The 63,861-nt window shown below is 38.1% G+C and overlaps 2 protein-coding genes across 2 annotated transcripts; one reads left to right on the top strand and one right to left on the bottom strand.

Moving 5' to 3' along the window:
* Positions 1–1,703: 1,703 nt before the first annotated feature.
* On the bottom strand, positions 1,704–5,596 carry LOC123665954 (ras-related protein Rab-24-like). Its single transcript, XM_045600175.1, has 5 exons — positions 5,483–5,596; positions 4,616–4,704; positions 3,543–3,669; positions 2,783–2,930; positions 1,704–1,831 (listed from the first exon to the last, which is right to left on the bottom strand). Exons 1-5 carry the CDS (start codon positions 5,594–5,596, stop codon positions 1,704–1,706), a joined length of 606 nt encoding a protein of 201 aa, XP_045456131.1.
* Positions 5,597–21,583: 15,987 nt separating this feature from the next.
* LOC123666116 (myoneurin-like) lies at positions 21,584–53,017 on the top strand. Its single transcript, XM_045600323.1, has 18 exons — positions 21,584–21,722; positions 22,140–22,244; positions 23,102–23,221; positions 24,463–24,576; positions 25,425–25,472; positions 27,343–27,501; positions 31,116–31,201; positions 32,273–32,365; positions 33,719–33,794; positions 34,550–34,641; positions 36,269–36,383; positions 36,867–36,962; positions 37,857–37,986; positions 38,515–38,715; positions 40,001–40,129; positions 40,920–41,035; positions 47,614–47,813; positions 52,940–53,017. The coding sequence occupies exons 1-18, from the start codon at positions 21,596–21,598 to the stop codon at positions 53,015–53,017; spliced, it is 2,085 nt and encodes a 694-aa protein (XP_045456279.1). The 5' UTR covers positions 21,584–21,595.
* Positions 53,018–63,861: the final 10,844 nt, after the last annotated feature.

Here is a 63,861-nt window from a genome sequence, read left to right as displayed (position 1 = left end):
TCACATTTCATACGACTGTTTGTTACTAAATAAATTTTAAATAATATAAACGTTGTATTACTTGTCGAATTGAAGTCGTTGTATTTATGCGAGCAAACACAATTATTTTAGAAGTCCATTGAAATAATATTTCCCTTGGCCGCGACATAGCTTGAGAACGACTTCTCGTTTTCAGTCATATTTTTTCAAGTCTATAGACAGTCCTTACGAATTAATAAGTTAACAAAGTCACGCAGAAAATTGGAAATGCACAAATTTTTCTTTGGTTGTTACTTTATAAGACCCCCCCTCTACCCCCTCTCCTACCATATCTATCACCCTTTTATAACCAGCCACAATTTTACATATATAGCTAGTTTAAAAGCCAGTATCATTTGTTGCTAACATAGGCTGGTACATAAGAAAATCTAACAGATAAAACAGAGCAGCGTAAAAACCAGTATCATTTGTTGCTAACATAGGCTGATACATTATAATATATAACAGATAAAACGGAGCAGCGTAATTAACCACAGACCCTTTCTTCTACATTGAGAAAGAGCCCAATGTGAGATAATTTTTTTTAGTAACAAGTTAAATTGGATCAGAAATATTTCAGACTGCCACATTTAATATATATTAAAAAATAAACGAATGCGCTTTAGACCACACGACTGAAGTAAGACTTCTGCACAATAGACCTGCACTGTGTCTTAGATATACGAAACGTAACTGGCTATGAGAGAAAGAAATTATGTGCTCACCCCCCCCCCCCTCTCTAGCTCTATTCGCCTAGCCCGTTCACACTTTTCGTAACGCTCTCGTCACGCATTCACCAGCTTACTCCCCAAGTCAAGAGTGTGTCAGATTATTTCATATTTTTATGTTCATCGATAGATAATTCATAATGTAATAATGTAAAATTTGATAATATAAAATTTACTGAAATGAGGAAGCTTTAGTTCAAAGATCCCTTTTTTTCCGTTGAGTTCCCTTTGCGTTCCTATTAAGGCCCCAATCACGACTTATTTTAAAAATATATATTTAATAAAACTAAACATCGAGATATTCACACGAAAACGGTTGACAAATATGGCAAGTAGAATATATTTAAATTAGTAATTAGACCGTTATAACCCCCCCCCCCCATAATTGTGACATTTAAAAAATTATCATTAAGAGGTTTTTAGTCCCATGAGTAAAGGGATCAATTTTTAACATAACCAAATATCACCTCAACACTAATACATGTTTATTTTCTTAATAGCAGCCAAAAATTATTATCCAAGGGGGGTTAATTTCCCCATTGGGTACAAAGCTACCCCATATTTGGTTTGAATCACAATTATAAACAAGCACATCTAGCTGTGATAGCATTTTTTCATTACATAAAATCGCTTATTATAAAAATATACAATTATCTTAGCAATAGCAGTTACTTTTCAAGGGGAGTTATGGGTAAACCCATTGGGTCTAACAACCCCCGCCCTTAGGTAAAAATCACATTTTTTATAATAAATGTTGCATAATTTACTTATTATTTGATTATTAGTGAAGGGGTTGATTATCTCACTGGGTCTACCCCCCCCCCCCGCGTCCCTATTTGATATATATCACAAATCTGTTTATATGTACATTTCAGCATTATTATTAGTGATGGGGATTAATTTCCCCATCGGGTTACCCAATCCAACTTTGTATCACGAGTATAATTTACATAATTCTCAGCAAAAGCAGTAGTTCTTATTTTTTTCATAATCTTCTTTCTGTAAATTAACCCTTGCTTCTTCCACGTTCTTCATAACTCTTAAATCTCCTACGCAATCATCGACTATCTTCTGGAATAGTTCATCTGGAAATCATTAGTAAATGTATATTAAAAAAAAAACAACTTGGTTTTATATATATCACTACATAGTTATATTATATAAATATATAAATATTTATATATTTATATATGTATTACTAATAAGTATGTTTATCGAAAAAAAAAATGTAGCTATATACCTATAACACAAGCATTAAGTTGCTTACTTTAGGAGCAGACGACCGTGTGTGTATTGTGTAGATATTTATTTATTTATTATAGTATAAAACAAAGTCACTTTCTCTGTCCCTATGTATGCTTTAACCTTTAAAACTACGCAACGGATTTTGATGCGGTTCTTTTTAATAGATATAGTAATTGAAGAGGAAAGTTTATATGTATAATACATGTGTAATATAGTAGAGGAATACTGGTAGTTTTTGCAACCGTGCGAAGCCGGGGCGGGTCGCTAGTATATAATAAAATGAGAACATTATCAAAATAGTCACTCAATTAAACACGCATTATTAGAGATCAAAAAGTACTTATCAGATTGTGATCAAATTTAAATTGGTTCACATGACAAGCACCAGCTTTCGTATAATAAGAATCAACAAGATTTGCTGTGTAGAAAAGAATATAGCCACCCCCTCTCTTCCCGTGGGTGTCGTAAGAGGCGACTAAGGGATAACACAGTTCCACTACCACCTCGGAACTTAAAAAGCCGACCGATGGCGGGATAACCATCCAACTGCTGGCTTTGAAACACACAGGCCGAAGACGGGCAGCAGCGTCTTCGGTGCGACAAAGCCAGCCCTGCGGTCACCAACCCGCCTGCCCTGTGTGGTGACTATGGGCAACACATGAGTTACGTTATTTTTGGCGTAAACTTGTGGCGGCCTATGTCCAGCAGTGGACTGTATAGGCTGCAATGATAAGCACGTCCTTTTTCGAAAAAGGTCTATTAGGAAAGTAAAAGATTAGCATAATACACACCAACGTTCTCCCCAGTTTTGCTAGACGTTAGAAAGTGTCCGTGTAGGCCTTGAGAGTAAGTCGCTATGATGTCTTCGGGTACCTCACGCTGTACTGATCCAGAATCGAGCAGGTCTTTCTTGGTTCCACATAGATAAACTTTGCAATCCTGAAATTAATTGAAAATAAAAAATGTATGTAATGATTGATTTTTTTAATAATTCATATCTCTCTGGAAGTTAACTGAGGTAGGGCACAGGAGGAATTTCCTGCTGATAATATGAAGTAGCATGACTGGGGTAGTACTTTGACCTTACAGAAGATCACAGCTAAATAATACTGTTTGAAATAATATGATTTAAAAAAAAAGAACTGCTACCAATTAAAAAAAAAAAAAAATTGATGGAATTACTGCATGGAATTTTATTTTTAATTTTAAATTTGGTTTGTTCTGGCTCTGGTTGGAACCGCGTGTTCGATTCTAGCTCGGAGTGAATATTTGTGTTCATACAAATATTTATTTCCGGTATGAATGTCTGTCCTTGTGGGTCTCCCCACCGTGCCTCGGAGAGCACGTTAAGCCATCAATCCCAGTTATCATGTGCACCTAATAGCAATCGTTACTCATAGTAGGAAATATATCCGCCAACCCGCAGCGAAGCAGCGTGGTGGATTAAGCTCTGATCCTTCTCCTACAAGGGGAAAGAGGCTTATGCCCAGAAATGGGATGTCGTAGGCTGAATCGATTTTGATGTTGTACGTAAACTAAAGAGGCAAACACCTCTTCCACAGTCCTAAGTTCCTGTAGCCAGTGACGTAACCTCGTCCATGATGGCATCGATGAGGGTTCATAGCAGATGATAGCGGCGTGCGCGCCTCTGTAGTACATACGCGTCATCGCTTCATATCTGAAAGGTATATTTATGGCTCGTCATTAACAATTATTATTAATATGTACGATTTTATCTTTGTGTTACCCACACATTAGGAATTCTAAACCTTTTTGAATATCATATCAAAAATTGACCGCTCCAGCGGGGTTCGAACCCGCGTCTCCGACTGACCGTGTCGGCACTCTAGCCAATTAAGCTATGGAACGATGTACCCGCTAAATCGAAACTATTGATATGATGATTTTATTTTTATTTTCGGTTTAAGCAAACCGTGGCGCCGTCTATAGTGAGTTCTTTACAGAAACCCGTAACTATACCCGTATCCCGATATCTTGGTATTATAATAATTTATTGGGGATCGTCCATAAATCAACTTCCCCCCCCCCTTCGAGACACAAATAATCAATAATCACGTGTATTGTTTTTTTGGACAAAGTAAATTAAAATTTTCAGACTATTATCTTCAAATACAGGGATAATCTGATTTAATTAAGAAAAATTAAGCATTTTGATACAAATTTCCAGAGACATCAAGGTTGCGGGATTTTGATTTTTGGAGTGTACTCCTTAACAATCGATTTTCATATAAAGCCCCGGTATGAACAAAATATGAGGAGTAAAATCTACTGAACGAATGACCTCGTTACGTTTTTGTTAACGCCATCTATCGGAATTTGTCGATTCTCCGATAGATGGCGTTATTTGATTCGTTTTTTTACCATTTGATATGGTATTAATCTTTTTCTTAGACTAGTAAGCCTTTTTTGTGCCTATTTAGACAGTCGATCTGAAGGAATAAACTCCAGTCGTGCGTCGGAGCTGATACACACACACTTTTTTTTTGGTTTAGAAATCGCATTTTTAATGATAAATAAACACACGTGTTATCCCAATACAGCCTCCTTGTTATGTTACGTGACTATTTATCATATTTTTAGACCAACTTTCTCAAAATATTTACCTCTCACTGCCAGCTGTATCCCATATACCGACGTTGAATTCTCTATCGTGTGACTGCATTTGTTTTGCGCAGAAAGCCGCTCCAATTGTCTGAAAAGAAATAACAATATTTTTTTTAAAGTATTTAGTAATGATGCGAGGAGTCAGAGTGTGGCTGAGGGAGAAACTCAGAGCAGTTCCCAGGACTTGCGACCTAGGTGTAGGTTTGAGGAGGCCATTTACGATGTGCATCAACGCTCACCTTCACTGCTCGAGTTGCCCGCCCTGCCTAGCCACATTTGGTAGGAACCTGTTAGTGCAACCTTAGACACTCATTCTAAAACAGAACTTACTGCAGTTCTCGACAGGCCAAGGTCTTTCAGAAGATTGTAGAGATTTTGCTGATACACCTCTCGCTCCTACTTCTACCATGTATAAATTAACCACACAGTCATTTTTGTTAAGTTCATTTGGGTAACCCTAACCTAAGAAGTACAAAGTTTAACGAAAGTTTCGTTTGACAAAAAAAAAAAAAAAAAATAACCCTAACCTATCTAACTTAAAAAGTACAACAGTTAACGACAGTTTCGTTATACAAAAAAAAAAAAACCTTAACCTATCCATAAATTACACTCCTCGATTGTAGATATTATCCTTCATTTGTTCGATTGTAATATTTATTTAATTTTATTGTGTGGTCTTTAGGAATGTTGGTTTCCCACGGTACAATGAGCTCTACTAGTATTATATGTTGTTGTAGTTATAACTATAATTTAATTTTAAGATTTCCTAAAAGACGTACAAAAAAATGCCTTTGTCATTACCAAACAACGTGAAAACTAGAAGTACAATGAAATAATATATAAAGACGTATATAAAAAATACTCACATTTTGATATGGCGTCCCACTATTAAACCTACAATTAACAAATCTTAAAACTAAACTCGTCTTTCCAACATGTTCGCTTCCCAACAAAACAATTTTAAAATCGCATCGACTCATATTTTTCTAAACTTTTTAACTTTTTTATTAACATAAAATATTAAAAGTTAATATAAAACTGCATATCGAGTAAAAAAGCAGAAATATATATATTTTTTTTTCTTTCTCAATTAGTACGTTTACTTATACTGTATTAGTATTAAATGTATTATTTTTATTTTCTTATAATAACAATTAACATTTAACAATGATTACAATCATATTACAATGATGAATTAAAAAATAAATTAAAGTTAGTTGAAACTGACGTTTGTGTAATAGTTGCTAGTTTTAAGATTTTTTTTCCTTGTGTTTTAAAGTTATTGTTTTAATTTTAATTGAATAATAAACCAGGTATATTTTTTAAATAATTCAAATAGTAAAGGCAGCATTCGACGTCAGTGAGCTTATTTAGCAATGTACATACATACGCTGTTCTTCAAGTAAATAATAAATTTACTAGAGTGAAATTGATTTGGAATGTTTTATTAATTATTATTTTGCTTTTTCAAATGTTAATCTAATAAACATTGTAATTAAATAATTTTTTCGCATTTGTGAAATAGTTGTTTCATTATAATGAGTGAGATCCGCGTAAACATTGGAAAACTAATAAACTATACACACAAAAAATTGTGCTTTCATTAAACTTAATATAACGTACCTCTAACATAAGAACTGTTTTATAATATCGTACTCCATAATAAAAAGGAAATATTATAAACACTTAAACAGGTAGCATTATATCATGTAAACAAAGACTGCGTTTCGTTATACGCTAACTATACTAACTTTATTAATTTACATTCGTCATATTTTCATACAAAATGTGACTTCATTGAAGTTTTTTTTAACAGTACTTTATCAAAAACAAAAGTATTATAAAAAGTAAAGTCGATTAATCCCATGCGACACTCAAATTAATTTAATATTTTAAATAAATAAAAAAGTATTAGCATAGTGTCGTCGAAAATCTTAAAAATATCTTATTTACGTTATTTATTTATCTTGTTTTTATGAATAGAGAGGGGTAAAATAAAGTGGAAATAATATTACACAAAAATATTTTGAAAGTGTTTTAGAAGAAAACAAAAGTATTTCTTGCGCTGTTACTAATAGTAACTATTATCTTGGACTTGAGCGTACCTACGGTAGGACAAGGTGGGGTTTGCTCGAAGCTAATAAATAATTAATAATTTAGAGTTTTAATGAGGAAACTTTTGCTAAATTTAGTCGGAACCTCTCCCCAAACAAGTTGTAGTAGTAAATAAAAATAATTTTTAATTTTCTAATACTTATCGGGTTTTAAATTTATTTTTGCCCCTGCTTCCTCCTATATAATTCTGGGTACGTCCATCATCTTGGACATATGTCACTGCTAATATTTACTAGAGAGACGTAACGACGAATAAACTAAATTATTGATAATACTCTTATTGTTTTTTCATTTAATACCGGAACAGAACAAAGATGGAGATCCCATCTTCCGAATGGTTAATATTCATTTAAGATTAGTCAGTCGCTATCTTTGTTATCTGTTTTGGAGGGTAGTCACCCAATAAATACTGCTATTATTTAAATTTATGCTTCTAAATTCAAATAATTTTATAAGATTGTATTGTTCTTAGTGTGATTATTATTTGCCGAAGTACGAGAAGATCATAAAGATGTTTAATTATTTGAATATTTATTATTTTATTGTAACTTGTATAGCTATGCTGACACTGGGCCATTTCCTTAGCCCTAAGGTTGCCTGGAAGAGATTGTTCATTAGCGATAAGGCTGCGTTTTGTACAGACCTAATGATATATTGTTAAAATCTTTTTTTCTTTGCTATTTAATATTTCTCTTTTTAGTGTACAATGAAGTGTATTATTATTATTATTTTGGAGACACCATCTTTTCAATAGTTAATACTAATTTTCTGATTGGTCAGTCGCCATTTTTATCATCTATTTGCGGGATTGTTGTCCTATAAATATGATAATTTGTAAGTGAAGAGGCAGTTATTATTGTCTACTCTATAAGTGGCGTATAAGTGATTATAATAACTTTTTCAATGTAGTTAAAAGCGTGTATTGTGAATGAATAACTATAGATTTGAAGTGAGAGTGTTGCATTGAGTGTTTTAAGTTTTGTTCCACGAGCACATATGGGAGAAGAGACCAATACTTAGCAATGCAAAGCTAACACTCACTCACTCACTTCTGTCTATCGCAGTCCCCTGCTGTACATACGCGTTTACGCCAAAAATAGCGTGAACTCATGTGTGTTGCCTATAGTCACCACACTGGGCAGGCGGATCGGTGACCGCAGGGCTGGCTTTGTCGCACCGAAGACGCTGCTGCCCGTCTTCGGCTTATGTATTTCAAAGCCAGCAGTTGGATGGTTATCCCGCCATCGGTCGGTCTTATAAGTTCCAAGGTGGTAGTGGAACTGTGTTATCCCTAAGTCACCTCTTACGACACCCACGGGAAGAGAGGGGGTATATTTTTTACTACCGTAACCACGCAACTGATATACGAGTATATGATATTATTTTACGAATAAATTGTAATTTAACATTATCTGTAATTACTGTTTTACAGATTAAATCTTTATATATATATATTTCTTGTGTGCGTGTGTATGTCATTGAACTCCTCTTAGACGGCTGGACGGATTTTGATGAAATTTTTTATGTGAGTTCAAGGGGATTCGAGGATGGTTTAGATTCACAATTTGGTCCACTGGGAAATGTTTATTTAACCAATTTTTCATTTATAAGTAGTTGTGGTAAAGCTTTAGATTAGGTAAAACCGAATTTCGGGACCGTGGGGGGGGGGGGGGGGGGGAGAGGGGGGGGAACGCTACCCCTGGTACCACTGTCACACCTCAGAACCCCATGGTTATGGAGATATCCATGGTTAAAGTTTTGAGGTTAGAAGAAGAATTTCGAAAGTTAGAGGAACGCTTGGCTCCGGTGCTGCGGGAAGTGCAGCCCTTCCGCCCTTGCGTGCGAAAGCACGCTTACTCATGCTCCGCGCCTCCGCGGCACAAAAAAAAACACTCTAGGGGTAGGACAGACCAAAACCACGTGGACAGTGGGGTGCTCCGATTCGGTTTTGGGTATTTTTCGAATTTCTAAACCTATATTCTAGCACGCAATGTTACTAATTTTATTAGAATATTAAATACTTTTCTACGTACTACTCGAACAAGCGGTCCTATCTTTTTAACTAAACAAAATCATAACAATTTACTGGATGTACCGATTTGGATGATTCTTGTTAGATTCGAAAGGTATAACAAAATGACAAATAAATGCGCGCGAATGCAGGCGAATTGAGACCCCATCCCCACTTTTTTTTAAAGTTCTTTAAAAATGAACATGTAGTGGTTTATACAATGAATTAATATATACTTTTCTACATACTACTCGAACAAGCGGACCTATCTTTTAAACTAAACAACATCATAACAACTTACTGGATGTACCGATTTGGATGATTCTTGTTAGATTCGAAAGGTTTAATATGTCTGGTCCTACTTCAATTTGCTCGAAATCTGACGAGTATTTTTGAAATAATAATATTCTCAATTTATTACTTTTGTTGGTGTAAATTGTTTTTTTTTTTTTAATACAAACACGTTTAGTCACTGTCTTCAATAACGCATTTTGATGAGTATTTTTCGCTAAAATACCTTTTTTTCTTTTTTTTATTGTGGGGAAAATCCACCATGAATACCATCCCGCGCGGGGGCGCCAACGGGTTATGTCAGACTCCTACTGACTAAAAAACCAACATGTGTGAGCAGTCGTCCTCCTGGGTGGGGCGATATGGGGTCGCGCTAGCATTCGCCTTTCGCTAAAATACCTAACACAGCATTGTCAATGACACTCATGTATTGATTATCTTGTATGCAAAATGTATTGATTTCATGATTAATAAATAAACTATATTCATTCGACTATAACACGTAATACTATGAAATAAAATTTATTTTACAATGAATTTATGATATATTGATAAGTATGCTTGATAATTATGATGTAATGATATTATTATCTAATATAGGTATGTATACCTAAAATTCTCGTATCGCGATGTTTGTAGTTAAACTCCTCCGATACGGCTTGAGCGATTTTCATGAAATTTTGTGTGCATATTGGGTAGGTTTGAGAATCGAACAACATCTATTTTTCATACGGCTCAGTTATAAGGTGAGGGGGGGGGGGGGGGGGGGTTGAGGGGGTTAATAAAATATTATGAAATTTTGTGTGCATATCGGGTAGGTCTGAGAATCGGCCAACATCTATTTTTCATACCCCTTAGTTATAGGGGGGATCAAGGGGGTTAATAGCTTATATGGCAGAACAACATTTGCAGAGTCCGCTAGTATAGGTATAAAAAGTATTATATGGGGTTAGGGTACCGGTCACCAACCCGCCTGCCCAGCGTGGTGACTATGGGCAAAACACATGAGTTCACGTTATTTTTGGCGTAAACTTCTGGAGGCCTATGCCCAGCAGTGGACTGTATAGGCTGTAATGATGAGGGTACTCGTGTTGCAGGTGTTGATAGGCTGCGGTAATTTATCATCGCCCTTACTTCGAAAGCAGATTTAATATCGTCATTTAATTTATGATTGGTGCAGCTTGTAACATCATACAACTGGGCATAGGACTCTTTCCCCATATACGAGCTTAATACGCCATCAATATACTATAGTCATATGTATATAAATATATCTATATTCATACATTAAAAATGCAGCGGTAGTGGTTGAGAATTATAATCGACTCAAGTTGCGCTTCGATATTTCTCCCGCGTAATTTTCTATCTAGTCAGTAGGTAGAGATAAAAATTAGTATACGATTAAACTCGATCTTAATCTATGCAAATTAAAATGAAAACATCTGTCCATACTAACATACTTTATCATTTACAATATTAGTACGATCGGATTTAGTCCCAGTAATATTTGCTGTAACTTTCTCGAAAACGGCTGTAACAATTTTGATTAAATTTTCCAATTCAGTGCAGTTCCATGAGAGACAAAATTAGCTTTCACTGTTTTCTTACTCGAGTAGATCTTATTGTATCCAGATAGTGTTAGTATCAAAGGAATATAAAGCTTGTTTTACTAGTTTTTGATAAAGCTATTGACGAATAACGGTATCCAATAGATAAAAGTTTAGAATTTATTTTTCTTTTTACCATCAAACTTCATTTTATCAGTCAGACAGAACCTGTGAAATCCACAGCCAAGGGCTAATGGCTTCTGTAACTTGTTTTTATCAGTAACCTGTGAATCAGGTCCTATAACTCATAACCTATACTCCTAAAGCCCTGCTCCATTAATGGCTGACAGTTTTTTCTCGACTTACTACACTCCTATTCAGTTTAACCAATATTTCCATTCGAAGAAAAAAAATTCTTTACATTCAGTGTTGCCATTCCTTTATATACTATATTTAAATTGAAAAATACAAATTGAAATTATAAATTAAATATTTAATTATTATTAAAATATTTAATTGTAACATTAAAATAATTCTATTATTTAACGTAAGGGGATTTTGTCAATAAATTATGACATTTCGATAAAACAATCAATTCTTAAAAACATCAAACATCATAATAAATAATTTGTTTTTTGTAAAATTAAAGAAAATGAAACAATTTCAATTTATTAATAAGTATTATTATAACAGTTAGCAAACTATCTTAATACTTATACCTATATTAAGAAAGAAATACAATAATTATTTTAATTACATATATCTCCTTTAACTTAGTGTTTCTAGAAAAAGCCAAAAATGATCATTCACAACAAATGAAAGGAAAAGTCTTTAGATAATTTTTTGTTAGTAATGTTAGTTGTTATTTATTTACATAGATTAAACTTGTTATCTCTACAAAATATTTCTTAATTCATTCTAAATTTCACAGCATATCAATTAGACATTATAAAATTATAGTTACAAAGTAATAAAATAGACATTATTGACAACGCTAGAACAAAATTAAAAAATAAATAATATTAATTCACTAATGTAGTAAGAAAAAAAAACAATCGTTGCACTTTTTTAATTATACTAAAGATTATTTACGCAAAGAGGTTTCAATTGAAAAAAAGTCTTATAATACAAGTACATTATTGAATACAAATAATGTGAACAAGCAACCAAGGTGAAGTCGTACAAAAGAAATAACCTCGCAGTACCGATAACACGTACAGCCTTATCAGAGTAAGTAATAACACAACGACAATTGCCAACTCAGCGACCAACCTACCTATAACTATAATTTTTCAATACTGCTTCCTCCGTCTCACTTATCCCACACCCATGATAATGTTGCTTATTAAAATGCAAATTTAATACATTTTTTGATAATAATATTAAAATATTTACATAAAAAATAATTTTTAATTTTTTTTTCGTATATATAAAAAATAAAATTCACTTTTTTGGCGTGTAATTGTGAAATTTCGTCTATTTTGGCTTAATGCGGCCGAATTGAAGAGTCGTTGTACTAAAGTCAGCAGCCATTGCAATCTTTTTAATTGTCAAATAAAAATGATTTGTAATGCAAAGGATTAAAGTTCAAATTGTATTTTCTAAAAGTAAGAAATGTGGTAGTTGAGTTTACCGTAACAGTAAATACAAGTTGAGATGTAATTGAGGCGAGTTATAACAGATGTTGCTATAACAAAAATGATTTTGTCTTTTTCACTCTTCTCACGGGCAGTAGCATCACCTTCTTGCAAAAGCAATGGACGTTCTATCAGTTTATAGTTTTCTCGAATTTTGTTTATATCTTCGATAATCGCGCTCGTAAACTTTTCAAACCACTTTCAAAATCATTACCACGGCACAATAATGTAGTGCGTGCATTTATAAACGATCGGAATCTTGTGTTTTACGCATATACACATGCCTTTGGATTACTCCATTTTTTGGTTTAACAATTGATTGACTGAAATTGTGGTATATTTGCAAACGTTTCTATTGTTTTTAAATATCGTACACGTGGTTATAATTAAGTTTAAATGACATTATAAGTGTGTTTTAATAGTTTTTTGCAAGTTTTAACAGTTATTAAAGTGTTTTTTCTATATATTACTTGTAGTCAAAATGTACTCGTGCTGAAGTGTAAGGTAAGTAATGGCATTTTTACAGCTTTACCGAGTTTCGATAAGAGATATAATTACAAACGATGTTATTATTCACGATAACTCAATTTATATGTTACTTTCAAGGAAATTTTATTAATTTTTATTTGTGTGTAAATCAACTTTGTAACTAGACCATCGTACTTAGGAAATTTTCAAAAGTTTTCACAATCAATATACGAGTGGTAATTACTAAATATCTATATAAACAATCAAATGTAGAAGTGTAAAGATGATATATAACATTTGTGTGTAATACCAATCAAACCAGTTAATGGTAATTAACTAATTTCGGTTCGTTAATTCTCTATCGAAAACGTAAATGGCATTTAATTATACCAAAAAAAATTTACAAGAAATAATACCATGTGATAACAATATGATACTTACCATGTGGTATTATTTCAAACACAATAGCATGATATTTGGATATATATTTAATTAAACGTTCAAGTATTGAATTATTTATTGATTCTTCTTTATAAAGTATCTTTATAAACACACACACACACACACACACACTTCAGCCTATCGCAGTCCACTGATGGACATAGGCCTCCACAAGTTTGCGCCAAAAATGGTGCAAACTCAAGCGTTTTGCCCTCAGTGTGTCACACAGTGCATGACACTCATCTTTTAAAAGTATTTCTATAATTGACAGGTTTACATATTTGCTTGTTGCACCTAAACGCTGGCAGTATACGAGTTTGAGTTCCACTCGGTGTGGATATTTGTGTTTGTACAAATATTTCTTTTCTAAGTCTCCTGTCTTTCTAAGTCTCCTGTCTTTCTAAGTCTCCTGTCTTTCTAAGTCTCCTGTCTTTCTAAGTCTCCTGTCTTTCTAAGTCTCCTGTCTTTCTAAGTCTCCCCACCGTGCCTTGGAGTGCAAGTTAAGCTGTGTCTCGGTTGTAATTGTATACTCTTGATTGCGATTGTTACTTATAGGAGAGAATATATCTGCAAACCCACAGTGAAGCAGCGTGATTAAGCTCCGATCCTCCTACATGGAGAATGAGGCCTATACTCAGCAGTGAGGTGTTACAGGCTAAATCGTTACGTATTTGTAACGTGTTTCTTAAGTAATAGAAAAAGTCACTATTAACATTTGATTAAAAGTAAAACGTACTGTGTGGCTACGGTACTAAAAAATTTAGCCACCCAGTCTCTTCCCGGTGTCGTAAGAGGCGACTAAGAGATAACACAGTTCGGCTACCACCTTGGAACTTAAAAAGCCGACCGGTTTCGGGATAACCATCCGACTGCTGGCTTTGAAATACACAGGCCGAAGACGGGCAGCAGCGTCTTCAGTGCGACAAAGCCAGTCCTGCGGTCACCAACCCGCTTGCCCAGCGTGGTGACTATGGGCAAAACACATGAGTTCACGTTATTTTTGGCGTAAACTTGTGGAGTCCTATGTCCAGCAGTGGACTGTATAGGCTGTAATCAAAAGTAAAACAATCTTATTAACTTCTCCGTTAAGAGCTAGTTTTAACAGTTGTGCATAAAGTTAGTGAGGTAGGCTACAGCAGGACATATTCTTCTCAAAATCTGGAGCAGTCCGACTGGGGTAGTACCTCTACCTTACAGAAGATCACAGCTAAATAATACTGTAAATAAAGGTGATCAGAATTTCTGGAGGGATTAGGGGTAGGCTCAGTAACGTGATTGTGATGCTTGTACTGTAGTAGGCGTTTTTAAGCTACGGTGATCGTTTACCATCAGGAGAGCCGTACTCTTGTTTGCCGACAGTTATATTAAAAACAATTTTAAAACTTTAATGTAAGTTTTCTCTGATATCATCTGATATCAGTTTATTTTTTTTTTCTGCCTTTTGCATAGACACAGTAGTAAAGTTCAGTGTGACTATACAAGCTGACGTAGTTGAAAACGACGAATGGATATTATTTTAAGAGCTGCGGAATTTCTTGATGATTCTTCTCTGCAGAATCTATATTCTGAATCATTGGAAGCATTACTTTTAATTATAATTTATTGATTCAATAATTGTGTTTGCTCGTAAACGAAAAAAAAAACAGTTTTCAATTATAAATGATATATGAAGTAAATGTCAAGTAAACATGTTTACTATTATAGATTATTCAAAAATTAGTCACCACATCTTAATCAAATTTAAATGGGACCACAAGACAAGTAGTAGCTTTCGATTAAAATGAAAATTATCAACATCTGTACACCTAGTAAAAGGTTATGCGGTTTAATACAGCGTAGTTCGACGAAAAAAGCGTCAAGTAAATACGCATGATTAGATATAACTCAAAAAGTACTTGTCAGATCTTGATTAAATTTAAATGGGACCGCATGATACGCACGACACTCCACCCAGTCGAAACTTCTGAGCTAATATGCATAAAAAAATACTGTAAATGCATATTTACACATTATGCGTATACACTAGTATTGACTAGCCCGTTGGCGCAGTTGTAGTGACCCTGCTTTCTGCTCCGAGGGTTCTGGGTTCGATTCCCACCCCGAGTCAGGGTGTAATATAAATATTTATTATATGTATTATTTATAAGTATGTTTATCGAAAAAAAAAATGTAGCTATACCAGTCATCTGTTACCTATAACACAAGCATTAAGTTGCTTACTTTAGGAACAGGCGACCGTGTGTGTATTGTGTAGATATTTATTTATTTATTTATACTAAAAATGTGTATTTAATGCATGATTATATATAACCCATAAAGTACTTTTGTCAGATCTCGATTAAATTTAAATGGGAACACATGACAAGTGAAAGTGACATGGCAAAATCATAAAGAATAATGAATTGAGAACCTCTTCCCTATTTGGAAGTCGATTAAAAGGGGTATTTAATGGCAAGTTGAATAAAGTAATTGATTTTGATACTTGAGCAAAAACAATTATTTTTATTTTATACTCATTTTCTTTGGGGATCGGTGTAGTTTTAACGGTGTTAACTTGTTGTATTACTGCAGACTACTATCCTGGAATTCTCTAAACTCTATGACATTACTTTGCACAATAGAGATTTGATTAACAGAACTAGCCATAGTCTTTAGGCATTTAGATTATCAAAAATAATAATCCAATGTATAATAAAACATAAAGACGAGTCATTTGTATAAATAAAGTTGACCCCACAAACCTTGTTTTGCCATATATATTATAAGCCCCCCCCTTAATCCCCTTATAACTTAGAGGTATAAAAAAATACTACCCGATTTGCACACAAAATTTAATAAAAATCTATCCAGCAGTTTCGGAGGAGTATTGTAACTAACATTGTGACATGAGAATTTTATATATAAGATTAATTATTTTTATACAACTGTATCGGCAAAGAAGTGTACGGCTCACCTGATGGTATGCGATTGCTGTAGCTTATAGACACCTGCAACACCAGAAGCGTTGCAAACGAGTTGTTGAACCTACCCCTGACTCCACAAGAGCTTTTGGTTTTGGCCACCTTACTCATCATAGGAACACAACACTGCTTGAAAGCAGTAATATTTATCTGTTATATTCTTTATAAAAACTTTTAATACTATGTAAAATTAAGCTATGACCATTCAAAAAAAAAAAAAAAACAAAAACAACTATTCGAATCGGCTTCAAAAGCACCTTCCAATCAATTTATACATTAAAATTTTAAAGTTACTAGCTGTGCCCGCGGCTTCGCCCGCGTTGAAATCAGTTTGTCACAAAGTTTTCCCGGCAAACTTCCAGTGAAACTCTCATCAAAATCGGCTTTGCCGTTCCGTAAACCTTCCTCTTGAAGCCCTCTCTCCATTTGTGAAACCGCATGAAAATCCGTTAAGTAGATTTTGAGGGAATCGGTCACATACGCTTTTGGGAACTTTGTTTTATAATACACTAACTGTTGCCCGCGACTACGTCCGCGTGGTTATGAAGATATGTATTACTATTAAGATGCTTAACGCAAATTATTTTTTTATTTCAGTCACTTGAAATGCTTATCACTCTGAGTAACTTTTTCAAAGGCACAATTTAGTATAATTTAATAGTTATTTTTATAAAACCTCTCTATACACCACATTTTTAGTTTTATTTTCAGGCTGCAGTATGAATAACCTATCAGGCGAACTTGTTGCTACTGTATATATTTCATACAAACTATCAACCCCAATTAAACCCCCTTAGCGATGGAATATCGCAAAATCCGTTCTTAGTGGACGTCTACTAACTATAATCTACCTCCCTGCCAAATTTCATCTTTGTCCATCTTGGATGGATGGACCATCCAGCGGTTTTTGAGTTCTCGTGATGTCAATCAGTGACCTTTCTCTTTTATATATATAGATTACGATGTATTATTTGGACACTTCCTCGCCATCTATAGAGCATACATTTTAAATTTCAAGTCTCTTACCTTAATAACATATGACTTTCATATAAACTTCCAACCCCCGTTTTATCCCCTTATGGATCGAGTTTCGTAATATCCCTATAAGGAACCTATCTGCAAAATTTCAAGTTTGTAGCTGTTATAGTTTCAGAGATTTCGTGATGAGTGAGTCAACCTACCATACCCCATTTTAACCCCAAAAGGGAGTTGATTTCTAAATATACATTATTTGGACACCTTGTCACCATCTATAGAGCATACATTTTAAATTTCAATTCTCTTACTTCAAAAACATAGGACTTTCATACAAACTTCCAAACCCCGTTTTACCCCCTTAGGGGTCGAGTTTTGTAAAACCCGTTCTTAGCGAATGTCTTCGCCCTATAAGAAGCCTATCTGCCCAATTTCAAGTTTGTAGGTGTTATAGTTTCGGAGATTTCGTGATGAGTGAGTAAACCTACCATCCCCCGTTTTAACCCCAAAATGGAGTTGATTTCTAAAGATTCATTATTTGAACACCTTCTCATCATCTATAAGGTATACATTTTAAATTTCAAGTCTCTTACTTCAAAAACATGGGACTTTCATACAAACTTCCAACCCCCTTTTTACCCCCTTAAGGGTCGAATTTTGTAAAATTCGTTCTTAGCGGATGTCTACGCCCTATAAGGAGCCTTTCTGCCAAATTTCAAGTTTGTAACTGTTATAGTTTCGGAGATTTCGTGATCAGTGAGCCGACCTACTATCCCCCGTTTTAACCCAAAAAGGGGTTGATTTCTAAAGATACATTATTTGGACACCTTTTCACCATCTATCTATAGAGCTTACATTTTGAATTTCAAGTCTCTTACGTCAAAAACATGGGACTCTCATACAAAATTCCAACCCCCATTTTACCCCCTTAGGGGTTGAGTTTCGTAAAATCCGTTCTTAGCGGATGTCTACGTCCTATAAGGAGCGTACTTGCCAAATTTCAAGTTTGTAGGTGTTATAGTTTCGGAGATTTCGTGATGAATGACCTTTCGCGTTTATATATATTATAGATTATAGATTTCGTAAAATCCGTTCTTAGCGGATGTCTACGTCCTATAAGGAGCGTACTTGCCAAATTTCAAGTTTGTAGGTGTTATAGTTTCGGAGATTTCGTGATGAATGACCTTTCGCGTTTATATATATTATAGATTATAGATTATAGATTATTTTTAAAAGTGAAGCTACCACCGATTCGGAATGTAGATTCTGCAGAGAATTTGCAAGAAACTCTGCAGTTACTCTTTTGAATGTTGGCAGTTGCGGGTTCAATCCCTGCACATGACAAACATTTGTATTGACCATACAGGTGCTTGCCGTGGTCTAGGTGTTTGTGCAGTCCTTGTGGGTCCCCATCGGGCCTCGTAGAGCACGTTAAGCCGTCGCCCCCGGTTGTTATCATGTACACCTGATAGCGATTGTTACTCATAGTAGGGAATATATCCGCTAACTCGCATTGGAGCAGCGTGGTGGATTAAGCTCTGATCCTCCTCTTACATGGTTAAATAGGTCTATGCCCAGTAGTGGGATATTACGGGCTGGAGCGTACTCTTTTGAAAATTGTATATAAACTGTGTGTTAGTACAAAATTAGTAATATCTTGTGTGAAATACAGCATCACAAAGTCCACACATCTTTATCAATTATCAAGGAAAATCTATCAAAAGAAAACCAGACGGTAAGCATTACATAAAATGTTTCTTATTGTATTGTGTAGACAAAGTCGTGGCTGATAGCTATTTTATGATAAAAATAAATTATCATAGTGACTATTGACTCTATACATTGGTAAGCTGAAATTAAAAAAAAAAAAAACCATGTGGTCTCGTGGGACGCCAGATAGGAATGAAGTTCCTTATTATAAAACATTAATTTCAAGTTCTATTTGAGGTATAAAGAAAAGAAATAATTATTTAGGTATACATTTTTTTTGGTTCTTTTGCCCGATATATATTTTTTTTATGTCACTAGATCGGCAAACAAGCGTACGGCTCACCTGATGGTAAGCGATTACCGTAGCTTATAGACACCTGCAACACCAGAAGCATCGCGAGCGCGTTGCCGACCCAATCCCCAATCCCTCCCAGGAGCTCTGGTCACCTTACTCACCAACAGGAACACAATACAGCTTGAAAACAGTATTATTTAGCTGTGATCTTCTGTAAGGTCGAGGTACTACCCATGTCGGGCTGCTCCATATTTTGAGCAGGAAATATTAAAATCAATGTATCTACTGTTGTTTACCTAGTCAATGGTACGGAACCCGGATTTTTTATCAATGTTATGGACATTTTTTGCCGGGTAGTGAACCCCTCCGCAACGCCCCATATGGAATATCGTTCCAATAAAACTATGTCCCTAGTATATGAATTATACTTGGGCATCTAAAAAACTCAGGAAATTGCGATAAAATCCGTTGTTATAAAGTTGTTTCATTATAATGTATGAGAGTATTTTATCAAAATTGGATATTAAATGTTTAGATACTGTCAATCAATATCTATGTAATGTTTGAAGGAGTTCATACGTTCATTTCTCTTATCTATTATTATTGATGATTCAGTCTGTAACATCCCATTGCTGGATGTAGACCACTTTATTCATATAGGAGAAAGGTCAGAGCTTAACCACGCTGCTCCACTGTGGGCTTATTGCCTACTATGAGTAATAATCGCTATCAGGTGTCTAGATGACAACTGGACACCTTAACATGCTCCCCGGAGGATTAAAATGTTTGACGAGAGCGTTACGAAAAGTCTGATCGGGCGAGGCGAATGGAGCAAGAGAGAGGTGCGAGTGCACATTTTCTTTCTCTCTTCCTCTCATAGCCAGTTACGTTTCGTATATCTAAGACACAGTGCAGGCCTGTTGTGCAGAAGTCTTTTCAGTCGTGTGGTCTAAAGCGCACACGTTTATTTTTTAATGTATATTAAATGTGGCAGTCTAAAATATTTCTGATCCAATTTCACTTGTTACTAAAAAAAATTATCTCGCATAGGACTCTTTCTGAATGTAGGAGATGGGTCAGAGCTTAACCACCCTGCTTTGCTGTGGGTTTATTCCCTACTCTGATTAATAATCGCTATTAGGTTAGGTATCAGGTATCTGTGATAACAACCGGACAGCTTAACATGCTCTCCAGAGGCACGGTAGAGGAACCTGGGCACGCACCCAGACTGGTAGCAAATATTTGTAGAAACAAATATCCAACCCAAGCAGTAAGCACATCCGACGCCAGAGCATCGCTCCTATTGGTCATAGCATTATGTTAAATAGCACATTACCTACCGAGCCTGGGCTATATGACACAAAAATAAAAGAAATTCAGATCAGTGGTTGGTTATATTTCACCCATCACTAGGGGTTGTTGAGTGGACTGTTCACTTACAAAGCAATAATTGTAATGCTATTTGGATGTATTGTATTTATCGAAAGCGGAAATAGGAGACCAGAGATTGTCAAAGGTTTTGCTATTTTTAACACTACCAAAAAGAAAATTGATGGTTCTCGATTTTTTTTTTAAAGTTGTAACTCATAACTGAACCTACTTGGTGGATCAATCAGGATTCTATTTTTAATTGAAAAGTGATGTTTGTTATGTCGTCCCATTCAAATTTGATTAAGATCTGAGGAGTACTTGTTTTAGTGTTACTTGTATTGTATTGAATTGTATTGTATTGTATTGTATTGTTGTGGGCTCGGTTTTCCGCATTTAGACACAAAGATGGTCCGTTATGCGTGAAAAGAGGGCTGACTAGTTCAGCCAGCCCAGCTCCTTCTAGAAGCTCAGAAGCCTCCTGGGGCGTTCACAGGCTTCTCGGAGCGTCCTTATTTCCTTAAGGATGGTAACCCGGTGTTCGGCCACTCCCTCGCATTCCAGGATTACGCGGGCGGCTGTTTCTTCAGCAGCCAGACAGCCCCTGCAAAGAGGGTTGTCTGTTGCATTCATAATGAATAGGTGGTGATTAAGTGCCATGTGGCCGGTAATCGTGCCAACAACTATTCTGATGACTTGAGAGTTACTTGTAATCTTTATCTATACATACAAATAAATAAAATCGTAGTGTCTGTTTCTAATATTAAAATAACCTCTTTTTACTCAATGCATATGGATGTATACAAGGTTACCAAACCAAATACCAAAATAACATTTTTTGACAATTTTTGTCTGTCTGTCTGTTTGTTCCGGCTAATCTCGGAGACGGCTGGACTGATTTTGACGGGACTTACTGGCAGATAGCTGATATCATAAGGAATAACTTAGGCTACTTTTCTTTTTGTTGTTTTTTTTTAATAACATCTAAACAAGAACTATTTTTTTAAATTCCACGTGGACAAAGTCGCGGGCACAGCTAGTAGGTACATATTAAATTGATTATTTGTTCGTCCCATACATTGTATTAGTTGTCGACGTAATTGAAGACAATTATGTAATATGTTATTTTGATGGTGTTTCAGTGTAATCAATCATAGAATCATGGCATTGTGCGAGAGTCAGCTTGATTCTGTAATGCAAATCAACGGTACCGAGACATCTGGTGAACAAAATTCCCCCGATAAGAAGAGAATGGAGCCGAATGGTGATATTTATGGTTTAGATAAAGGTAAGACGCTAGTTACTTAGGACAAGATGTACATACATGTCAAACAAGCGTACGGCTCATCTGATGGTAAGTGGTTACCGTAGCCTATAGACGCCTGCAATACCAGAAACATCGCAAGCGCGTTGCCGACCCTACCCCTGGACCCCGATCCTCCCAGAAGCTCTGGTCACCTTACTCACCAGAGGAACTCAACTCTGCTTGAGATCAGTGTTATTGGGCATTGGTCTTCTGCAAAGTCGAGGTACTTCCCCAGTCGGATTTGCCCTAAATTTTGAGCAGATTGATTGATCAATCAATGGTAAGTCGTGGGAATAGCTATCACTTACCATCTAGCGATCCGTATGCTTGCTTGTCACCCTTGAAGTATAAAGAAAAGACTAGGTTGACAGTAAATGTATGTAATATTTCGGTTACCAGTGCCTCCACTACCGCTTAGCGTCGACTACCGCTCCCCGGTATCCCACTTCGTACCTCCGGCTGTGGAATTGTACGCGGCGAGACACAAGCCCGAGCTTAATGTCGGTAAGTGTATGAGAATCCTGTTAGAAATTGTAAGTTTTAATTTTTTGCATATCCACCCTCGTTTATACATGTGTTTAGCGGTTGACTCCACATACCGGTTTCTGTGTTGAAAAACGATTCGTTTTCTACACGTTATAACTAACTACTAAGTTTTGTCTAAAGTGAGCTAAACGAATCGTTTTCTTATACGGAAATCGGGCGGTAAATGTTATATTGTCTATATGCTTGGTCCGTGATTAATGTTGCAATATGGATTTTATATGTGAGCTACTTACACAAATACACATAAATACAAATCATTATATATATATAATAAATAAAAGTAAGTTGATAAAATGTGCGTGACGATAAAACTTTAAAAGGAGTCCCGGCACGATAAAGGGACTTATATAGTGGCGCCATCTGTTGTCGAGTATTTGAACTCCATTCAGAACATCGATTATTTGGGTTGCATTTCGAAAGGCGCTGCGAGCAATTGCAGCATAATGGCGCGAAATTTAAAATTCCAATTTCCATTAAGTCTTAAATTACATTTGTTACTTGTTACATAAAAAAGTTATTAAATTTTATGTATTTATACAGCAGTAGCTACGCAGTGACGAATTTGGTCAATGACTAAACACATGTGAACCGAGTAAAATAGTTTTATCTCGTAATAAAATAATTTAATGGATCAATGCATGCTCGAATATTTATTTGTACGTTTTTTTTAATAAAAATCTCTGGAATGTTTAATAAATGTAGCTATTTAGATGTATATGTCACATATATATGTTTATTTTGGTCGTAAGGATTATTATTTTTGGCTTTGTTATTTTTTTATGTTTTGCATGCTTAGTCGAATTTATTTTCGTTAGTTCCCGCTACAAGCGAAACGCCTCCGCCTCAGAAGAGAAAACGCGGTCGGCCAAGGATCGATAAAACTAGCCCTGAGTACTTGGCCAACTTAGCTGCGAGGAAACAGGCTCGTGAAATGGGTATGTATGCATTTTGGCTTGTTTGGTGACAAATAAACCAAATTGGATGTCACTTTGGCTTATTTGGCGCCGAAAAGGCCAAATTGGATGTGCTTTGCCTAATTTGACGGCAAATAGGCCAAGTCGAATGTAATTTTGGCTTATTTGACACAAAATAGGCGACGGTGAACGGTGACGGTTTTTTTTTTTGGTTTATTTGACGGCAAATAGGCCAACTCGGGTGTTATTTTGGCTCATTTGACACCAAATAAAATAAGTTGGTCGTGATATTAGCCAATTTGGCGTTCGTTATGGGAGTGGTTATGTAATTACCTAATTTGGCTTCGAACTACGAATATACTGCTTCAATCGTGTTCCAATGATCAATTCCATTATCAAGTCATTGGTTAGACGTTGGTCTTTTAATAATGTGTTGTCGCTGTAGTCAAATGATAACTGGTTTTGACAACAATATGAAATATTTCAAGATAAAGCAATCGAGATTATTAAAGTAATTTTTTTTTTTTTGAAATAATGAAGTAATTGTAATATTGATGTCATTATGACGCCATTGTGGCATTTATATACTAAACAGTTAATTATTAAGTAACATTTCTGTCATTGTAGAGAAATTGTAACACGATTATAATAGCAGCATCGCGTCTCAGTAGTGACGATATGGTTGTTTGGAAAATGTGGTGCCTTGATTGTTTGGTGATGGGTATATGCTATAGATAACCTCGACCTTACAGAAGATCATAGCTTAATAACGCTGCTGGCCAGGAATTTTTATCCAGATTAGTGAAGGTTATCTCTAGTTCGTATCTTAGACTATTAGCAAGGCGCTTAAATATCACAAATACAGGTAACTTTAAATGATCAACCATAAATGTGGTCAATATACCGTTTCAGCTCTTTTTTTTTGTAAATGCCTTTTTATTATGAAATGGCAAACAGAGTACGGTCCACCTGATAGTAAGCGATTACCGTAGCCTTATATACGCCTGCAACACCAAAAGCATCAAAAGTTGCCGACTCTACCCCAATTCCCCCCCCCCAGGAGCTCTAGTCACCTTACTCACCAACAGGAACACAACACTGCTTGAAAGCAGTATTATTTAGCTGTGATCTTCTATAAAGTCGAGGTACTACCCCAGATAGCTGGTTCCAGATTTCCTTCTTACGCCTCAACTTCTTACACCTCCAGATTTATTTTATAGCCTATCGTTAATATAGCCTGAGACAATTTGTTTTATTTCCAGCGGCCGTTATGAATAACAGACCGGACTCAAGTGCCGAGAAACGTAAGAGAGGAAGACCAAGAGTCGATAAGACTAGTCCGGAGTATTTGGCAAGAAAACGGGCAAGAGAGATTGGTAATTGATTATTTTATAGATACACTAGCTGACCCCGCAAACGTTGTTTTGCCATACATATATTTTATTAAACTTCTCAATCCCCCCTCCCCCTTATAACTTGGGATTATGAAAAATAGATGTTGTTCGATTCTCAGACCTACTCGATATGCACACAAAATTTCATGAGAATCTGTCGAGCCGTTTCGGAGGAGTTTAACTACAAGCACCGCGACACGATAATTTTATATATTAGATACTATACTATACATATCTAAACATCTATACAAATAAATAAATGTGTAGAGTAAAGTGATTTACGAACGATTCCTTATCAACCATTATGTAAATAAACTACTGAACGAATGACTTCGTTACGTTTCTTGCAACGCCATCTATCGCGTAAATTCTAAAAATGTAACGACGTTTTTGATGTGAATTTAAATAAAAGCAGTGTATAAATTCAACTCTTTAGTTAATAGTTAATACAAAGTTACAGAGACAGTTTCCAGAACGTTACACACACAGCGAGAGAACAAACGTGATTGTTAAATTAAACTTATTAAAAATTAACGGATGCAGTTTTACCAACCTATAAATTGACAATAACGTACTATAGATAACCTTTACTAAATGTATAAACATTGCCATATTCAACAGTTCTCTAATAACGCCATCTCGTAACGTATCATCGATAGATGGCGTTATTTGATTCGTTTAATAACCATATGACATGGTATTAATTTTTTTTTCTTAGACTAGTAAGCCTTTTTGTGCCTATGCCTACAGCTGACACATACACTTTTTTATTATTATTATTATTATCAATGAATGAAGTTCTTAATACAATTTTGTCTTTGCCCCAGAAGCTCTGGAGAAAAAGGCGAAACGAGAGTATCGGAGACGGACAACTGGTGGTAAGTTTATTTATTATGTTCCGTATAATCGGTTCCTGTATTTGAAAACGATCCGTTTTCTCACGAAACGAATGTTTTTTATTGAACGGTTCGTTTTTTGTAATATAGGAAGGTATTGGGTTGATTGTATAATACTTATTGTATTTAAGTTTTTGTTTTTGTAAATAAATAATATATTATTGTGTAATTATTGCTGTCAAATTGACATTGATAGTAGGTAGTTCCGCAGAGTTTTAAGATTTTTTGTTATATATGATTTCAAGGAATTAGTTCATTGTTAGTGAGGAAAGGTCTATCGTGCCTCTATCGCGCGATTGTTGTTTTAATGTTTTTAGAGTCAAGTTAGTGTAATAAGCTTAAAATGAAATTCGGATGTTTAATACTGCGTTCTGAGTATTGTTATAGTTTTATGAGATGATGCTGGGTTTGGTTCTTTTGATAGTTTTTTTATTGTATCGGAGCTACCTAATTTACTTAAATAATAGATATGACAATATATAACTGAGGTCAGCAGGAAATTTACCGCTTAAAACCTGGAGTAGCCCGACTGGGGTAGTACCACGACCTTACAGAAGATCACAGCTATATAATATTGCTTTCAAGCAGTGTTGTGTTATGCTGAGTAAGGTGACCAGAGCTGGGGGGGGGGGGGGGGGGTTAGAGTCGGCAACACAGCGATACGCTATATATAAGCTACGGTAATTGCTTACCATCGGGTGAGCCGTACGCTTGTTTTAAAAAATACCCTCTTTTCACATACGAGTGAATGATATTCAGATATTGTTAAATATTATGCCAGTATTGAGGTTATCGATTTGATTTTTTCATTATTGTCAGTCTTAATACTGCCCTTTTGTAACAGTACTAAGATGTATAGATAGGGAAACCTATTACTGGCCTTATTATTGTTAATATTATGTTAAATTTTTTATATATATATATATATATATATATATATATATATATATATATATATATATATATATATATATATATATATAATATACGAATTGTAACGCTGTTGGTTTTCGAATAAAAATAAATAAATAAATTATGTCTGCCACCTTAAGCTGTATTGGGTTGGCTAATTCGATGATTCTGTTTCTAATCGAAAGCTGGCGCTTATCGTGTACTTTTTCAGTCATATCTAATTATGAGTATTGACGTGACGATTTTTTCGTCTACCTACGTTGTATTACTGGACGATGTAATCGAAGTCGGTGTTTTTTTCGTTTGTAATCAAGCACAATTGTGGTCTTGTATGGTACAGTCTATGAGTGAGAGATGCGAGGGAAGGTCATGAGGGAAACCAAACTCAATGAAAGTCGATGACACTAAGTTTATTAAGATTATTTTGGGTATATATAGGCAGGAGTATAAAGGTTATACGCAAACAGCATTGTAATCAGAAATACCTAAATTGAAGGAGGTTATTTGTTTGAAAAGACAATTGCTTAACACGTTGAACGCCATGGGGGTCACCAGTTGGGGCCACACTTAATTAGTCTATGGGATCAGATTAAAAGTTTTTATTTCACTACCATACCCATTCTTAAAGAACTTTTTTATTTTTCCTTACACTATCAGACATATTTTTCTAAGTCATATTTTTTACGTTGACTCTGGCTCGCGTTCACGTGGTGTACCCCGTGGTACCAATTGAACAATTTGGTGTTGACTACATGGTGTCCCCCGTGGCCCAAACAGAAAAAAACTAAAAAAAATTAAGGCGGCGTTTAACGTGTTAATGTCCGCTAACCCGAGTTTTTTTTTTTTTTAAATTTTATTTCATTCATTTGTCCCCATTCTCCCCTCTGGTCCTTGATATTGTTAAATAGCCTATTGATTATTATTCTATTTACATGCATAGCGAAAGTAGTGAAGACTACCAATGTGACGGGACGCGTCAAAAAAGTGACCGTCGCTAAAATAGGAACGATTAGGAAAAATACGCAAAAGATACCAGTAAGGAAGGCGGGCGATAAAAAAATGATTATACGGAGAAATGCGAAATTTCTAAAGCGGAAAGGTAATTGCATGGGTAGAATTTTTCGGATCTTTTCGTTTTTTTTTTTTTTTTTTTTTTTTTCGGTGACGGTAGTAGATTTTTTTTGCATGGTAGCTTTTGATTTAATTTGAATTTGGACGTATGCTTGCAGGTAGTTTTTTTATTGAATGACTTGATAATGTGACGATTATGATGTTCTTTAAACTAATTTATAATCTTGAAGTTTTTTTCTATTTTTTTTTTTAATATACAAACTAGGATTAACTCCTGTGTTGGGGGTCCGGAAACACAAAATAAACAAGCACAAACGCCCAGACCATGACAAATAATCTATGCGGCCAATACAATGTGACCACTACACGTCAAAAAAAAAAAAAAAAATAAAAATAAAAAAAAAAATTTAAATTCCAATTAACAATTTTTTTTTGATACATTTCTAATCAAATTAATCATATTTATGAGGAGAAAAATAGATTTTCCAATGATCTCTGAATCTGATCTCTTTCTTTTTTAATGGTACATGTAATTTTTACATACAGATTTTTTATTGATATGATTCGTTCTGTTAGTTCTTTTTTTACATTGTAAGCTACACCTTAAAGTAATAGATAAAATATTTAATAATTTTATTGATTAAATTGATGTATTTAGATTCCATTCGGTCCGGATGTGGAGGGACTGGCAATCTTTAATACAGGTCTCCTAAGTACAGTCGCGAGTCTCTCACACAGATTTATAAAAAAAAAAGAAAAAAAAATAGATAAAATATTAATAATGAATTTATGCCCTTACGCGATAAGCCGTCGGTCCCGATTGTTATCATGTACACCTGATAGGGATCGTTAGTCGTAGGGAATATATCCGCCAACCCGCATTGGAGCAGCAATTTGGATTAAGCTCTGATCCTTCTCCTACATGGGGAAAGAGGCTTATATAGGAGTGGGTGTTACAGGCTGAAGCGAGCAAGCGAATAACTTATAGATTTTTATATTTTTTGCATGAATAGTTTTGTAGGCAGTAAATGATTACGATATAACTAGTAAGAGCGAAAAAATAGCCTCAAATATTAATGCAGCTAAAACTTCAAGCAATGTCGCAAAAAAATTAAAAATAAGCAAATTTTCTTGTCATACAACGGCTACATACAAATACGAAAAAAATAATTTTTTTTTAACTATTAATCTATTATCGCCATGAAAAAATCCGAAAAATATATATATTTTTTAATATGCCTGAATCGTATTTTTTTTTTATATTATTTGATTGTCGATTTTTCTAAATTTTTTTTGAATTATTATCGATGTTGGTATAAGCATGGTTGATGTGGGTAGATTTATTTAGTAGTTGGACGTTGTGAAAATAACCTCGGACTAAGGTCTGGATCTGTTAGTATTTTATTTATGCGTATAGTGTAATATGAGGGTAGATTTGAAATACTATAAAAAGTGTCAGCTCCGACGCACGACTGGAGTTTACTCCTTCAGCTCGACTGCCTAAATAGGCACAAAAAGGCTTACTAGTTACTAAGAAATAGATTAATACCATATCAAATGGCAAATAAACGAATCAAATAACCCTATTGGGTTCCGATAGATGGCGTTACGAGAAACGTAACGAGGTCATTCGTTCAGTAGATTTTACTTTTTTTTTTCATACCGGGGGCCTTGTATGAAAATCGATACTTATGGAGTTAACTCCAATTAAACTTACATGATTACATAAAAAAAATAATTGTAATCATTATTTTTTTATATATATGTAAAATTATATGTGCTGTGTGGCTACGGCACTAAAGAATTTAGCCACCCCCTCTCTTCCCGTGGTTGTCGTAAGAGGCGACTAAGGGATAACAAGGTTCCACAACCACCTTGGAACTTAAGAAGCCGACCGATGGCGGGATAACCATCCAACTGCTGGCTTTGAAATACACAGGCCGAAGACGGGCAGCAGCGTTTTCGGTGCGACAAAGCCAGTACTGCGGTCACCAACCCGCCTGCCCAGCGTGGTGACTATGGGCAACACACATGAGTTCACGCCATTTTTGACGTAAACTTGTGGAGGCCTATGTCCAGCAGTGGACTGTATAGGCTGTAATGATGATGTAAAATTATTACTGACATATAAGTATTAATAGAAGTTTATATCGAACGTATTAAGTTATCAAATTATCTCAATATTATTATAAAAATGCTTACCGTAAGCAATCATCAAAAAAGGAGCTTCTCAGTTTGATTGTATTTTTTTTATTAAATTCGAACTTTTCACCGGGTGTACTGATTTTGATGATACTTTTTTTAAAATCGAAAGCTGATGCTTGTCTTGTTCCAAAATAATGCGTATTTACAAGACTATTTTTCCGTCGACCTACGTCGTGTTACTGGTCGATGTGATTGAAGTCGGTTTTATTTAAGAGTGTATGCTACCTCAAATTGCTTATTTTCCACTCGGCAGGATGTCCATATCTTCCAAACTACTGAATATTTAAGTTTGAAATTTATTTATGGTAAAGTTCAGGACATAAACTATCTTTCATATGTTTCGAAAACACGATTCCATAAAATTTTCTCTAAAGAAAAAAATCGCAAAGTTGCCTCTATTTTTGTATTAAAACCTTAATATCTCAGTAAATATAGAAGTTATGAACTTGAGATTGAGCATGGTAATTGAAATAAGTATGAAGAACATTTTATATGTTGCGTTTTTTAAAAAATAATTATTGATAATGTTTGTGGGGAGAAAATACATATAATTCGCGCGATGAACAACCAAGCGCTCTCAATTCTCACGTGTGATTAGTACGGGTGAAATCTGAATTCGAGCTGAGGTAGTGTAGCCCCTTAATCGTTTGCGAATCGACAATTTTCACAGAGGAATAAGTAGTGTTGTCAACTTCTTAGTAGTTTTCTTTTAATATTTATCAAAGAATTAGTATTTCTACTTTTAATTTACTATATAATATTGTTGTATTTTAATAATAAGTGCTTGAGTAATTTTTATTTTATATTTGATTAAATATTTATAATAAGTGTGCATGTTATCGATATAACGATCGATGTGTTTTGATAGTTGTGAATCTGTTTCTCCTATTTCTGATAAATTTATCTGACGTATAATATTGTCAGTCCAGAAGTATGGTTTTATAAATAAAAGGCAAGGCATCCAACTGGGGAAGTACCTCGACCTTACAGAAGATCACAGCTAAATAATACTGCTTTCAAGCAGTGTTGTGTTCCTGTGGTGAGTGAGGTGACCAGGGTTCTTGGCCTTATGTCGATAGCAGGGTTAGGGTCCTAGTGTCACTGACATTGGTGCTTTTTTGTCACCCAAAAACGAAAAATCAAAACAGTAAATTAAGTTATCGCTGACTTAAAATATAATATATTAAAACGGTAGAAAACGGATCAAACAAAGTCGTCAAATCCGCTCGAGTGAAGCCGGGGTGGAAAGCTAGTGTTATATAAAAAAAAGTCTGGCAGCAATACAATGGCAATTTCTAGAAAACCACGCCATACATAATCGCAGTGATCTAAAATAAGATCTATATATTTTAATACAATTTGTATCGATATCGATATTATTTAAATACAATTTGTATCGATATCGATATTATTTAAATACAATTTGTATCGATATAGATTCGGCGGCGTCCTCATCTGCCGGCGAATCGACGCCTCGCGTTAAAAGGAAATATACGAAAAGGGCACCGAACTCGAGTAACTCGGTAAGTTATTTGTATCCCATCTTTATCAAATATACTGAGGTAGGGCACAGCGGGAATTTCCCGCTCAAAATATGGAGCAGCCCGACTGGGGTAGTACCTCGACCTTACAGAAGATCACAGATAATACTGCTTTCAAGCAGTATTGTGTTCCTGTTGGTGAGTAAGGTGACCAGAGCTCCTGGGGGGGGGGGATTGGGTCGGCAACGCGCTTGCGATGCTTCTGGTGTTGCAGGCGTCTATAAGCTACGGTAATATCTTACCATCAGGTGAGCCGTACGCTTGTTTGCCGAACTAGTGATATAAAAAAAAAATACTATTTATATACACAAGCCGTTCCGGTCTGGATGTCTTTCCTTGTGGGTCTCCCCACCGTGCCTCGGAGAGCGCGTTAAGCTGTCGCCGTTAGAACTGCCCGATGATAATGATGACGATGACGAACTCGGACTATCTGAGGGTCGAAGGCTGTTATAGTAGTTGCTGCGTGTTGTGGGCTCGATATCCGCTCGGGATGGACATTTGTATTTGTAGAAATATTTCTTTCCGATTTAGATTTCTGTCCTTGTGGGTTTTTTTTTTTTTTATACAATTGATATACATCCACGGGCTTTTGAACCCATGTCCTTTTTTATTCCAAAAACATGCAATTTTTATTTTTTTTTTATTTCAAGATAGGCGTTACTCAGCAACATAACTGTTCAAGTTAGACTAACTTAATGTCTCCAAAAGAGACTTGAGTCCACCGACCGGTTCTTGTTCTAATGTATTATTACAATACAATTTATCTATGTTTTATTATTATTATTATTATTATTTTTTTTTTCTTTTTTTTCCTTAAATAATATACTTATATCTAGCTTATGTCCTTGTTGGTTTCCCCACCGTGCCTCGGAGAGCACGTTAAAGCGTCGGTCCCGGTCGTTATCATGTACACCTGATAGCGATCGTAACTCATATTAGGGAATATATCCGCCAATCCGCAGCGGAGCAGCGTGGTGGATTAAGCTCCAATCCTAGCGATTGTGTTCTTATCTTTCAAAAGTCAATGGAGTTAAATTATATTTTAATTTTCAGACGCCCAATTCTGACCGTGTCAAAGGCAAGCGGGGACGACCAAGGAAGACTGACCAAGTGACCTCTAAACAACCGGATCAACCAAGTGAGATGGTGTTTTTTATTTATTTTATTTATTTATTTATTTATACATTAAAAACTTAAAACTAACATTACAGTGAACCCAGTGCATTAGTTAAGTTGATAACTAATTTTACCTCTATCTATAGATTTTTGTATATAAATAACATTAAATTTAACAAAAATTTAAATAATTCAATTAAAAAAAAAAAAAAAGAATTGTCTCACTAATGAAATAATCACACAATTTTTTTTTTTAATCAATATAGTCTGATTTTCGGGATAAAAGTGTCTTTAGCTGTTTTTAAATTTAATTTCGTTGAAATCGACTCAGTAGTTTTAGCATATGAGTGGAAAACGTACGTATGTGATGGATTGTATGAAACTCAAAATTAAATTAATATCCCAATTGGTGGGCAGATGCCTTTTCTAGATTTACGAGAAAATTTCTGTCGCCTCTTGCTCATCTCTTTTTTTTGTTAATCAACTTCTAAATAATTGTGTTTGCTCGCAAACGAAAAAAAAAACCGACTTCAATTACATCGACAAGTAATACAACGTAGATCGACGAAAAAATAGTCAAGCAACTACGCGTTATCAAAGATTAGTCAAAAAGTAGTTATCAGATCTCGATAAAATTTAAATGTGACCAATTGGCACACACCACCTTTCGATTAAAACTAAATTTGTCGAAATCGGTCCACACGGTCAAAAGTTCTGATGTAACATACATAAAAAAAAATACAGTCGAATTGAGAACCTCCTCCTTTTTTGGAAGTCGGTTAAAAAGTAGGAGGTTCTCAATTCGACTGTATTTTTTTAAGTTATACTTTTGGCGCGTAAGGGAAAAATAATGGAAGTAAATCTTTACGATGCGCGCGCGCACCGTCACAAAAAAACCGACACCCCGAAGTTAGCTAGTCAACGAAGAAGTTAGCAACGTGAAGTTAGCTAGCCAATGAAGTATACCTTCTTACGTGCGTACATAAGTACACACACTTTTATTTTATGTATGTTATCCAAAACTTTTGACTGGATGGACCGATTTCGATGTTTTTTTTTTTTAATCGAAAGGTGGTGCGTGTCACGTGGTCCCATTTAAATTTTGATCAAGATCTGATGATTGATTTTTGAGCTATGTCTAAAAATGGGTATTTACTTTTTCGTCGACCTACATTGTATTACTTGTCGATGTAATTGAAGTCGGGTTTTTTCGTTTGCGAGTAAACAAAATTATCGAAATGTAAATCCTTTTTGAATTACAATAAAGATATTAAATTAAATTAAATAATTTAGTAAGAGATAAGTAAAGAAAATGGGAAATAACCAGGCAAAAAAGAAGAAGAATTAGTAAAGAGAATGTTTATTCTATTGTTTTTTTCAGAGATCCGCGTTAGAAGCAATTTGATGCCACTGAATACGGAACCAATCACAGTCGACAGTGACGACGAGCCCGATCTTGGTAAAGCTTTGCTTAATTTATATTAGTATTATCAAGATGACAAGTTTGAAAACGTTAATCTCAGGAACTACTGGGCCGAATAGAAACATTATTATGTTTTTAGATATGTTTATATCAAGGGTAAAGGCTATATAAAATCGCGCTACGATCATTTGGAGCGGAGTAACAATGAAAAATGTTGTAAAAACTGGTATAATTGGGCCTGTGGTTGATGGTATGTAAGTCGCCCGGTAGCTTTACAGATATATAAAATAATGTTTTTCCTGCTTTATGTGAGTGAAGACGCGGGTGTAAGCCAATATCAAGTACACTTAGAAGTATTTGAAAAAAAAAAGAATCATATGTGAGCTCCTACAGATACGAAATGTCCCTCTCTCTCTTTCTATCTTTACTGACATATCTCCCTCTCAACTTCCGTTCGCTTTGCCGGATCACACTTTTTGTGACACTTGTCACGCGTTCACCAGCTCATTCCCCAATTCAAACATGCGTAAAGAAGTTTTACTTCAAAATAGCTTCGAATCGCTCATAAAACTAAATTTCCAGACCCATATACCCAAAGTCAAAATATGATCTCGATTTGACCTTCACTGTTAAAGTTTCACTTATAACTTTAGGTCTTTCAAAACGAAGCCCCAAAAAAAAATTCAGACAATAACACCCAATGCCTATAGAAATATGACCTCAATTTGACCTTCACTTTTGAATTATACCTCTAATTGTTTTTAATAATAATAATTTAGGATTTTGTTCAGGATCGCCGAGCCAAGCGTCCGATTCACTAAGTTTGGACGAGAACCTCCGCGCTCTGAGACATATACACGAGAAATATGCGAATATCGACAAGGTAAGAATTGATCCCGAACTACAATTTTAGCGAATGGACAATTTAACGGATGAAGCAACGATAAAACCTTCAATATCACTACACAGTGTAAAACAAAGTCGCTTCCCGTTGTCTGTGTGCTTAAATCTTTAAATTTACAAAACTGATTTTGATGCGGCTTTCTTTAGTAAATAGTGTGATTCCAGAGAAACCTTATATGTAAAATACATGCATTACAGAAGATCACAGATAAATAATACTGCTTTCAAGCAATGTTGTGTTCCTGTTGGTGAGTAAGGTGACCAGAGCTCCTGGGGGGGGGGGATTGGGTCGGCAACGCGCTTGCGATGCTTCTGGTGTTGCAGGCGTCTATAAGCTACGGTAATATCTTACCATCAGGTGAGCCGTACGCTTGTTTGCCGACCTAGTGACATAAAAAAAAAAGTTGCCTGAACATCTAAAGCCGGTGTATACGTACATATTGATAATAGTATCTGAGGAAGGTCCTCATTTTTCTTCTCGGGAAATTCAGATATTTCGATATTACACAAGCTGTCACGCTGCTGTTGAATATTTAAATCTCGTTCAACATTTAAGAGACGGTATTTTTCAACTTCAATAATATCTTTGGACATAGCTTGTGTTTTAATTTTGAGATCATCGAATGATTTGGTATGAAAGTCCAATGATTTCGAAAGGTCAGGAAGATAATTTCTAAAATGCCAATAATTTTTGTTAATGTACACATGAGCTCACGTCATTTTTGACGTGAACTCGTGGAGGCTTATGTCCGTCCAGCAGTGGACTGTATTAGGCTGAAGTGATGATGATTATTAAAAAGTTTGTATGTGTGTGGATACAGCACAAAATCAAGTAAATCTCCTAAATGCGAAAAGTGAACGCTTTCAAATAACTTTAGACGCTCTTACGGACTGTTACAATACTCTTATCTGCATCCGCTTACTACTGATAGTGTATAACAGGGTTGTAAATAAAAATAATTGTGTTTGTTCGCTAACAAAAAAAGTCGAAATTTTTCGATTAAAATAAAAATCATTGAAATCGGTCCATCTAGTCAAAAGTTCTGAGGTAACATACAATATATATATATATATATGCAGTCGAATTGAGACACAATAAAATTATTGATAGATTGAGAATTCGATTTTAGTAATATAAAAAAAAACAACCCCTCCCCACTAACACACTTAACTGAGGTAGGGCACAGCTGGACATTTTCTGCTCAAAACACAGAACAGCCCAACTGGGGTAGTACCTCGACCTTACAGAAGATCACAGATAAATAAGACTGCTTTCAAGCAATGTTGTGTTCCTGTTGGGGAGTAAGGTGACCAGAGCTCCTGGGGGGAATTGGGGATAGGGTCGGCAACGCGCTTGCGATGCTTCTGGTGTTGCAGACGTCTATAAGCTACGGTAATCGCTTACCATTAGGTGAGCCGTACGCTTGTTGCCCCTGTGTCGGGGGTCCGAAAAAACACAATACACAGGCACAAACACCCAGACAACGACAAACAACTATATGACTAATACAAATGTTTGTCATGTGCGGGGATCGAACACGCAACCGCCAGCGTAAGGCGTCGTCTATATTTTATGTACTAAAGCAACATCTAATTTCGTTCTACAGGATGATATGTACGAAGCACACTTGCTCGCTGCGAATTTCAAGAAACCTCCGATGGACCAAGTTCAGAGGCTGGCTAGAGATGAAGACGAGGTGCTATCAGTTCGGAGCTCGGAAGGTCAGTCCCTTTGTCGCATTTGTGGGATGAGGACTCAGGGTATATCCTGCGCAATATCTGGAGCAGTTGTACCTTGACCTTACAAAAGACCACAGCTAAATAATACTGCTTCCAAGCAGTTCTGTGTTCCTGTGATTAAGGTAGCCGGAGATCCTAGATATGCTGGCGATCAGTATTGTTTCTGACACTGGTCTACTGAGTAGACCGTTGATCTAATGAATAGACCATTGGTCTACTGACTAGGGACTATTCCAACTTTACAGAAGATCACAGCTAAATAATACTGCTTTCAAGCAGTGTTTTGTTCCTGTTGTGAGTAAGGTGGGCAGAGCTCCTGGGGGGAATGGGGTAGGTTTGGCAACGCGCTTGCGATGCTTCTGGTGTTGCGGACGTCTTATAAGCTGCGGTAATCGCTTACCATCAGGTGAGCCGTACGCTTGTCACTTTCATATTATAATTATAATAACATATTATCGTTTTCAGATTGTGCATCTGTCAAAGAAATGGACGCAAGAATCGACAGGTTGGACGAGAGCTCCAATAGTTCGGACAGTAGCAGTTCGGCGTCCAGCGTGGACGGTGACGCGAAGGATGGAGGTTCGATTTTATGTAACTTAACTGAGGTAGGGCACAGCAGGAATTTCCTGCTCAAAATATGGAGCAGCCCAACTGGGGTAGTACCTCGACCTTACAGAAGATCACAGATAAATAATACTGCTTTCAAGCAGTATTGTGTTCCTGTTGGTGAGTAAGGTGACCAGAGCTCCTGGGGGATTGGGGATTGGGTCGGCAACGCGCTTGCGATGCTTCTGTTGTTGCAGGCGTCTATAAGCTACGGTAATCGCTTACCATCAGGTGAGCCGTACGCTTGTTTGCCGACCTAGTGACATAAAAAAAAATGTAATAACTAGCTGACAATACATGGCGAACTTCGTATCGCTGTAAAACCTCTTCACGCACGCTTGACTTGGGGAGTAAGCTGGTGAATGCGTGACGAGGGCGTTACGAAAAGTGTGATCGGACGAGGTAGATGGAAGTTGAGAGGGAAATATACGTTAGATGGTGCCGAAAAAGTTTTACTCCAGTCGTGTGGTCTAAAGCACACTCGTTTTTTTTTAGTTTTGCAATGTAAATATCGCGGTCATTAATCTAACATGTTACGTATCTGTGCGAAATATCATTAAAATCGGTCCAGTGATCCATTCAGCTTGCATCATCCCACTGCTGGGCACTATCTCCACGTAGGAGAACGATCAGAGCTTAACCCACCACGCTGCTCCACTGCGAGTTGGCGGATATGTTGCCTGCTATGAGTACCGATCGCTTTTAGGTATTTATGATAACAACCGGGACCTTTGCTTGAAATATTTGTTCGAATACAAATATCCATCCCGAGCGGGAATCGAATCCGCAAACCGTCGATGTTTTAGGCGACCACACGCATCAGCTACTGTAACAGGCTTCAAATCACAGGTAGTTCGAGTTCGTCATCGTCTTCATCATCATCGGGCAGTTCGTCATCGTCGGACAGTTCTGACAGCGACAGCGATGATGAAAGTCCGGAGACGGAGAGTCGGACGGCGAACAGTGTTGAGGACGATAGGTGAGTTCTTCACCTTTAGATTGATATAAATATTTTTTATGTATGTATGTATGTATGTATGTATGTTACTAATCTTATTGTTGGGTCATTCAAGTATTACGTAAACACCGAACGGGGGGGGGGGGTCCTTTGTGGTGCTTATTTTTGATCACATGGGGACCGGTGGGGTCTAGTCTGGTTACGTCACCAATATTTATTTATTATTTCTGAATAGATTAAGAATACCAACTAACTTCGTGCCGCGTTATTTTTTTTTTTTCGTTAACATAATTATATATATCAAAATAAAATATAGCCTAGCTTTTAAGTTGGACAAAGTTACGTATCTGTGCAAAATTTCATTAAAATCGGTTTAGTAGTTTAGGAGTCCATCGCGGAAAAACAACGTAAGCATAGGGGGAGGGGCGTTGTGCTGACTTTCGCTGATTAGGTGTAGGAGACATTCTTTAGACATAGAAATTATTCACATTTACATCACCAGTTTGAACGATCAAATTTTGAATTTTATTTGCCTTCTCTCTATTGCAGTAGATCTTTCGGCGCCTGGTCGTACAGCCTCCAATCCGGCACGAACACGGACTCCGGTTCGGATTCCGATCCGGAACGGAACGGTCCGGTCGAGCCGATTCCGGCACAGGATGAAATAAGTGAATCCGAGAACGAGTCGGCCGATAAAAGTTTTCAATGTCATCTGTGTAGAAAGTGGTATTCAACGAGGGTTACTCTCAAGTAAGTATTTATTTAGCCGACTTCCAAAAAAGGAGGAGGTTCTCATTTAGATTGTATTTTTTTTTAAATGTATGTTACCTCAGAACTTTTCACCTGTGTGGATCAATATCGATGATTTTTTTTTAATTGTAAGGCGGTGCGTTTCTTGTGGTTCTGTGTATTTCAAAGCCAGCAGTTGGATGGTTATCCCGCCATCGGTTGGCTTTTTGAGTTCCAAGCTGGTAGTGGAACTGTGTTATCCCTTAGTCGCCTCTTACGACACCCACGGGAAGAGAAGGGTTGGCTATATTTCTTTAGTACCGTAGCCACGCAGTAGTTTTCTCGTCGACCTACGTTATATTACTTGTCGATGTAATTGAAGTCGTTTTCTAAAAATTTGTAGAAGATTCTAGAGAAACAGAAATTTAAGAATATTTAAATTTATAATTTTTTTTTTTTAATTCTTGCGTTCGACAGTTGAGACAGGGCAACGTCTGTTGTTTCAATTAGTTTATTATTTGATTTGATTTAATTTATGTATGGAAAATTATTAATATCAAATACCTTTATTAATACGCTAAGGCTTAGTGTTTGCCTCCCTTTTTAGAAAAGACGTCACAACTACTCTTAATAAATAATATATTTTATAAAGTAATCGCTTCCTCTACCGTAATCACAACTAAAAAAAAATATTATTGCTTTTGTTTTTGTAAATTAATTAATTACTAAAATTATGTATGTGACGTCTTTAATTTTGAAACAGCGTCAACACGATTGACGGGCGGTAAATTTTTTATTTATTGCTTGACTGCCCGTTGGCGCAGTTTGCAGTGACCCTGCTTTCTGCTCCGAGGGTTGTGGGTTCGATTCCCATCCCGAGTCTGGGTGTAATATAAATATTTATTTATATATTTATATATGTATTATTTATAAGTATGTTTATCGAAAAAAAAAAAATGTAGCTATATACCAGTCGGTTGTTACCTATAACACAAGCATTAAGTTGCTCACTTTAGGAACAGACGACCGTGTGTGTATTGTGTAGATATTTATATTTATTTAGTGCGAATTATTCGCACGGGTATTGCAAGTATATTATTATTTTATTAATTTTTTTGAAGTACAACTTCTTTGCACTCGCTCGACTTGGGGAGTTAGCTGGTGAATGCGTGACGAGAGCGTTACGAAAAGTGTGATCGGGCGAGGCGAACAGAATTTAAGAGCGAGATATAAGTTAGATGTAGCTAAAGAAGTTTTTACTTCGGTCGTGTGGTCTTAAGTAAGCTCCTTGTTTTTCTTCCAACAGAATACACAGACGCGTCCATCAGAACAAGGGTGGAGGCAACTCTAGGTCTCGCACTCGGTCCTCTGATCGCTACGAGTGCGACTGCTGTAATGAGACCTTCAACCGCCGTGAGAAGCTTTGGGAGCACAAGTTAGTGTTTTTTTAGACTTGGTCTACTGGAAAGACCAACGGTCTACTGAGTAGACCGTGGTTCGATTGAGTAGTAGTCTTGTTTATTTTGATTTTTTTTTAATTTATACGCTTAAATGATTTAAGATTAATATTGTTAGCTTAATTATGTTAGTAATTTGTTTTGGTTTACTGAGATGACCGATGCTTCGCTGAGTGGATTTTTACTATCGTCAATGAGTGTTTAAAATTTTATATTTATAATCGATATTTTAGAACATATTTAAGTTTTTGGTCTATTGAAAAGACTAGCGCCTATTGAATAGAACATAATCTTGTTAAAACATAATTATACATATAAGACATTAGTTGACTGCTTAAAATTGGAATCGGAAAATTATACAATGTGTTGCTCTGAAAAAAACAAAGATTTTATTATATAACTTTTCTTTATACATTATGATACAAAAATAAAACATAAAAACCCTAACCTACCTGAAAAAACAAAGAAACGACATTTAAAGATATTTACCAATTCCTGTACATAAAATTAAAATTAAATATTTCTTTTTTATATGTGACTATTATGAAGTGTCAATAATCTCTTTATAAAACAATGCATATTACTACTGCTATAAAAAGGTACTATACAAATATACAAACTCAAAGGAATATCTTCCTTTATATACATACATATACATATTATACTTTATTAGAAATAAAATAATTTATAGCATTTTTTTTTTATATTTAAAAGGTCTACTGAAAAACCATAACTAAACAATTTTTTCATAAATACATTTCGTTACAGGGCTGAAGTACACAGGGGTTCTATGACGGTCCGCTGTGAAGTATGTAGAAAGTGCTTTGAGGACGATGCGGAGCTCGCCGCACACGATCGTACGCATACAGCCGATGAGCGTGCGGGTGAGTCTAATACTATATATACAACGGTCTACTGAGTAGACCGGTGGTCTACTGAGTAGACTGTGTTCTAATTGAGTAGTATTGTTAGTTAATGTTGATGATGGATTTATATTAAACATATAATATTGTGTGTTGCTTGAAAATGTACTTATACTTCATAAAATCATTTTTTTTTGTTTTGTAACAAACAAACGGCTGTGTATTTTCTCAGTAAACCTCAGAGGGACGGTCTTTTTGTCCATCATATCTTTCTGTCGGGAAATAAGTTTAAAATATTTGATTGTGATTTTTTTTTAAATATACCATTTGAGACCATATTGTTTCCAAATTATTCTAAAATAGACGTTCACTGAGAACGTGGAAACGTTCTTAATTGAAGTAAGATATAAATAATCATGTTTCTTTGCAATATTACACATTAGTACCATATAGAAATTGTCTACAAAGCTCTTAACTCTGTCGAATGGTATATTTTTAACTGTTTTCGAATGGAGGCTTTCAATTCGATTGTATTTTTTTACACTGTCAGATGTGATATTTTGTCGGTTAGTCGGCCAGTCCCAGAATGATCTTATCTCCGTATAGACGGGCCGTCTGTCTGATAACGTTTGGTCAGATTCAGTTTGTCAGTAACGTGGTAAGTCTCTAAGCACTCGGGCCGTCTGTCAGATAGGGTTTTTTTTGTTAGACAGTCAGGTTTTTCTATCATAAAGTCAGCTTTCTGCTCTCCGACAGTCTTGTCAGGTGAGATCTTCTGTCGAACAGTTTTATCTGTCAGTCGTACATTCAGCTAATCTCCCTAGGTTCAGACAGTTTGTCAGACGGGATTTTTTTTCTCGAACAGACAAGGGTTTACCGTCACGCAAACACATTAGCTGTGTGGCTACGGCAGTCTAGAATTCTGCCACCGACTCTCTTCTCATAGGTGTGTAAGAAGCGAAAAAGGGATACCGTAGTTCCACTACCACCTTGGAACTATTGAAGCCGACCAATGGCTGGATAAGCATCCCATAGCTGGCTTTTTAAGAGCCATTTCACAATTTTACGCTCTGCAAGTTTAGGTAAATTTGGTCGCATCGCGCGAATCGTACGAGCCGCGCGATCTTTGTGCTAGTAAGTATAGTGTGACAACCAAAAGACCATCTTGATCATTTTTAATGTATAATAAACATTAATAACTATGGTATAAAATGTTTTTTACATAATTAATTTGTTAAAAATTTCAAGTATGTTATAATAACAACAGTCAATAAATTTAAAATAAAAATAAAAAATCAATTTTATGAAACAATTTTTTTTAAATTGATTTAGTTTTTTCAGTTTACGAATGAATCTAATATTTACGATATGAATAAAATAGCATTTTATGACATCGACACCGACAAACATATTAATTAACAAATAACAAGACAAACAGATTGAAATGCCTATTTGTATTGATAGTGTGAGAAAAGAAAATTAAATTATACATTTGTTTACAGAAATTATCATTATATTATTTTACAGTCATTTTCGTAATATGTTTATTTTATTTATATTTTATTATGAAAGTATCAAATGCGTTTTATCCGCTATAACAACAGGCGCTTGGCGCGTGTGTGCGAAAGAGACGGCTGCGCAGAATTTGGCGTGGACCTTACCTCTAAGAGCGCTAGCGCGCGTGTATGTGTATAAAATTATTAACCTTTTTTATCAGCCGACTCCCTGGGTAAACGGTCGAAATGTATACTTTCAAGTTCTATTTTTCAATAATATTGGGTTTGGGTTAATAATAGGCGTTTATTTTCTAACTTCTCTATACTATATTCTGTACACGCGGACTTTACAAAAGCAAATACACAGCAGAGCAATTAATTAACAGACATCTTTAGTCGCCATCGCTGACAAGAGAACAGTGAATGATACCATATACAAAAATATAAATTAGAGTGGATGGGCACAGATAAACAAATGTTTTTATTGTACTATATCCAACAAATAACCTCTACCTTAAAACTGTATAAAAATATAGTAATATGTGGCATATGTTTTTGTTGATACATAATGCGGATTTTTTTCCATTTGTACCACCGTTAATCCGTAGTAAAATTTTAAAGTTACAAATATTTTCCAAATAAGTACCATTGTAAAGTAATATTTTTCTTAGAAAACAAAGGAATTTTAAGTAAACTTACATCATATAAGAACATAAAAAAAATATTATATTATTATATTTTTAATACCTTTTGTATTAAAAATAAAAAGTAAATCAGTCGAGTGCCAGCGCTCTTAGAGGTAAGATCCACGCCAAATTCTGCGCAGCCGTCTCTTTCGCTCACACGCGCCAAGCGACTGTTGTTTATAGTGCGATAAACCGCATTTGATACTTTTATAAAAATATGCGAAAATTACTGTAAAATAATGCTATTTTATTTATATCGTAAATATTCGATTCATTCGTAAACTTAAAAAACTAAATAAAAAAAAAATGTTTCATAAAATTTATTTTTATTTTAAATTTATTGACTGTTGTTTTATAACATACTTGAAATTTTTAACAAATTAATTATGTAAAAAACATTTTACAACATACTTATTGATTTGTATTATACATTAGAAAAAGATCAAGATGGTTTTTTGGCTGTCACACCAAGTAGCACAAAGATCGCGCGGCTCGTACGACTCGCGTGATGCGACCAAATTTACCTAAACTTGCGGAGCGAAAAATTGTGAAATGGCTCTTAAACTCACTGACAGGTACTCCCTGAAAGTCATACAGGTATATGCGCCGAACTCGGCAGACGATGAAGTTGAAGACTTGTGTGTAGATATCACAAGGGTCGAAGTATTGCCAAACATGGCAATACTTCGACTTTCTACAGCGTTGTTGCTTTCTTCAACGCTAAAGTGGGAGTACAAGACCGCGACGGATCGAGAATCGGGCCACACGGATCGGGGCACAGGAGTCGTAGGGGGCAGATGCTTGTCAACTTCCTCGAATCGGAGGGGCTTCTTGATGAACACATTTTTTGAGAAGAAGCCCCAAAGGAGGTGGACATGGCGAAGCCCCGGAACGAGATAGATTTCATCATAGTGGATAAAAGGCATATATTCAGAGATGTCTCAGTGGTTAACAGGTTTAACACCTGCAGCGACCGCCGGCTATTACGGGGCACTCTGAATATATGCCTCCGAAAAGAGCGGGCCCGCTTGATGAAATCTACTCTCCGGCCTACGCTGCCCCAAATACTATGTGGCTCCGAGCAGTTCCAATCGGAACTCCAAAACCGATTCGATTCGCTGGAAACTACTTGCGATGTGGACGAGATAACCGACAACGTGGTGAAGACGGTGTGTACACTGGGTCGCAGACACTTTCCATTAAGAAAGTCAACGAAGCAGACCAAACTTTCTCCTGAAGCCTTGGATCTGATGCGGCAGAGGCGCGAGTTGCCGGCTGCTTCGCTAGAACAGAGGACTCTTTCCGAAAGGATAACGAAAACTTATACGCCGAGACCTCCGCTGCTCAAATACGAGAGAGATTGCTACTCTGATTGAGCAGAAGGGGGTCCAAAGTTTTCCAAAGACCATTGGAGAGAAGCCTTCTTGCGAAGCTCAAAACAGCGGATGGCAGAACCGTCTGCTTTCGCCCTCAGATCCGAGAAGAGGTTGAGAATTTTTATGGACAGCTGTACTCGTCGAGTGCGTGCAAGCCTGCGACTTGGGATACCGAAGATCCACGGGCACTATTGTTGCGCCATTATTCGAAGTGTATCCCGGACTTAGAAGAGGATGAGATTAGCGTAGAAGAGCCCTGGGAGATGACAGAGTTACCACTGAGCTCTTTAAAGCCGCAGGGCAACCTGCCCTAAAATCCTTGGCAAGACTTTAACGGGCGTCGTCCAGGAGTGGTCCAGGTAGTGCTGTACTTTAAGAGAGGTGATAAGTCTCTGTTGAAGAATTACAGACCGATCTCATTTCTGAGCCACGTCTATAAACTGTTTAAGAGGGTTGTTACGAATCGTCTCACCAGAAGACTTGACGAATTCCAACCACCGGAGCAGGCTGGGTTTCGAAATGGCTACAGCTCCTTAGACCACATTCATACTGTTCGGCAAATTATTCAAAAGACGAACAGTAGGGTCTTCCCAAGAGGATACGGAAACTTATGGGCAGAGATCTCCGCTGCTGTAATACGATAAATATTACAACTCTTATAGAGCAGAATAGGGGGTCAAAAGTTTTCCAAAGACAATTAAGGAGAAGCCTTCCTGCGAAGCTCAAGGCAGCGGATCGCAGAACCGTTTGGTCTAGCCCCAGATCCGAAAATAGGTCGAGGACAGCTGTATTGGTCGAGACCATACAAGCCTGAGACTCGGGACACCAAAAATCCACGTGCACCATTGTTGCGCCATTTGTTGGAGGACATCCCGGATATCGAAGTCAGCAGCTTAAAAACGGGATGGCCCCGGGGGATGACGGAGTTAAGACTGAGCTTCTTCTGGCCGCAGGACGACCTGTCCTAAAAACCTTAGCGAAACGCGTTAAACGCCGTCATCCACCGAGGTTCCACTCCGGAGACGTAGTCTTGGAGTGTGGCGGTTCTATTCTACAAAAGAGGTGATAATTCTTTCTTGACGAATTACAAGATCGATCTCCTTTCTGAGCTACAAGCTGTTTTCCAGGGTCGTTGCGAATCATGTCGCCACTAGAATCGACGAATTCCAGTCATCGGAGCTGGCTTTCGAAATGGCTACAGCACCGTAGACCACATCTATACAGTCGATCGGCAGATTATGCAAAAGACCGAAGAGTATAATCAGCCGCTGTGTGTGGCATTTGTCGACTACGAGAAAGCCTCTGACTTTGTTTAGACCTGGGCTGTCCTGGATTCTCTGTAGAGATGTCATATCGACTGACTAGATATCGAGGTCAACATCCAGGACCAGCAGACCAGACCCATTTTCATTCGTCGCAGGGTCAGAAAGGGCGATGTAGTGTCGCTGAAACTGTTTAACACTGCGCTAGAAGATATCTTAAAGACCTTGGATTGGGGGAGGAAGACGAGGCATTAACGTCAACGGTGAATACATCTCGCACCTTCATTTTGTCGACGATATCGTCATATTTGCAGAGGCGTTGGATGAGCTAAGCTAAATGCTGGGCGCCCTAATTGAGTCCTCCCGAGGAGTCGGTTTCAGTATGAACTTGGACAAAACGAAAGTAATGTTTAAAAACCAAGTTATACCGAAACCGATATCGGTCGACGGTACCTTTCTCGAAGTTGTTAAGGATTATGTTTACCTCGGCCATATCACCCATCTAGGCCGCAAGAACTTCGAGAAGGAGGCCGACAGGAGAATGCGGTTGGGCTGGGCAATGTTTGGCAGGCATCATCGAGTTTTTACTTCGAAGATTCCGCAATGCTTGAAGACAAAAATCTTTAAGTAATGCGCCCCTGTGTTTACATACGGGGCCGAGACATGGACAGTGACGAACGGACGAGTCCACATGTTTAAAGTTGCTCAACGTGCAATGGAACGGGTTATGTTTGGGATTTCTCTCAAAGAGAGAATTAGAAATGAGACTATCCGCGAGAGAACAATAGTAAACAACCAACATAGCTCATAGAATTAGCAAGTTTAAGTGGTAGTGGGCTGGTCACCGGTGTCGTAGAACCGATGGCCATTGGAGCAGACGACGAGAGAGAGTAGTCTTGGAAAACGCAGGGGAGACATCCTCCGGCCCGCTAGACCGACGATCTATGTAAGATTGCCGGTATAGGCTGGATGAGGATTGCGTAAAACCGGGATGTCTGGCACAAACTTGGGGAGGCCTGTGTCCAGCAGCGAACTGCAATAGGCTGACTGAAGCATATATTCTTTGCAAAGTTGGAAATTCTATTAGATGGGTGTTTTTTCATTGGACACTCAGTTTATTTGTCCGTCACATAGTTAGCTATTAGTTCCAAACTTGGTCTGGTCGTTAGAAGGAGATTCGTCAGACAGTTACGTAGTTTCCGTACACTTAGACAGTTTCTTAGATGAATTTTTCTCTTGGATCGTCGATGTGCTCGGAATTTTTCTCTTGGACCGTGATGTGTAGTCGCATAGCTACTCACGACACACTCGGACTTAATCAGATGGGTTCTATTGGGGGACAGTCAGTTTGCTCGTAATTGCTTGAACTCAAGATTGTTGGATAGGGTTTTTGTTCAACAGTCTTTCTGTTTGCTTTACAATTAAGTAGTCACTTTAGGTTTTTTTTTTTAGATCGGTATTATGTGTGTCTTTGAATGGTCTTTTTGTTCGAGAATCAGTTGGTTTACCTTTACTGGTGTTCCTCACGAATTACTATTCATTTTGTAACCTCCCACTGCTGAGCATGGGTCTCTTTCTTAATGTAGGAGAAGTAATGGAGCTTAAACTACCACGCTGCTCCAGTGCGGGTTGGCGGGTATACTCCCTACTATGAGTAACGATCGTTATCAGTTATTTATGATAACAACCGGGACCGACGGCTTAACGTGCTCTCCGAGGCACGGTGGGGAGACCAACAAAGACAGACATCTAAACTGGAAATAAATATTCGTGTTGCAGGTCGCTGTTCCGAGTGCGGCGCGTCGTTCGCACGCTACGAGCAACTGCGCCGCCATCGCACGCACGCGCACGGCGCCGCGCCCGCGCCGCGCCTGCCGCACGCCTGCGCGCAGTGCGGCAAGCGCTTCTCGCACGCGCACTCGCTCACGCGCCACATGCACAACCACGCCAAGCAGCTCTACCGCTGCGTCGTCTGCAAGGTGCACACACACACACACACACACACCGTCACACTGACGCACCCTCACTGCGTCACCTGCCGCACGCCTGCGCGCAGTGCGGCAAGCGCTTCTCGCACGCGCACTCGCTCACGCGCCACATGCACAACCACGCCAAGCAGCTCTACCGCTGCGTCGTCTGCAAGGTGCACACACACACACACACACACACCGTCACACTGACGCACCCTCACTACGTCACCTGCCGCACGCCTGCGCGCAGTGCGGCAAGCGCTTCTCGCACGCGCACTCGCTCACGCGCCACATGCACAACCACGCCAAGCAGCTCTACCGCTGCGTCGTCTGCAAGGTGCACACACACACACACACACACACCGTCACACTGACGCACCCTCACTACGTCACCTGCCGCACGCCTGCGCGCAGTGCGGCAAGCGCTTCTCGCACGCGCACTCGCTCACGCGCCACATGCACAACCACGCCAAGCAGCTCTACCGCTGCGTCGTCTGCAAGGTGCACACACACACACACCGTCACACTGACGCACCCTCACTGCGTCACCTGCCGCACGCCTGCGCGCAGTGCGGCAAGCGCTTCTCGCACGCGCACTCGCTCACGCGCCACATGCACAACCACGCCAAGCAGCTCTACCGCTGCGTCGTCTGCAAGGTGCACACACACACACACACACACACCGTCACACTGACGCACCCTCACTACGTCACCTGCCGCACGCCTGCGCGCAGTGCGGCAAGCGCTTCTCGCACGCGCACTCGCTCACGCGCCACATGCACAACCACGCCAAGCAGCTCTACCGCTGCGTCGTCTGCAAGGTGCACACACACACACACACACACACACACCGTCACACTGACGCACCCTCACTACGTCACCTGCCGCACGCCTGCGCGCAGTGCGGCAAGCGCTTCTCGCACGCGCACTCGCTCACGCGCCACATGCACAACCACGCCAAGCAGCTCTACCGCTGCGTCGTCTGCAAGGTGCACACACACACACACACACACACCGTCACACTGACGCACCCTCACTACGTCACCTGCCGCACGCCTGCGCGCAGTGCGGCAAGCGCTTCTCGCACGCGCACTCGCTCACGCGCCACATGCACAACCACGCCAAGCAGCTCTACCGCTGCGTCGTCTGCAAGGTGCACACACACACACACACACACACACACCGTCACACTGACGCACCCTCACTACGTCACCCCCCGCACGCCTGCGCGCAGTGCGGCAAGCGCTTCTCGCACGCGCACTCGCTCACGCGCCACATGCACAACCACGCCAAGCAGCTCTACCGCTGCGTCGTCTGCAAGGTGCACACACACACACACACACACACCGTCACACTGACGCACCCTCACTACGTCACCTGCCGCACGCCTGCGCGCAGTGCGGCAAGCGCTTCTCGCACGCGCACTCGCTCACGCGCCACATGCACAACCACGCCAAGCAGCTCTACCGCTGCGTCGTCTGCAAGGTGCACACACACACACACACACACACCGTCACACTGACGCACCCTCACTACGTCACCTGCCGCACGCCTGCGCGCAGTGCGGCAAGCGCTTCTCGCACGCGCACTCGCTCACGCGCCACATGCACAACCACGCCAAGCAGCTCTACCGCTGCGTCGTCTGCAAGGTGCACACACACACACACACACACACACCGTCACACTGACGCACCCTCACTACGTCACCTGCCGCACGCCTGCGCGCAGTGCGGCAAGCGCTTCTCGCACGCGCACTCGCTCACGCGCCACATGCACAACCACGCCAAGCAGCTCTACCGCTGCGTCGTCTGCAAGGTGCACACACACACACACACACACACACACCGTCACACTGACGCACCCTCACTACGTCACCTGCCGCACGCCTGCGCGCAGTGCGGCAAGCGCTTCTCGCACGCGCACTCGCTCACGCGCCACATGCACAACCACGCCAAGCAGCTCTACCGCTGCGTCGTCTGCAAGGTGCACACACACACACACACACACACACACCGTCACACTGACGCACCCTCACTACGTCACCTGCCGCACGCCTGCGCGCAGTGCGGCAAGCGCTTCTCGCACGCGCACTCGCTCACGCGCCACATGCACAACCACGCCACGCAGCTCTACCGCTGCGTCGTCTGCAAGGTGCACACACACACACACCGTCACACTGACGCACCCTCACTACGTCACCTGCCGCACGCCTGCGCGCAGTGCGGCAAGCGCTTCTCGCACGCGCACTCGCTCACGCGCCACATGCACAACCACGCCAAGCAGCTCTACCGCTGCGTCGTCTGCAAGGTGCACACACACACACACACACACACACACCGTCACACTGACGCACCCTCACTACGTCACCTGCCGCACGCCTGCGCGCAGTGCGGCAAGCGCTTCTCGCACGCGCACTCGCTCACGCGCCACATGCACAACCACGCCAAGCAGCTCTACCGCTGCGTCGTCTGCAAGGTGCACACACACACACACACACACACCGTCACACTGACGCACCCTCACTACGTCACCTGCCGCACGCCTGCGCGCAGTGCGGCAAGCGCTTCTCGCACGCGCACTCGCTCACGCGCCACATGCACAACCACGCCAAGCAGCTCTACCGCTGCGTCGTCTGCAAGGTGCACACACACACACACCGTCACACTGACGCACCCTCACTACGTCACCTGCCGCACGCCTGCGCGCAGTGCGGCAAGCGCTTCTCGCACGCGCACTCGCTCACGCGCCACATGCACAACCACGCCAAGCAGCTCTACCGCTGCGTCGTCTGCAAGGTGCACACACACACACACACACACACACACCGTCACACTGACGCACCCTCACTACGTCACCTGCCGCACGCCTGCGCGCAGTGCGGCAAGCGCTTCTCGCACGCGCACTCGCTCACGCGCCACATGCACAACCACGCCAAGCAGCTCTACCGCTGCGTCGTCTGCAAGGTGCACACACACACACACACACACACACACCGTCACACTGACGCACCCTCACTACGTCACCTGCCGCACGCCTGCGCGCAGTGCGGCAAGCGCTTCTCGCACGCGCACTCGCTCACGCGCCACATGCACAACCACGCCAAGCAGCTCTACCGCTGCGTCGTCTGCAAGGTGCACACACACACACACACACACACACACCGTCACACTGACGCACCCTCACTACGTCACCTGCCGCACGCCTGCGCGCAGTGCGGCAAGCGCTTCTCGCACGCGCACTCGCTCACGCGCCACATGCACAACCACGCCAAGCAGCTCTACCGCTGCGTCGTCTGCAAGGTGCACACACACACACACACACACACACACCGTCACACTGACGCACCCTCACTACGTCACCTGCCGCACGCCTGCGCGCAGTGCGGCAAGCGCTTCTCGCACGCGCACTCGCTCACGCGCCACATGCACAACCACGCCAAGCAGCTCTACCGCTGCGTCGTCTGCAAGGTGCACACACACACACACACACACACCGTCACACTGACGCACCCTCACTACGTCACCTGCCGCACGCCTGCGCGCAGTGCGGCAAGCGCTTCTCGCACGCGCACTCGCTCACGCGCCACATGCACAACCACGCCAAGCAGCTCTACCGCTGCGTCGTCTGCAAGGTGCACACACACACACACCGTCACACTGACGCACCCTCACTACGTCACCTGCCGCACGCCTGCGCGCAGTGCGGCAAGCGCTTCTCGCACGCGCACTCGCTCACGCGCCACATGCACAACCACGCCAAGCAGCTCTACCGCTGCGTCGTCTGCAAGGTGCACACACACACACACACACACACACACCGTCACACTGACGCACCCTCACTACGTCACCTGCCGCACGCCTGCGCGCAGTGCGGCAAGCGCTTCTCGCACGCGCACTCGCTCACGCGCCACATGCACAACCACGCCAAGCAGCTCTACCGCTGCGTCGTCTGCAAGGTGCACACACACACACACACACACACCGTCACACTGACGCACCCTCACTACGTCACCTGCCGCACGCCTGCGCGCAGTGCGGCAAGCGCTTCTCGCACGCGCACTCGCTCACGCGCCACATGCACAACCACGCCAAGCAGCTCTACCGCTGCGTCGTCTGCAAGGTGCACACACACACACACACACACACACACCGTCACACTGACGCACCCTCACTACGTCACCTGCCGCACGCCTGCGCGCAGTGCGGCAAGCGCTTCTCGCACGCGCACTCGCTCACTCGCCACATGCACCACCACGCCAAGCAGCTCTACCGCTGCGTCGTCTGCAAGGTGCACACACACACACACCGTCACACTGACGCACCCTCACTACGTCACCTGCCGCACGCCTGCGCGCAGTGCGGCAAGCGCTTCTCGCACGCGCACTCGCTCACGCGCCACATGCACAACCACGCCAAGCAGCTCTACCGCTGCGTCGTCTGCAAGGTGCACACACACACACACACACACACCGTCACACTGACGCACCCTCACTACGTCACCTGCCGCACGCCTGCGCGCAGTGCGGCAAGCGCTTCTCGCACGCGCACTCGCTCACTATCACACCGTCACAAATCAGTCCAATGTCCCAATGTCACCCTGTCACACCTTCAAAATGTCACACCCTCACAATGTCACCCAGTCACACCTTCACAATGTCACCCTGTCACACCTTCACAATTTCACCCTGTCACACCCTCGTAATGTCACCCTGTCACACCTTCACAATGACACCCTCACAATGTCACCCTGTCACCCTGTCACACCTTCACAATGTCACCCTGTCACACCTTCACAATGTCACCCTGTCACACCTTCACAATGTCACCCCGTCACACCCTCACAATGTCACCCTGTCACACCCTCACAATGTCACCCTATCACACCCTCACAGTATCATCCTATCACAACCTTACAATATCACACCCCCACTGTTACACTGTTTCTCTGTCACACCCATACACTATCACATTGCAACACCTTCACACTGCCACACCCATACACTATCAGACCCTAACAATGTCACACTCACCACCTTACGGACATATTATCATATCATCATATTATCAACTACGACACGTTGTCACTGTCACAACTATAATACCAAACATTATATCAATACATACCTTCCGTTCCAGGCGTCGTTCGCCCGTGCCGACCAGCTCGCTCAGCACCTGAACAGCCACCTCGCAAACTACAAACGTCTCAAGCAATAATGCACACTCGGCGTTTTGACGCCGCGTTTGAAGCGCTCGTTTATTAACCACAACACGAGCGATGGACGCTTGACTGAGAGCGCCCGACGGTCTGCGTGGATCGGAATCGAATGGGGACTGACTGTTCGGCAAGAGTGAGTCAACTCATATTAACTAGAGTTTCAACTCATCCGTGCTCCGACTCAGTCGAGTTATTGACTTAATCGTGCGACTCAGTCGAAAGATGAACTCAATCGTGCGATGAAGAAATAAAAACTGTGCTTATTCTCCAAGTAATAAGTAGTGCGTAATAACGAGGACTTTATAGATTTTAATGTTAAGCAAATTGTTCAGATTGTAAATTATCGATTTAATATAGTGTAGTGATGTGTTTCGAGTCGTTTGGTTTGTTATCGATATTTTTTTAGTTCGATTAAAATTGTCGATAAGCTTTGTAAATATATGTAGTGTATTTAAAATTAGAATTTGACTTGAAAGGTAACGTTTTAAAAAAGCTTGACATTTTTTTTTTTTTTTGAATATTTTTCGTCGCTAGAACTAGTGATGTATGGTTGAATTTGATATTGACGTTGGAATCGAATGGAAAATATCGATTATAATAAATCGATGTACTCGGTCGCATCACTTTATTAAGTGTGAAAATGTAATTTTTGCAAATGTTTTGTCTACATTGCAAGTTGTAATAATGGTTGATATAACTGGTGACAGATCTTTACGTACTGTGTTTTCATTCACTCAAAAACTCAATTTTGAAGTTACCTGAGTCTCGAGTTTTAACTACCGACTTAATTAATACAACACTTTGACATCTTAAAGCTACACACACATCTGATTGGATAGAATGAAACTCCAAATATACTGACTCGGTTGAGTTTTTGAGGATTTTTGTATAAATTGCGAAATAATCTCCGTGGACTACAAAACTTTCTATCGAATATTTATACAATAGTCACGTTTTAAATTTTAATCGAATTTAGTTATGCATTAGACTACTAATTTAGTTAAGTATTGAATAATTTAGTTAAGTATTGAATAATTTAGTTCCTAAACTTTAACTAAACTTAGGGCATAGCAGAAAATATTTTGTTCAAAATCTGGAGCATTCTCACTGGGGAAGTACTACAGAAGATCACAGATAAATAATACTGTTTTCAAGCAGTATTGTGTTCCTGTTGGTGAGTCAGTTGACCAGAGCTCCTGGGGGATTGGGTCGGTAACGCGCTTGCGATGCTTCTGGTATTGCAGGCGTCTATAAGCTACGGTAATCGCTTACCATCAGGTGAGCCGTACGCTTGTTTGCCGAACTAGTTAACGAGAAAAAACTGAACAGAGAACTAAAAATTTTGTTTAGTAATTTTAGTGAACGAGCAGTAGAAAGCTTAGATTTTTTGATAATTCTTTTTTCGTTGGAAAGGAGATATCCCAGGTGTGGTACCATGATAAGGAAACCAGGATCTGATGATGGGATCCTAGAGAAATCGAGGGAAAGAGGGAAACTCCACATAACTTTTTACTGGGTGTACCGATTTTGATGATTATTAATTTAATCGAAAGCCGATGTTTATGATGTGGTCACATTTAAATTTTATCGAGATCTGATTACAACTTTCGGAGTAATCTTTGATAATGCGTATTTACTTGACTATTTTTTCGTCTACCTACGTTGTATTACTTGTCGATGTAATTGAAGTCGTTTTTTTTTTTTCGTTTGCCAGTAAACAATTATTTTGATATATTTTTTATTTAGTATTATGATATTCCTGGTACATTTTAGAGAATACAGAGTATTATAAGAAGAAGGTTTAGAACAGGGTAGACCGGGGTACAAAAAATTGTGTTGATAATAATAATAATAAATTTTTTATTTGACCAAATACTGTACAATTTCATAATCTGCCAAACTGCGTGACAGCTTATCGACGGAATTTGATAAAATGAGGTAAGGGACATTCTTGCTGGTGTAGTGGTGAAAGTATTTTCCTTAACGCAGGCGATCGGGGTTCGATCCCGGGGGTTCGTGTCTCAGAGAACACGTAAACCTGTTGGTTGTAGTTGTGTCTCGGTGTATGTGCTATTTATCATATAAACCTGATGGCGATCTTAAGTCTTTTTTTTGGAATTATACGCCAAACCGCTGTGGAGTAGCGTGGTGGATCAAGATATAGCTCCTAACTATTTAGAGACTGCCGATTTAGTTCATTTTGAATACAAGAATGGATAGGGTAGGGAAGGTATTCCGAGAAAGTTTCAGAAATAATTTTGTAGTAAGTGAAGAGTGTGAATTATTCTTAGTCTGTTACTAAATTAGCAGTTTAATTTTAGCAATTTTGGGTTTAATATATAATAACTAGCTGATCCCGCAAACGTTTTTGCCATGTATCTTATTAATCCCCTTAATCCCCCGCCCCCTACAACTTAGGGGTATGAAAAATAGATGTTGTTCGATTCTCTTGCTATTATTATTAAAAATAGGGGTTGGTGGTAGAGGGTTGAAAATTTAGGGCTGTATGTATTTTTTAATATTGTATCATAAAAAAATAAAAAATACAAATTTACCAAAAAATTAAAAAAAAAAAAATTAGGAGTGGACTATCCTAAACATTTAGGGGGATGAAAAATAGATGTTGTTCGATTCTCAGACCTACCCGATATGCATACAAAATTTAATCAGAATCGGTCGAGCCGTTTCGGAGGAGTTTTAACTAGAAACACCGCGAAACGAGAATTTTATATATTAGATAATAATAATAATATAAATGACTTTATTGCACACAGTAACATACAACAATTACATAAGAATAAAGCTTAAAGGGGAAAAAAATTATAATACCTACATCTCTTCCAGACTACCCACGATAAATATAGTAAGAGATCAAACGAAACTTGCCTATTTTAATTTAATTTTGTAAACATATACATACAAGTTTGATAGATTTGTTTAAAAATTGTAGAACTACAAATAGTTGATCGATTGTCGCCCGACTTTTTTGTGGTTATATTCGATAGAAAGTTTGTAGTTTTATGATGTCAATAGTTAATTTCAATAACTATTCGTAATCGACAAAATTTAAAGCAATTTTATGTCGCATAAAGAACGTGACATGCAATTACATAGCAATAATTGCAATTTTTGCTGTCAAATTGCAAGTAGAAAGCGATAGCTCCTGTTTATCGCTACTTATTGTTTCTAAAAGCCCTCTTGACTGACTGACTGACTGATTGACTGGCTGAAACTGTTTCTTTGGCAATATTCTTGCTTGTTTTCGAGCAATAAGGAAACAATTTAAAGCTTTTATTTTTCTTGAATGATTTTTTAATTTTTTTCGAAAGTGCCTCCAGGAATTATCCATACATTGTCAATTAACGTAATTATGCAAATTGTCGATACGAATAGTAATTAAAATTTATTATTTTATAAGCATTTAAATCACTAGAATCACACTGTTTTTAGATTTTTGTGTGTAATATGTAAAATATGAAAATAATTTTTTTTTATTTTCACAGTTGCAAAACACTATGATTTATATGTGAATGGGATGTGTATCGTGTTGTTGTTGGTTACTTTGAGTTGGTGATTTGAGTCGAGTTATCGGGAACTCAAAATGAATTTGAGTTGGTTATTTGAGTTGCTTGCAACAGTGTCGAGTTATAGGGAACTCAAAATAACCGATGCAGTAAAAAAAATGTGTGCGTACCAGCAAAAGCTTACTTCTTAAGAACGATTTCCACAACATCTCTCTGAGAGCAGAACTCGTTACTATTTTTTCATACCATTTTACTAATATTTCTTTCATATAGCCCTTTTTATCGTTTCTTAATGAGTGTACTTCAGTACGCCTCCTACATACAAATCACAGTGTTCTAATATTATTAGAGCTAATTAGGGTATCGTTGTGAGTTCGTCTGGACCTTAGCGAGGGACCTGTACGGTGTTCCGTATAGAAATTTTTATATATTACGAGAAGTTCGTTTGGAATGATGAAGCTTTGCAAATTTTTGTAAATATCATCACTTGATTTTGATACACAATTAAAGAGTTATTGCGAAGTTGATTGTTGAAAATCGTCGTTATCGCTGGAATATTGCTTAGGTATCGCAAGACTGTCGCAATTTTGTCTATTTTTATTTCTAGTGATGCTAGTTTTTCTAACTATGAATTGTCTTTGATGTATTTAGATGGTTATCACGATATTGTTTAAAATACAATATTTGATTTAAGCTAAGTGAAGTGAATTTTTTTTGTGATTGTGACGATTTTTGACAATTCCTTCATCATTTTTACATTTAATACACACAAATTACGCGTTATCGCCTCTATGAAAATATACGCAAAAAGGCATATTTGTCATGATTCTTCGATTTAAAATTATTGTACATATAATAAAGTAATTGTTTCAATCCAAAGTCGGTTAGTCACTCGGGACGGAGACGCGAGACCGGTACGATAATTGTATCACTATGGCCCAATGATATGTCACTGATATAATATTGTTTACGTGCATTTTATAGTAATTTCATATGTTTTTTATGACATAAATTGAATAATAATTGTGATACGATTGATATACGAGACTCGCGTCTCATATAGATAAGGTATATATATATATATATATATATACACATATTATATACAAGAAATTGGGTATTTATAATGTTATATTGCTTTAATTGTTTTGATGTGAATTTAGGAAAGGTGTTTTCATATTTATGTATGAAAATGATTGGAAATTTATTTAGGGATGAAGTTGCTATGACATGGTATTGTATGAAATTTGAATGTTTTATTGTATGTTATTATGTATGTAATGGATTATTGCATTTTAATGTTTACACACACACACACATACACACAACACACTTGAAATTTAGATATCTTTTTTTCAATTCACATGATTTTTTTATTAAATGTTACAAAAAATGATTTGTACACGCTTTGTCCAGTTGGACAACTAATGAACGAGGAAAAAAATGTCATCGTATTTTTTATTATTTTTCAATGATTGTCAATTTTTTATGTATAATGTGTCATGACATGAAGATCAAGACAAAGTATATTCGCGATTGGAAACAAATCAAAGTGTAATATTTATTTATATAATATTAAATATTATTTTATGGAAAATGAGTTTTTGTGACAAAAATATGGATTTTTTTAAAACGGTCGTCTGTTTCTAAAGTAGGCAACTTAGTGTTATAGGTAACAGTCGACTTATATACATAATTGTAAGAAAAATAAATATATAATACATATATCACAGCAAACTACTGAAAGGTCGAAAATAAGTCAATTGTTATTAAATAAGTCATGAGTCAGATATGTGCTAGAACGTGATGTATTACAGCCTCCAATGTTCATCAGTAAATGGGCCCAATTTAATCGTCAGATTCAACTGTAAAGCTAATAATTATTTCAATATGAAATCATTTTCTTTTTTTGAATTTTGATTATCAATTGAATTTTCGAATGTTGATTTTAATTAATCAATATTGTCGTTCTTAAGTAATTTTTCTATTTTCTTTTTGTCTTTCATATAATTATATTTGTATTCTTTACATATCTTTTTTTGCAATTTAAAACCCGGTTACGGTTCTAAACATTTTTAATATCATATCAAAAATCGACCGTTCCAAGTAAAACTTCTGCACAATAGACCCACACTGTGTCTTAGATATACGAAATGTAACTGGCTATGAGAGGAAGAGAGAAAGAAAATGTATGCTTCCACCTCTTGCTCCATACGCCTCGCCCTATCACAATTTTCGTAACGCTCTCGTCACGCATTCACCAGCCTACTTCCCAAGTCAAGCGTGCGTAAAGTTTTACTTGAAAGAAAGTTGGCAAAATCGACCTTATACCTCTAAAATAGATATTCCGTCAACCCCCTTTTAACTTTTATTTGTTTGTTTAAATATACTCATTTTGATTTATTGACAAATATAGTCGCCCTATAACTTTGTCTTGATTACAATGATTGATTTTCTATTTTATCAAATGTATTTTATAGCTTTTGTCTTAAGATTTCGTGTTTCAAATTTTCGGAGGATTTCACTAAAATAATTTATGGAATAACTAACTGCACTTTTAGATTACGTATTAGTGTACTAGGTTTTAATATAGACGTTCAGGATCATATCATTGTAAACCGCGTCTAATTTCTAAGTGAACATGGAAAGGCAGACCAAAAATTCACAAAATTATGGATCGCGTCTTCGAATTGTCTCGTAGAGACTTATATTTTAGTTTTTCCTAAATATTTCTAGTGTACAGATATTGAATTATAATTTTATTATATATTGTAGCCGTGTAGCCGCTTTTGGCTAGTATTTTAATTGGCAAACGACTAGCTAATCTGCTACATTCACCTTGTAATCCCTTTTTTGAGGATTTGGTCCACGATCTTGGAATTGTAGATATGCTATAATGACGTCTTTGAAGTCAATGGAATTATTTCTGAATATTGTGAAACTTCTGGACAGTAATGCCTGTTTCAACGGTCGCTGATAAAAGTGATGTATAATGGTATCAAAGGGATAAAAAGTTTAAGATATGTTCTTCTGGCCAAAATTTCGTTTCATCTGTCTGTCTTCTCAACCTGTGAATCTTAAGTTTTAGTTTATCGACCCTGAAAAAGTTTTTCATTATTTCCTGCTGACAAAGCCTTTTAGATAGATATATACTTAAGTGCTAGATAAGCTGTCAGCTACCGGTAGAACAGGATCTAAGTATTGAATAGACTAATCGAGTCAACTGACTTTTTGCTTTATTTTAACAGTTTGTATTGCGTTCAAGCAATTGTTCATAAAACACAAATGTGACTTTACGATATGATATTTACTATTTATCTGCTGGATAACTTTATCCGTCAGATAGTTTTATCAGCTAACATCATTCTCCGATATTTATCGTGTTCGTAAAGTCGCATTTGGTGGTTGTAATGTATCGAATGAAAATATATGTATCAAATAAAAATTTTGAAAATTAGCAAAAGTATAAATATATACAACGTAAATATATAAACTGTATATAAATAGTCAATTATGTATTTCGATTTAGATTGTTAATTTTTGACGTTTTTATTAATTATTTTTTAAGTTAAAAAAATGGTATGTTTTTTTTTTGTTTGTTTAATTCGAATGCCGATTTCTCACTAGCTAGCTAAATGAACATATACAAGACAATATTATGTATAAGGTTATATAGAAGCGTTTTTTTACCCGCTGCGTTTTTGCGATCGATTCGTACGCGGCATTTATAAAATCGACGGTCGAGACGGGGGAGTGCAAGTTGAACAGACGTACACACAATTTAATTATATTATATTAATATAGAATTTTATTTAATATTTCGTTTTATTTATATCCTGATTTTAGATGTCCCTAGACGCAAAAAACTTTCAGTGTTCCTCTAACTATATTATGCATATAAACCTTCCTCTGGAATCACTTTATTTACTAAAGAAAACCGCATCAAAATCTGTTGCGTAATTTTAAAGATCTAAGCATACAGACAGCGGGAAGCGACTTTGTTTTATACTATGTAATGATAAAGCGTCTACGAAATCGTACACAAAATCTAGTAACAAATAATTGTGTGCTCAAAGAAATTAAAACATTTTTTTTACACCATCAGAAAATAGAGATTTCAACGAACAAAAAGCCCACCGACTTTCTAAGTTGATATTTTGACGTGAGAATTTTCGATTGTAAAAATGAGGGTTGCTTTTTTAACCGACTTCCAAAAAAGGAGGAGGTTTCGAACTGAACAATTCGACTGTATTTTTTTTTTATGTATGTTACATCAGAACTTTTGACCGGGTAGACCGATTTCGACAAATTTTGTTTTAATCGAAAGGTGATGTGTGCCGATTGGTCCCATTTAAATTTATTCGATTTTAAGGTCAAAATAAGGAGAAAAAATAAATATTTTAAATCAAAAAAATTACAGTGTGTTCGGGACATAAAAAAAGTTTTCACCAAATTTCGTAAAACATTTTTATTTCTTGTAAAAGTAAAAAATAAAAAACCAAAAACTTGGTTTTTCGAATTTTTCACATGAATTTTGGGGTTATGTGAAGAAAGTGTAAATACAAAAATTGTAGATCTTTTTATTACCTACAACCTTGTCATTGAACTTTTTTCCATAGGACTTGTAGTTTAGCCGGAAATCAAGATAAACCGTTTTTTACCCTTAAGCCCCCAACCTTACCACTTCCCGACCTCAGATCGCCCGTAATTTAATTTTCCATTCATTATCGTTGTATTCTCTTCCTTTTCCAATGTGTTTCATCCTACTGTAATTTTTTTCACTTTTTACCATTTTCAGAGGCTAATAGCACCGGTCTAATATTACAAAGCTGAAGAGTTTGTTTGTTTGAATGCGCTAATCTCAGGAACTACTGGTTCGATTTGGTTCGACTGGTTTTCACTGAGGTAGGGCACAGCAGGAATTTCCTGCTCAAAATATGGAGCAGCCCGACTGGGGTAGTACCTCGACCTTACAGAAGATCACAGCAAAATAATACTGTTTTCAAGCAGTATTGTGTTCCTGTTGGTGAGTAAGGTGACCAGAGCTCCTGGGGGGATTGGGGATTGGGTCGGCAACGCGCTTGCGATGCCTCTGGTGTTGCAGACGTCTATAAGCTACGGTAATCGCTTACCATCAGGTGAGCCGTACGCTTGTTTGCCGACCTAGTGACATAAAAAAAAGCCTTTAACTGCCATGACTATGCCCCTATGTCTTGTTTTTTTTCATATTGTCATTATCATAGGGAGTAGGAGTCTTCAAAGAACTAGAAATATTGCCTAATTTTTTAGACATTTTCAGACACTCATTAAAGAAAAACTACGCCTATTTACAAAAAACGAGAACATAGGGGCATAGCTGAAGGTTTTTTTAGTTGCATAAAAAAATTGGCATGTTTTGGGGAGAAAATAGTCGACTACGAAATGCTCTTATGGTCAATAATTATCTACCAAAAACGGTTGCTGCAGTTGTCCCTTTCTTGGCTCGGGCGGCAGCATACAGGGAGACAGAAAAATTTTGTTCAAATACCTATTTTTCAAAAGTTTCGAAAGGGTACTTTCCTCTTAAGGTTGGCTCACTATAACCTTTTTCATGGTAAACTTTGTTCTAAAATCATGCATTATTTGCGAATGTGTTTTTATAAACATGATATTAATCTGTATGCAAATAAATACGTTATTCATCACTAGTATTTAATTTATAATTATGTTCGCTGGCAAACGAAAAAAAACCGACTTCAATTACATCGACAAGTAATACAACGTAGGTAGACGAAAAAATAGTCAAGTAAATACGCATTATCAAAGATTACTTCAAAGAATGTAATCAGATCTTGATGAAATTTAAATGTGACCACATGATAAACATCGGCTTTCGATTAAATTGAAAATCATCAAAATCGGTACACCCAGTAAATAGTTATGCGGATTTTCGAGGGATTCCCTCGATTTCTCTGGGATCCCATCATCAGATCTCGGTTTCCTTATCATTGCACCACACTTAGGATATCTCCTTTCTAACAAAAAAAGAATTATCAAAATCGGTTCATAAACGACAAAGTCATCCCCGAACGACGCAAATATATTACGGTCGAATTGAGTAATCTCCTCCTTTTTTAAAAGTCGGTTAAAAACAAAATTGCGCTTGACATCATTCGATTTCATCGCAGCAATCTATACATATAATAAAATGGTAGGAAAGTCAAAACTGTACATTGAATATTTTTTTAAAAGAATACTTGGGGTGTGATCTACAATCGATACCGAAGCCAAAAATATAGTTTTTAGAATTTTTATCCGTTTGTCTGTTTGTCTGTATGTATGTCCGGAATAAATTCAAAAAGTACCGCATGGATTTATTTCAAATTTGGCACAAATATTATTAAGAAGTCGGGTCAACATATAGGCTACATATTATCACGCTATCACCTACCGGGAACGAGCAGTGAACCTTTATTTCCTCAACGCATTCTGTAACACCGTGTACTCTAACGACACATATTTGAATGTTGTTGTTATTATGTTAATAACCATGCTTTATAAGTTAGCTTCACACTATAACAATCACGCTATATAAGTAACTAAGCCGATAAACATAATTAAATGAAATAAGTTGACAAGACAATTTGAAAGCAGCGCCATCTATGAGATTTTACTGTAGATATGATATGTAAAGAAGAAACAGGTAAATGAATGTTATTTTAAAAGGTATAATCGTAGGTATTTTTGGTGCTGTATAGCGTTCACGCAGACGACGTCGCGGGCAGCAGCTAGTAACATTTTAAAGTTGTAAAGTTTGTGTGTTTGTTTAAACGCGCTAATTTCGATAAATACTGGTTGTAATAAAAAAAAAATGTTTGGGATAGACCGACCCATTTAAGGATATGGGCTATTTTTAATCGAATTCCAAAAAAGGAGGAGGTTCTCAATTCGATTTTTTTTATGTATGTTACATCAGAGTGCCTAGTGCGAGTTTTATTCATAGCATTTAAACAGTGCAGCCTAGACGATAAAGAATAGTATACGATACAATCGATACAGACTCATCTAGCGGTAAACGCGGGAACTAGGTTGAAATCCCGAATTTCCCATACAAAATGAAGTTAAAGTTTATGCCCGTTATTGCGAGACGGATTAAACAAAACTCGCACTAGGCACTCTGACCTTTTGACTGGGTGGACCGACTTTAAATGATGTTCCGTGTCATATGGTCCTATTTAAAATTTAATTGAGATCCGACAAGTACTTTTTGAGTTATATCTAATAACGCGTAGGTATTTACTTGACTATTTTTTCGTCGATCTACGTTGTATTAAACTGCA

This window comes from Melitaea cinxia, chromosome 25, assembly GCF_905220565.1.
Source record: "Melitaea cinxia chromosome 25, ilMelCinx1.1, whole genome shotgun sequence".
NCBI classification, from domain to species: domain Eukaryota; kingdom Metazoa; phylum Arthropoda; class Insecta; order Lepidoptera; family Nymphalidae; genus Melitaea; species Melitaea cinxia.
The sequence above is the reverse complement of the archived record's forward strand: the minus strand, read 5'-3'. Positions and strand labels throughout refer to the sequence as shown.

Excerpts from the sequence above, each read along its gene's own strand:
- LOC123665954 (XM_045600175.1), bottom strand. The coding sequence starts at position 5,596 with ATGAGTCGATGCGATTTTAAAATTGTTTTGTTGGGAAGCGAACATGTT. Across the intron at positions 4,705-5,482 it reads GTGGGACGCCATATCAAAAT|ACAATTGGAGCGGCTTTCTG; the intron begins GTGAGTATTTTT and ends ATTTCTTTTCAG. Across the intron at positions 2,931-3,542 it reads AACTTAGGACTGTGGAAGAG|GATTGCAAAGTTTATCTATG; the intron begins GTGTTTGCCTCT and ends AATTAATTTCAG.
- LOC123666116 (XM_045600323.1), top strand. The coding sequence starts at position 21,596 with ATGGCATTGTGCGAGAGTCAGCTTGATTCTGTAATGCAAATCAACGGT. Across the intron at positions 32,366-33,718 it reads CGGATCAACCAAGTGAGATG|ATCCGCGTTAGAAGCAATTT; the intron begins GTGTTTTTTATT and ends TTTTTTTCAGAG. Across the intron at positions 40,130-40,919 it reads GAGAAGCTTTGGGAGCACAA|GGCTGAAGTACACAGGGGTT; the intron begins GTTAGTGTTTTT and ends ATTTCGTTACAG.